Source organism: Oncorhynchus mykiss, chromosome 11 (assembly GCF_013265735.2).
Source record: "Oncorhynchus mykiss isolate Arlee chromosome 11, USDA_OmykA_1.1, whole genome shotgun sequence".
NCBI lineage: Eukaryota > Metazoa > Chordata > Actinopteri > Salmoniformes > Salmonidae > Oncorhynchus > Oncorhynchus mykiss.
In genome coordinates this window covers 9,114,402-9,186,490 of record NC_048575.1, presented here as the reverse complement: position 1 = coordinate 9,186,490, position 72,089 = coordinate 9,114,402, and the positions used below count along the sequence as shown (strand labels likewise).

General features: G+C 43.4%; 2 protein-coding genes and 1 long non-coding RNA gene across 6 annotated transcripts; all 3 read left to right on the top strand.

The window, feature by feature from the left end:
* Nucleotides 1-11,940: 11,940 nt before the first annotated feature.
* LOC110536546 (myelin-associated glycoprotein-like) lies at nt 11,941-15,302 on the top strand. The gene is made up of 4 exons (XM_036934789.1): nt 11,941-12,011; nt 13,882-14,268; nt 14,395-14,700; nt 14,836-15,302. The coding sequence occupies exons 1-4, from the start codon at nt 11,963-11,965 to the stop codon at nt 15,114-15,116; spliced, it is 1,023 nt and encodes a 340-aa protein (XP_036790684.1). The 5' UTR covers nt 11,941-11,962; the 3' UTR covers nt 15,117-15,302.
* Nucleotides 15,303-20,903: 5,601 nt separating this feature from the next.
* Nucleotides 20,904-21,389, top strand: LOC118937308. The gene is made up of 3 exons (XR_005034549.1): nt 20,904-20,964; nt 21,072-21,141; nt 21,292-21,389. It is a non-coding gene; the product is annotated as an uncharacterized LOC118937308 (long non-coding RNA).
* Nucleotides 21,390-39,038: 17,649 nt separating this feature from the next.
* Nucleotides 39,039-69,714, top strand: LOC118937307 (B-cell receptor CD22-like). 4 transcript variants are annotated; one of them, XM_036934785.1, is made up of 7 exons: nt 39,039-39,113; nt 66,781-67,167; nt 67,296-67,601; nt 67,738-68,004; nt 68,508-68,601; nt 68,709-68,769; nt 68,930-69,714. In XM_036934785.1, exons 1-7 carry the CDS (start codon nt 39,047-39,049, stop codon nt 69,017-69,019), a joined length of 1,272 nt encoding a protein of 423 aa, XP_036790680.1. In that variant the 5' UTR covers nt 39,039-39,046; the 3' UTR covers nt 69,020-69,714. The 4 variants fall into 4 exon arrangements, with proteins under 4 accessions (XP_036790680.1, XP_036790679.1, XP_036790681.1 ...); XM_036934784.1 differs by having other exon boundaries at nt 68,709-68,778; nt 68,930-69,674; XM_036934786.1 differs by having other exon boundaries at nt 68,709-68,809; nt 68,930-69,065.
* The last annotated feature ends 2,375 nt before the right edge of the window (nt 69,715-72,089 follow it).

Here is a 72,089-nt window from a genome sequence, read left to right as displayed (position 1 = left end):
AATAAGAAGTTATTTTGGTAGCAGGTAAGGTGCAGGGCCGAACTACTGAACGGTCCCATAAAGCATATGATAGCAAAATGTGTTGAATAGTAGGAAATGAGTTTTAACACTGCAACACTTTGTCTCAAGTGTGAACACAAGCATGATGAGCTATAAAACACCAAAATCAATATCTGCTTCGTGGCAAAAAGTGTAGAATTTCAGGAAGTTAGCTTTAAAACTGACAAAATGTGTAGAATAGTGTTATAAAAATGTTTCTCTCTGCACCGTGGCAAAATGTGTTGCAGAAAGTACAATGGCAAGAAAAAGTATGTGAACCCTTTGGAATTACATGGATTTCTGCAGAAATTGGTCATAAAATGTGATCTTCATCTGAGTCACAACAATAGACACACACAGTGTGCTTAAATTAGTAACACACAAATTATTATATTTTCCTTGTCTTTATTGAATACATCATTTAAAAATGCATAGTGTAGATTGGAAAAGGTAAGGCTAATGACTTCTCCAAAAGCTAATTGGAGTCAGGAGTCAGCTAACCTGGAGTCCAATCTATGAGATTGGTGGTGTTGGTGAGAGTTGCCCTGCCCTATACAGAACACTCACAACATTTGAGTTTGCTAATCACAAGAAGCATTGCCTGATTTGAACCATACTTTGAACAAAAGAGATCTTAGAAGACCTAAGATTAAGAATTGTTGACTTGCATAAATCTGGGAATGGTTACAAAAGTATCTCTAAAAGCCTGGATGTTCATTAGTCCACGGTAAGACAAATTGTCTATAAATGGAGAAAGTTCGGCACTGTTGCTACTCTCCCTAGGACTGGCCTTCCTGCAAAGATGACTGTAAGAGCACAGCGTAGAATGCTCAATGAGGTTAAGAAGAATCCTAGAGTGTATGCCAAAGACTTACAGCAATCTCTGGAACATGCTAACATCTCTGTTGACGAGTCTACGATACTTAAAACACTGAACAAAAATGGTGTTCATGGGAGGACACCACAGAAGAAGTCACTGCTGTCCAAAAACCCCCATTGCTGCACGTCTTCAGTTCACAAAAGAGCACCTGGATGTTTCACAGCGCTACTGGCAAAATATTTTGTGGACGGATTAAAATAAAGTTGAGTTGTTTGGACGGAACACACAATACTGTGTGGAGAAATAAAGGCACAGCACACCAACATCAAAACCTCATCCCAACTGTAAAGTATGGTGGAGGGAGCATCATGGTTTGAGTCTGCTTTGCTTCCACAGGGACTGGACAGCTTGCTATCATTGACGGAAAAATAAATTCCCAAGTTTATCAATACATAATGCAGCAGAATGTAAGGCTATCTGTCTGCCAATTGAAGGTCAACAGAAGTTGGGTGATGCAACAGGACAACAACCCAAAACACAGAAGTAAATCAACATAAGAATGGCTTCAACAGAAGAAAATATACCTTCTGGAGTGGCCCAGTCAGAGTCCTGACCTCAACCCGATTGCGATGCAGTGGCATGACCTCAAGAGAGCAGTTCACACCAGACATCACAATAATATTGCTGAACTGAAACAGTTCAGTATTACAGAAAACGTTTGGTTGAGGTTATTGCTTCCAAAGGAGGGTAAACCAGTTATAAAATCCAAAGGTTCACTAACTTTTCCCACCCTGCACTGTGAATATTTACTTGTGTGTTCAATAAAGACGTGAAAACGTATAATTGTTTGTGTGTTGTTAGTTTAAGCAGACTGTGTTTGTCTATTGTTGTGGCTTAGATGAAGATCAGATTAAATTGTATGACCAATTTAAGCAGGTAATTCCAAAGGGTTCACATACCTTTTATTGCCACTGTAAACTCAGGGTACCAAACGCTGTCTTCCAACCCTAGATAGGAGAGCATTTTCTTAACCATATCCCTTTTACCAAACCTATTTTTATTTATTTTTTAACCTTTATATAATCAAAGTGGAGTGAAAATAGTGTCTCTGTGGCATCCAGCTCACCAGGCTCCTCTTTGCAAATAGACTTCAAAGAGGAAGTTGGTGTAGGAGAAGTTGAGTGGTGTGTGAGAATCACTCAGATACAATTACAGTTACTCTGTTTCATACCAAGTCTGTTTTTCAAGTTGAAACATAATGTGACAACCATATGTTTTGCATCGAACTCAAATGTAACTTTTCCTTTTTTGTCTTGAGTCAAATGAATAGTGGAGTTTGGTTCATGATTGAACTGTATTTTTAAGTCCCACACACATTCCTATTCAAGCCTGTCAAGAATCGACGTCTTCACAGTATCTTCTGTTATTTTGAACATTCAAAATAAATTAAAGAAAATTAATTATGAGTAATGAGATTCAATATGTTCTAATGTACTGCTGTTTGTTCATGTATTAGCTTCACAACTGAAAGACATAGTGTATTTGATGTGGGGATGGTTCAATGCAATGTGTTGTGTGAGTTCAGCTACTCTACCAGTAAGTGTATGTTTGTACTGTTTCAAGTAATCAGTAGTGTGTGAGTTCTCACATGGCTTGTTCTGAGAACATGTTTTTTCTCATGGGCCTCTTTATGTCAGGTGAGTCTTCCACACAGCAACAGCAACAACTAGTTATAAATCAGAAAGAGGAATAAGCACAAGTGATGATATTTCATGGTGTGAGCTATATTCCCGTCTGTCTCAATGTATAGAAAAGTGTACAGATAACTCCTGATAAATTGAGTTTAATAGTCTGGATTCAAACATTGTGCTCCAGATATGTGCATGATCCAGTTTAGGGCATGTAGTGGTGACATCAGGACTCCACCTTCCGGCGCCGACAGAGATGGCCGCCTCGCTTCGCGTTCCTAGGAAACTATGCAGTATTTTAATTTTTTTACATGTTATTTATTACATACAGTCGGGAGGAACTACTGAATATAAGAGTAATGTCAACTCACCATCATTACGACCAGGAATATGACTTTCCCGAAGCGGATCCTGTGTTCTGCCTTCCACCCAGGACAATGGATCGGATCCCAGCTGGCGACCCAAAACAACGAAGTCGTAAAAGAGGCAAACAAAGCGGTCTTCTGGTCAGGCTCCGGAGACGGGCACATCGCGCACCTCTCCCTAGCATACTCCCAGTCTCTTGACAACAAGGTTGATGAAATCCAAGCAAGGGTAGCAAGGATAGCATTCCAGAGAGACATCAGAGACTGTAATGTTCTTTACTTTTCCAATCGAGAGACGCTATCAGAGTCGGTGCAGCCAGCTGGTTTCTTCACGCATCGCGCCGACAGAAACAAGCATCTTTCTGGTAAGAAGAAGGGCGGGGGTGTATGCCTTATAATTAACGAGACGTGGTGTGATCATAACAACATACAGGAACTCAAGTCCTTCTGTTCACCTGACTTAGAATTCCTCACAATCAAATGTCGATCGCATTATCTACCAAGGGAATTCTTTTAGATTATAATCACAGCCGTATATATTCCCCTCCAAGCAGACACGTCGATGGCCCTGAACAAACTTTATTTGACTCTTTGCAAACTGGAAACCACATATCCTGAGGCTGCATTCATTGTAGCTGTGGATTTTAACAAGGCTAATCTGAAAACAAGACTCCTTAAATTGTATCAGCATATCGATTGCGCAACCAGGGCTGGTAAAACACTGGATCATTGTTATTCTAACTTCCGCGACGCCTATAAGGCCCTCCCCCGCCCTCCTTTCGGAAAAGCTGACCACTACTCCATTTTGTTGCTCCCAGCCTACAGACAGAAACTAAAACAAAAAGCTCAGGCCTGTTCAACGCTGGTCCGACCAATCTGATTCCACGCTTCAAGACTGCTTCGATCATGTGGCTTGGGATATGTTCCGCATTAAGTCCAACAACAACATTGACGAATACGCTGATTCGGTGAGCTAGTTCATTAGAAAGTGCATTGATGATGTCGTACCCATAGCAACGATTAAAACATTCCCAAACCAGAAACCGTGGATTGATGACAGCATTCGCGTGAAACTGAAAGCGCGAACCACTGCTTTTAACCAGGGCAAAGTGACCGGAAACATGACCAAATACAAACACTGTAGCTATTCCCTCCTCAAAGCAATCAAACAAGCTAAGCTTCAGTATAGAGACAAAGTAGAGTCGCAATTCAACGGCTCAGACACAAGAGGTATGTGGCAGGGTCTACAGTCAATCACGGATTACAAAAAGAAAACCAGCCCCGTCGCGGACCAGGATGTCTTGCTCCCAGACAGAATAAATAACTTTTTTGTCCGCTTTGAGGACAATACAGTGCCACTGACACTGCCCGCAACCAAAATCTGCAGGCTCTCATTCACTGCAGCCGATGTGAGTAAAACATTTAAACGTGTTAACCCTTGCAAGGCTGCAGGCCCAGATGACATCCCCAGCCGCGTCCTCAGAGCATGCGCAGACCAGCTGGCTGGTGTGTTTACGGACATATTCAATCAATCCTTATCCCAGTCTGCTGTTCCCACATGCTTCAAGAGCGCCACCATTGTCCCTGTTCCCAAGAAAGCTAAGGTAACTGAGCTAAACGACTACCGCCCCGTAGCACTCACTTCCGTCATCATGAAGTGCTTTGAGAGACTTGTCAAGGACCATTTCACCTCCACCCTACCTGACACCCTAGACCCACTCCAACTTGCTTACCGCCCAAATAGGTCCATAGACGACGCAATCGCAATCGCAACCACAATGCACACTGCCCTAACCCATCTGGACAAGAGGAATACCTATGTGAGAATGCTGTTCATCGACTACAGCTCAGCATTTAACACCATAGTACCCTCCAAACTCATCATCAAGCTCGAGACCCTGGGTCTCGACCCCGCCCTGTGCAACTGGGTACTGGACTTCCTGATGGGCCGCCCCCCAGGTGGCGAGGGTAGGTAACAACATCTCCACCCCGCTGATCCTCAACACTGGGGCCCCACAAGGGTGCGTTCTGAGCCCTCTCCTGTACTCCCTGTTCACCCACGACTGCGTGGCCATGCACGCCTCCAACACAATCATCAAGTTTGCGGACGACACTACAGTGGTAGGCTTGATTACCAACAACGACGAGACGGCTTACATGGAGGAGGTGAGGGCCCTCCGAGTGTGGTGTCAGGAAAATAACCTCACACTCAACGTTAAAAAAACAAAGGAGATGATTGTGGACTTCAGGAAACAGCAGAGGGAGCACCCCCCTATCCACATCGACGGGACAGTAGTGGAGAGGGTTGTAAGTTTTAAGTTCCTCGGCGTACACATCACGGACAAAGGGAGTTGGTCCACCCACACAGTCAGCGTCGTGAAGAAGGCGCAGCAGCGCCTCTACAAACTCAGGAGGCTGAAGAAATTTGGCTTGTCACCAAAAGCACTCACAAACTTCTACAGATACACAATCGAGAGCATCCTGTCGGGCTGTATCACCGCCTGGTATGGCAACCATAAGGCTCTCCAGAGGGTAGTGAGGTCTGCACAACGCATCACTGGGGGCAAACTACCTGCCCTCCAGGACACCTACACCACCCGATGTCACAGGAAGGCCATAAAGATCATCAAGGACAACAACCACCCGAGCCACTGGCTGTTCACCCCGCTATCATCCAGAAGGCGAGGTCAGTACAGGTGCATCAAAGCAGGGACTGAGAGACTGAAAAACAGCTTCTATCTCAAGGCCATTAGACTGTTAAACAGCCACCACTAACATTGAGTGGCTGCTGCCAACACACTGATTCAACTCCAGCCACTTTAATAATGGAAATTGATGTAAAAATATATCACTAGCTACTTTAAACAATGCTACTTAATATAATGTTTACATACCCTACATTACTCATCTCATATGTATATGTATATACTGTACTCTATATCATCTACTGCATCTTTATATAATACGTGTATCACTAGCCACTTTAAACTATGCCACTTTGTTTACATACCCTACATTACTCATCTCATATGTATGTACTGTACTCAATACCATCTACTGCATCTTGCCTATGCCGTTCTGTACCATCACTCATTCATATATCTTTATGTACATGTTCTTTATCCCTTTACACTTGTGTGTATAAGGTAGTAGTTGTAGAATTGTTAGGTTAGATTACTCGTTGGTTATTACTGCATTATCGGAACTAGAAGCACAAGCATTTCGCTACACTCACATTAAAACCTGCTAACCATGTGTATGTGACAAATACATTTGATTTGATTTGATTTGTATATTGAAATTAGTTCATATATTTTGCTGCAGAAGGAGAGATAGACTGTACTGAAAAGATCATATTACCTCCCTGATGTTGTCCTTCATGTTCCAAGTGTTTTGGCCTGTTTGGCCAACGAGATTTGATTGCCACAATGGCAGATAGACTGGATGTACTGACTAGCTCCTGTATGCAAATCCCATGTTCATTTGATAGTCCTTACTATAAATTGAACAGCACAATACTTACCTCTGGAGTGTGGATTAAAGAATTACCAGTCTTTGGTGGGCGTCCGGACAATGTGATATTTAACAGCAGTAAGAAGGTCAACAGATATCAAGGGTAGATAACTGGAAACATGTCCCAGAAGAACTGCACCACAGTCTTCTTCACTGTAACCACCAGTTACTCTGATAAATCGCCCTTCAGAATTGAGAGTCAATCATTCAAAGCAACAGACCCTCAACAAGTCTGTTTATTTACTGTAGTTGTCAATGGTAAGAAGAGACAGACTATTTAACTTGTATACATTTTTCTAAAATTATGTGAATAGAATAAGACCAAGTAGGTGCCTGTCAGTGTAAAATATATTTATCTGCAGTCCGATCATTACTGTCTCAGGTGAGGTGAAGGAAGGACAGGACCCCTGTCAGCTTGAACTGCTCTGCTTTCACTCCCTGTCCTGAACACCCCCCTGAGCTGACATGGACTCTCCCAACACATTTCACACCTGAGAACCAAATGCAGGAGAATCCAGACCAGACCAAATCAGTTCTATCTATGATGACCTTCGCTCCATCATACCTTCGTCATGAGAAGAACATCACTTCTACTGCAGTCTACCCAGTAGGGACAAGCAACAAGAAAACCTAACAAAACATGATGCTTAACGATTCATGTAAGATTTAGTAACCGGTTCCTGAAGAATAGATGATTCTATCATGTTTTCACTGATAATACTTGTAATAGAGTGGTTTTGATGAGACTATTCAATATACCATATCCAGATACATTCTAAATGAACCCCTCTCCCTCAGTCTCTCCTAAGGACACCTCAGCCTCCATCCGTTTGGATGGTTTATCAATACACCCAGTCACTACAAACCCACTCAGGGATTTCACCCACAAGAGGTTGGTGGCACCTTAATTGGGGAGAACGTACTCGTGGTAATGGCTGGAGCAGAACAGGTGGAATGGTACCAAATACATCCAACAAGTTTTCCATGTGTTTGATTCCATTCCATTTGCGCCTTTCCAGACATTATTATGAGTTGTCTTCCTCTCAGCAGCCTCCACTGATTTCACCATAAGGTCAATGGTGACTTTAAAACAGTTACATAGTTTAACGGGTGTGATTGGAGAAAACTGAGGATGGATCAGCAACATTGTGGAATAAGTCAAGGGGTCCTTTCTGAAGACACTGAGGATACCAAACATTAGGAACACCTTCCTAACTTACATTTTTAATATTTAATAAATTTTTAATTCAAGCTGTACAACAACAGAATGTGGAATAAGTCAAGGGGTACTTTCTGAAGACACGGAGTATACCAAACATTAGGAACACCTTCCTAATTTTGAGTTGAAACCGCTTTTGGCTTCAGAACAGCCTCAGTTCATCGGGGCATGGACTCTACAAGGTGTCGAAGCGTTCCACAGGGATGCTGGCCCATGTTGACTCCAATGCTTCCTACAGTTATGTCAAGTTGGATGGATTTCCTTTGGGCGGTGGACCATTCTTGATACACACCGGAAACTGTTTAGAGTGAAAAAAAACAGCAGTGTTGCAGTTCTTGAAACCAGTGTGTCTGCCACCTACTACCACACCTCGTTCAAAGGCACATACATTTTTGTCTTGCCCAAACACCCTCTAAATGGCACACATACACAATCCATGTCTCAATTGTTTCGAGGCTTAAAAATCCTTCTTTAAACTGTCTCCCCCCCTTCATCTACAATGATTGAAGTGGATTTAACAAGTGACAACAATAAGGGATCATAGAATACACCTGCATTCACCTGGTCAGTCTATGTCATGGAAAAAGCAGTAAGATTGGTTCTGTTTTATCACCTAATACCTACTCATATATCCATTGATAGTGAGTGGTAGTCTGATCTGCTTGCAGGCACATTGTTTCATTGTATTTTCATACATATTATCCACATATAGGCAAAGCAGTTTCCACATAACTGAAAAGAGCTTGTTCGTCCCTTTTTTGTCAGTCCCCCCATATCCCCATTCCCACCATATAGCAGCATCAGCGTAGTATAATGTCCAATAGTCAATACTTTCTCTCTTCTCTCTCTGAACCATCTGGTCCCTTCACCTCTCAATTCCTGACCTTGTCCTCCAGAGCTTTCAGCTCTCCCTCCACCTGTTGGGGGAGGTCGGCTCCCACCTGCTGGGTAAAGTACACCCTCAGCTCCTGGGTATCCTTCTCCCAGAAGACCTTGGGAAGGTCGAAGAGTGATTTGTCCAAATTTAGTTTTTTCGCAAGTTTAGGAGAATTAGGCTGCAGGTTAGGAGAATTAACGTAGCAGGTTATGTAACGTAACGGAAAAGTGTTAGGATTAGCTCAAATGCTAAAAGAATTTGACGTCAATTTGACAAAGCTTTATCCCATCTAGACTTGACCGTCATAGAGGGTGTGTAAGGGGTGTGTAACTGGTGGCAGGGAAGTCAGACGCAGGAGAGCAGAACTAGGTAACAGCCGGAGCTGTTTAACTCCAAAACCAACGGCATCAAGAAATAATCAACATGGGTACAAAACCCGACACGCACCAGGCAACATGTGCACAAGCACTTACAACAAACAATAGCACACAAAGACATAGGGGGAACAGAGGGTTAAATACAGAAAACAGGACAAAACAAATGGAAAATGAATAACGGATCGGCAATGCCTAGAAGACCGGTGACGTCGATCGCCGAACACCGCCCGAACAAGGAGAGGAACCGACTTCGGAAGAAGTCGTGACAGGAAGCCAATGTCCAACTTGCCTCCCAGTACCTGTAGATCGCGGTCTCCCTCCTGTGGCACTCGGGACATTCTTTTCACGCCACTGCAATAAGAAGTAATTTTGGTAGCAGGTTAGGAGCAGGGCTGGACTACAAAACGGCCCCTGATAGCATATGATAGCAAAATATGTTGAATAGCAGGAAAATTAGCTTGAAATCAACTACATTTTCTGTCAGCTTCATGACAACATGTCGAATAGCATTATAAAACTGTAAATATGTTTTTCCGCACCACCATGGCAAAATGGGTTGAAATTCCCTCCGCACCATGGCAAAATGGGTTGAAATGATCTCCACACAATTGCAAAATGGGTTGAAATGCTCTCCCCACCATGGCAAAATGGGTTGAAATGCTCTCCGCACCATCGAGAGCATTTCAACCCAGCTGCACCATCGAGGGCATCTTGACCGGTTGCATCACCGACTGCTATGGTCACTGCTCGGCATCTGACTGTAAGGCGCTACAGAGGGTAGTACGTACGGCCCAGTACATCACTGGGGCCAAGCTTCCTGCAATCCAGGACCTATATACTAGGCGGTGTCAGAGGAAAGCCCAAAAAAGTGTCAGAGACTCCAGTCACCCAAGTCATAGACTGTTCTCTCTGCTTCCGCACAGCAAGCAGTACCGCAGCGCCAAGTATCGGACCAAAATGCTCGTTAACAGCTTCTACCCCCAAGCCATAAGACTGCTGAACAATGAATCAAATGGCCAACGGACTATTTACATTTAACCCCCCACCTTCATTTGTTTTGTACACTGCTGCTTCTCGCTGTTTATTATCTATGCACGGTCACTTCACCCCTACCTCCATGTACAAATTACCTCTACTAACCTGTACCCCCACATTGACTCTGTACCGGTACTCCCACATTGACTCTGTACCGGTACTCCATGAATATAGCCGCGTTAATGCACATTTTTTTAGTTTCTTTTAATAATATTTTACCTTAGTTCATTTAGTAAACATTTTCTTAACTCTTTCTTGAGTTGCACTGTTGGTTAAGGGCTTGTAAGTAATCATTTCACGGTAAGGTCTACACTTGTTCTATTCAACGATTATGATTTAACTTGTTTAAAAAAACATCACACACACGTTCCCATTGAAGCCTGGGAGACCACCTGTTGGGGGAGGTCGGCTCCCACCTGCTGGGTAAAGTACGCCCTCAGTCCTGGGTCTCCTTCTTCCAGAAGGCCTTCGGGAAGGTTGAGGGTTTGGTTTAGAAGGGATACAGCTTTTGTCAAAATTGAGTTTTCTAGTAAGTTTGGGAGAATTTTTGAAGCAAGTTAGGAGAATTAACATAGCAGGTTATGAAAATTAAATTAAAGTACGAAAAAGGGTTAGGATTAGCTAAAATGCTGTAATAATTATACTTTTCAAATCATTTTGACAAATGCTTAATCCCATCTAGACTTGACCACCGAAGAGGGCACCCATGTCCTCCTTGCTGTCCAGGACCTGCTGGTGGCTGGCTCCCTCCTGTGTCTCCCGCAACATTATTTTCACAGCACTTCAATAAGAAGCGACTTTGGAAGCAGGTCAGCAGCAGGGATTACTGAACGGCCCCAGATAGCATATGATAGCAAAATGTGTAGAACTGATTGTAGCGTTAAAATTGCAACCCTTTATATCGGCGTCATGGAAAAATGTGAACACAAGCATGAGGTGCTATAAAACAGCAACAATATAAATAATACTTTTCTCTGCACCATGGCAGAACGTGTTGAAATGAAGGAAATAAGCTCAGGGTCCCAAATGCCCTCATCCAACCCTGGTTAGGAGAGCATTTTCCCTAAACCTGACTATTTAACCTGACCGTAACCTCAGGCTCTTAACATGCTAAGATAATTCTCCTAATCTGCTACATGAGATCTCATAAACATGCTATGAAAAAGTCAAATCCGTATCAAAGTGGAGTGAAAAGAGTGTCTCTGTGGCATCCAGCCCACCAGTCTTCTCTTTGCAAATAGACTTCAAAGAGGAGGTTGGTGTAGGAGAAGTTGAGAGGTGTGTGAGAATCACTCAGATACAATTACAGTTACTCTGTTTCATACCAAGTCTGTTTTTCATGTTGAAACATAATGTGACAACCATATGTTTTGTATCAAACTCGAATTTAACAAATTTAACTCTTGAATAAATGAACAGTGGATTTTGGTTCATGATTTAACTATATGTTTAAATCCCACACACATTCCCATTCAGGCCTGGGAGATAGAGGAGAGGAGATGGTTATAATGCCTAAAGTTTAATTTGTTCTGTTTAACAATGTGTCGGGGGTGGACATAGTGATTTGGGGGCCAGTTTCAAAATACTGCTGACCTGTCCTACCCCGAGAAAGGGACAATAAATACTGAAGAATTGTTTGAAAATAATTTCACATCTATTAGGAAGTACGTCACAGTTGAGATGTGAGATATGCCACATGAATTTCATCACTTTAGTTAGTCAGACCTCACTATGTGTGTGACAGTTTCTGCTGTAGACAGTTTACGTTACCGTCTAAGGCAAGTATCAACTTCTTCACTATATTTTCTGTTGATTTTAATGTTCAAAATAAATGAAAGGAGATTAATTACGAGTAATGAGATTCAATATGTTCTAATGTACTGCTGTTTGTTCAAGTATTAGCTTTACAACTGAAGGACATCGTGTATTTGATATGGGGATGGTTTAATGTGTTGTGTGAGTTAAGTTACTCCACCAGTAAGTGTATGTTTGTACTGTTTCAGGTGATCAGTGGTGTGTGAGTTCTCACATGGCTTGTTCTGAGAACATGTTTTTTCTCATTGGCCTCTTTATGTCAGGTGAGTCTTCCACACAACAACAACTAGTTATGAATCAGACATAAAGGAATAACCACAAGTCATTATATTTCATGGGATGTGCTATATTCCAGCTTTTTAATTGTGTAGAAAATTCTACAGTTAATGCCTGATTAGTTTATTTTAATAGTCTGGATTTAAACTGCTGTGTATCTCATGTATACTTGATTGTGTGTTTTGAAATGGTGGCACAACCAGTCATTGAAATTACTTTTTCACACAGAGGAATTGGGTGATGCATAATTTTGTTAATGAAATACATTAATAACTATAACAAAATGTGTTATTTGGTAACTCAAGTTCCCTTTATCTAATATTAGGTTTTTGGTTGAAGATCTGATAACATTCAGTGTTAAAAAAAGAGCAAAAATAGAGAACCAGAAAGGGGGTAAATTCTGTTTAGTTTCACTGTATGTTCATGTGAAACCGAGGTCAGTATGCGGCTAACAGAATAGCTTCCACCACTGTCCCTGTCACCATACCGGGCTAAAACCAGATTAGCATCAACATACATTATTCTTTCATTTAATTTCACATATATTTCATTGTTTCCAATTTCATTACATGTTATAAAATTGTAATCTTTTGGTTCATCCATAATGCATAATAAGCATCATCAACAGGGGGAACATATTGGTTGTACGCTGATAAGATGTAGAAAGAATAGATCCATTTATAAGACTTGTTCATAAAAATAATTGTTCATAAGAAGGGCCTGAGATCAAAGTCAATATTCTGACCACTAGGGGTCAATGTTTTAAATAGGAAATCCAGTAGGCCTCCCTCTGCAGCAGTAGGATCTCCATGTTACCTCCTCTCCTTGGTAGAGCAACATGCTCAATACCTGTGTATTTGAGGGAGGAGATGGGATGGTTAGCTTCAACAAAGTGAGCTGCTACTAGATAATCAGTGTTCTTCATTGTTTTAAATGTTTTTTTGTTTGTAATGAGTTGGCTTCCACATGAACATGTGATGAGATAGATTTCTAAATTTGTCTTGCAAGAGATGATACCCCTAACAGGGATTTTTCCACCTGTATGTGGGTGTCTGAAGAAGGATGTTTTTGTAGTGCTATTGCACTGTGAGCGTGAGTCACATTTGTAGAACCCCTTTGGAATGGGTGTCAAGAGTGTCTGAGTGGGCTCAGGGGGCAGGTCAGATCTCACTAAACTGTCCCCCATATTGCAACCATTTTCATTGCAGTCAAAGTCTGACTATTGGCCACAGATTTGTTTAACCCTGCATGGTGAATTTGAGATATTCAGAGTTCTCGTTTAGCAGAGTTTGGAATTAATTTAGTTCCTGTTGACTTCCTTCCCAGAGCACAAAGACATCATCCATGTATCTCTTCCATAGGAGGATTTTAGAAAGTAGGGGGTGTCTCTATGTTTTATAAATGAGTGCTTCCTCAAATTGTACCACATACAGGTTCACATAGTTCGGGGAAAACGGGGAGCCCATGGCTACACCCCGAATTTAAATGATAAAGTCTGACTCAAAGATGAATTAGTTATTGGATAATACCAGTTCAGTGAGATACAAGATGCAATCATTAGCTGGAACAAGGGTAGGATCTCTCTGCTGAAGGAAGTGTTGCAGTTCACAAAACATAATTTAAAAGTTTGCATTAAGGTGTCTGTAATAGAATATACTTGTCTAAAACAAATGTAGACATTAATAAATGCATTTCTATATCTTCCAACATCTGTTTTACACTGGAGGAGGAGTAACAAGATGGCTGTGCAGTGGCTTCCAAACAGAGGCCCCTGTCAGTCATCTAGGGTTAATACATATCATTGGACTGAACTGATAATACATCAGAACCTCCCTGATGTTGTACTTTATGTTGCAGGTGTTTTGACCTGTTTTGGTCGACGAGATTTGATCACCACAATGCCAGATAGACTGGATGGACTGACTGGCTCCTGTGTGCAAATCCCATGTTCATTTGATGTTCCTGAACAACATAAGAATACATTTAAAGCCACAATACCAACCTTTGGAGTGTGGATAAAAACACATCCAGATGTTCATCAGTATCCTGGAAACGTGATTTTTCACAGTAATGGGAAAGTCAACAGATATCAAGGGAAGATAACTGGAAACATGTCCCAGAAGAACTGCACCACAGTCTTCTTCAATGTAACAACCAGTTACTCTGATAAATACTACTTCAGGATTGACGGTCAACCATTCCGTGGAACAGATCCTGATAAGTCTGTTAATATAGTTGTCAGTGGTAAGAGACAATTTAACTGTTTAAACTATTTTTCACAGTTTAGATTCCTTGCATCAAAGATAAGAGTAGAACACGTGGACAGTTTAACTATTAGAGTAAAATATATTTATCCACAATGTATTACAGATTTTCCTTCCAGTCCCATCATTACGGTCTCAGGTGAGGTGAAGGAAGGGACCCCTGTCAGCTTGAACTGCTCTGCTGTCGCTCCCTGTCCCGAACACCCCCCTGAGCTGACATGGACTCTCCCAACACAGTTCACAACTGAGAACCAACTGCAGGAGAATCCAGACCAAACCATATCAGTTCTCTCCACGGTGACCTTCACTCCATCATATCTTCATCATGAGAAGAACATCACTTGTACTGCAGTCTACCCAGTAGGGACAAGCAACAAGACAGCTGAACATAACATGATGCTTAACGTTTCATGTAAGATTTTGTCACCGGTTCCTGTAGAATAGATCATTCTATCATGTTTCACTGATGATTGTAATAGAGTGGTTTTGATGAGACTATTCAATATACCATATCCAGATACATTGTAAATGAACCCCTCTCCCTCAGTCTCTCCTAAGGACACCTCAGCCTCCATCAGTCCATATGATCCAGTATTAGTGGGCAGCTATGTTAATCTGACCTGCAGCAGTACAGCCAACCCTCCTGTGACAAACTTCACCTGGTTCCAGATCAGTGAGGGTAAAACAACTCAGGTTGCATCTGGACAGAGTTACACCCTCAATGTGACTGGTGATGGAGGACTGTACTTCTGTGAAGGAAGAAATAGTCACGGCTGTGGGAAGTCGAATGAAGTGCAGCTGGCTATAAAAGGTAAAATGGGCACGTAGGGCACAATCGTAGGTTAGATATACAATATATATTCAAAAGTATGTGGACACCCCTTCAAATGCGTGGATGTAGAAGAGGTACTTCTACACACCTGCTGTAACGTCTTTCTTCCTGGAAAGGAGAGGACCAAAGTGCAGTGTGATTAGTGTCCATGGTTATTTAATGACAGAAACTCAACATGAACGCACTACAAAACAATAAGCATGGCACAACCTGAAAACAGTCCTATTTTTTTTTAAATAAAAAATAATTGATTACCTTCAATACCATTAATTCTTTACAACTCATAATTTTCATACATACTCCAACAATGGTATTTTAATTTAACTAAACAAAAACCCCAAACAAAACCTCAGAGGAGCATCTTCCCTCCCCGTCACCCTACAAACTACCTTTCCCTATCTCCCCGTCCCTAATTACAAATCTAAATGACACCCAGCCCCAAACCCCCCTTCCACCTCTCCCGAGCAGCATGCTGCCCCCACTTCCTCTCCTCCCTCTTCATCCTCCCCCTCAAATCTCCTTCCACACTCCTCACTATCCCTTCCACCCCCCAATCTCTCCCTGTCTTCACCATGTTCTGCCTGGCTTCCCACAGCCCCCGTTTAAAGAGACTCATGAGAAGCTAGAGCAGAAACCTGTCCCTATCCGTCCCTCTCGCTCTCCCCACACCTCTCTCTAACCTGGCCCACGTCAATACAAAATCCCCCCTTACCAAACCTAACAACACCCGTGCCCTAGCCCATACTACTCCGGCAAAGGCACAGTCCCAAAAGACATGGTGCACAGTCTCCTCCCTGCCACAAGAGGATCTTGGACAGGTGGGGGATTGCACCAAACTATACCGGTACATGATGGAACGTACCGGCAAGCACTTATGGAGGCTCAACCAATTCAGGTCCTTGAGCCTGTTGTCCAGACCCCGCGCCTGCACTCCCTCCCAGACCACTTCCGAGATGCCCACTACAGGCGCCGGACTCCCTGCCTTTCTGACCTCCTCGTACAGGTGCCTGTGATCTAAACCTACGCAGCCACTTGGCCGCATGACCAAAGTGCCACGGCAGCTGTTCCGCCCGAGGACTCGTGTTAGACCACACCATTACGCTTCTCGCCTGATACGAGAAGAACACCCGCAGGAGGTAACCGGACGGGTGTATCACTGGATGAGCAAGCTCCGTTAACAAGAAAGAAACAAAAATTGCATCCAGCTTGAGGGGGAAATGTGGTACCTCCCTCCCCGATGTGACAGAGCATGCGTGCCCTGGCGACCCACTCGCACCTGCCACTCCACATGAACTGAAACACAAGCCTCACTAGAGGCCTCCTCAGACAAGCCGGCAATGGGTAGATGTACGCCAAATACAAAAGAGACGGCAACACATCCACCTTTAGGACCAGGACTTTGCCCATAAAATACAAATACCTAGCCTTCCACATTGCTAGCTTCCTCTGTATCACTGCGATACGCATGTTCCAGTTTAGCGTCGCTGAGCCGGAGGTCTCAAAATGGACCCCGAGAATCCACAGGGCCCCCTCACAGAGAGATAACCCGCCGGGCACATCCGTTCTACCGCGCCATCTTCCGAAAAACTTGACGGAAGACTTTGCATGGTTCAGAACCGCTCCCGACGCTCGGGTGAAATCCCCAAAAATGGCAAGGGACCTTGTCAGGCACGAGTCCTTGCACAGCAGCAAGGAAGTGTCGTCGGCGTACTGCGTCATCTTAACACGCAGCCCACCACTTCCAGGGATCAACAAGCCTTCCACCCCTGTGTCTGCCCTAATGGCAGCCCCCAGAGGCTCCATGTACAGAACGAAGAGGAGAGCCGAGAGTGGGCACCCCTGCCTGACCCCAGACGAGAGGTCAAAAACGTCACCCAAGTGACTATTTACACTAACTCGGCAAGTAGCTTGTAATCTACACACAGCATGGTCAATGGCCGCCAGTTGCCAAGGTCTGTTACTTCCCCCTTCTTATATAAAAGTGACAGCACACTAACAGCCATTGATCCCCCGGGACCCCCGTCTCAAGGATGGCCTTCGAGGACCACTGGTCCAAGTATACCCCAAAACTTGAGATAAAACTCAGCCGGCAGCCCATCCATCCCAGGCACCTTCACTTTTCCCATCCTCCTAAGAGCGCTCTCAACCTCTTCTAGTGAGATCTAGGCCTCCATCACTTCTCTAATGTCCTCCGGCAACCGCCTGGACAAGTGTTCTAAATTTCCCTGCTCTACATCTATTTCCCTTTCCTTAAATAAACCTTGGAAATTATCAGTTGTCACCCTGACCATATCCTCTGGTTCTCTAACTATACTACCATTTTCTTCCCTAACACCATGCATTACCTTCCTACTCTGTCTGGCCCTAACCGACTTAAAGAACATAGCAGAACAAGTCTCATTGTGTTCTATAAAGCCACTATGCGCACGCTCCAGGAAAGCTCGAGCCTTCCGCTCCTGCAACTCCCTGAGCTGCGCCTTTAGGGTTGCGGATCTCTCCCAGTCAAACGACCCGCCGAGGTTGCCTGCCTCGTACTCGAGTTCAATTAACCTTTGGATACGATCCACCTCCCTCCTCTTCTCCCTTTTTTTCCTCTTGCAATACCCTATTATAAAAGCCCTAATCTTCACCTTAACTAATTCCCACCACTCTAACACCCCCTCGCACATGGACCGGAGGCCTTCAAGCCTCCAAAAGAAACCAAAAAACCTGTCAACAAAAGCCTGCTCCTCCAGCACATCCCAATCTAACTTCCAGTACCCCCTACCAAAGAGGCAGACTGGCGACCCCACCTGCAGGAGCACCCCGTCGTGATCCGAAAAGAAAACAGGCAACAGCCGCCCAGACAACTTACCCAAAGACCTGGGTACAAAAATATAGTCGAGCCTCCGCTCAACCCCCCTGGAGTTGCGCCATGTAGGACCGTCCATTTTCGGAGTAGTGTGCAGACCACCATCTACCAGACCATGGCAAGCCATTAGCCCGGTGATGGCGCCTGCACTGCAATCCCCCTTATTCCTAAATCTGTATTAAAATCCCCCCCTATCACTAATTTCCTATTTGTGACACACAGGGGCGTCAGACAGTCCACCATCTCCCTCCTGTCTGCCACCACCTGTGGCCCATACACCACCACTAATCTAAATGTACAATCCCTTATCATGACATCCACCCCTATAACCCTCCCCTGCATCACCACAAAAGAACCCTCCACTTTTACCTCCCTGTGCCCACACAAAATCTCTACCCCCGATGAGTTTACCCCCCCAATACCCCAAACCGACTCCCCCTTGTCCCACTCCCTCTTAAACCTACTAACATCCCCTCCATCCCTCAGGTGAACCTCCTGTAAAAAACAAAAATCAAACCCCACACCCTCCAAATAACTAAAAACCGCCCTCCTCTTAACAAAATCCCTTAAACCCCTTACATTTAAACTAACAAAAGTAAAATTAGACCCCATGAAAGAATAAAATAAAAACATGTAATACACTCAAATACTAAACCCAGACAGAAAAAAACAAAAACAGGAGACTCACCCGATGCTCCCTTGCTCCATATCTACCTGTGAAAACACCATCCGTACTCCCGACATCCCCCCCTCTTCCTCCATCTCACCAACCCAGGATGCAGGAATAGTGTTTGGCTCCGGGGTGCCCTGCACCCTGGGTCTACCCCCACACTCCTCCCCCTCCCCAGTGCTGCAGCTGGTTTGGAAAAAAATAGGGGAGTCTGAGTCCCCAAACAAAAAACTCCCCACCTCATCCTGTACCCAGTCCTGAGACTTGTTAGGTGTGACCCCACCCAACAGAAGTTGAGGGCCTGGGGAAACCAGCAGCAACCCAGAGGTGTCTCCCACCCCCATCACTCTCTTGACCATCCCCTCCCTCTCACTGTCGGCCAATCGCACCCTCCTCTTCATTCTCTTCTTTGGTAATGGCGGCAGTGGAGAGATACCACCCCCCCGCCCGCCAGCTCCTCCACCATACCCCTCATCTCTTCCACCAGGGCACTTTCCCCCCACTCCACTTGCTCTTCCACCGTCTCCTTCTCCACCACCCCTCCCTCGCTTTCTTCTCTCTCATGCTCCTCCACTCGCTTGCCTTCTTCCGCCGCTTTTCCTGGTTCTCCTACTCCCGTGCCTTCCGTTTCCTTCTCTCTTCCATCCGCCGCTTCTTGCTCCTCCTCCTTCCTTGCGACCCTCCCCTCTGGACCTGTACTCTGGTCATGAGGCATTCTTCCTTCCCCTCCTCTTCTTCCCCCATCCCCCGCTCCTGCTACCCCCCAGCCACAGACGCGTATGACCTCTGACGAGCCGGCCACCCCCGGCACAGGTGTGCTAACGAGCCACACCCATGGCACGCCTTAGGCTCGTCACAATCCTTCGCCTCGTGCTCCCCAGATCCACAAAATCTGCATTTTCTTGCGCTGCACGAGGCGAAGATGTGGCCATAGGCCATCCAGCGCCTGCAAAAGGGAGGCTGACGTGCATAAAACAACGTCCCCCTGTCAGCCCCCAGGGAGAACATAGCAGGAGGATGGAGGTAGCCACCATGTCCCTTTGGGTCCTCCCTGAGGAGGGCCTGGAAGCCTCTCCCCCCATTCCAAAACCCAAGGGAGTCTTTGAGGTGCCTTGCTGAGGAGACGTTATCCATGTATCTCCCCAGAAAGGCCCTCACCTCTTCGTCCTTAACGTATGGGTTGTAAATGTTGACAGTTACAACCCTAAAGTTGTTCCTCGCCAGGCTTGTTATTTCATAGTGGCTCATCGGCCTCTCACCTCCCACTGCTCTTGCCCTTCTCAGGATATCATCGTGTTTCTCCTCTGTATGTAGTGCCACGTCGTATGCTCCCTCCAACGAGTTGCCTTGGAAACAAAACACGTCCTTCACCGTCAGCTTTAGAATCCCCATCAATATAGTCCTTCCAAAAGTTTCCCGTCCTAAAGGCTCCAACTCCTTTTCCTTCCAAGCAAACCGAATCGTGTTGGCCAGCCCAATCCCAGGGACCGACCGTGTTGATGGATTTAGCACCATCTCCGCAAGGAGAATGACGCACACGGCTCACGTTCTCTTCTCTTCCAAAACAAGGAAAAAAAGAAAAACCAAAGTGACTGAGAATATCTTGTGACAACAAACACAGAGACAGGAAACAATCATCCACAAATCCCTACACAAAACAGGCTACCTACATATGGTTCCCAATCAGAGACAATGACTAACACCTGCCTCTGATTGAGAACCATATCAGGCCAAACATAGAAATAGACAAACTAGACACACAACATAGAATGCCCACCCAGCTCATGTCCTCACCAACACTAAAACAAGGAAAACACATAAGAACTATGGTCAGAACGTGACACCTGCTGTATAATACGGTTTTAGGATCTGAATTTGATCACTATATTGTTGCTTAGAAGTTTATTGCATTGTGGGAAACACAGATAAGCTTTGTGATTTGCATATATTCACCAAAATCCTGCACTAAAACATGGTTATATTAATAGTATTGCACTTATCATGTAGCCTTATTTTGTCCAGCTAATAGAGTCACCACCAATGGAACAACATTACGGAGGAAATGTTCAGATCCTTTTGCTGCAGGATTATTTCACTGCAACAATACTGGCTAAATTAAGATCTTACATCTGTACATCTACAGTATGTGTATAATTTGTAATATTAGACAACGTGCAAAATGTTTCCTCTTTTTGGAACAGATGGCTATAATGTGTGTTTTATTTACAGGGCATGAAGAGCCTGTTAACCCAAAGGTTTTTAAGATTGTAGGAAAAACCTTGGGGTTGATTTTCCTTTTCAGCCTGATCGTATTCTCTGCATGGTAAAAAGATATTCCCAGCCTCAATTTTAACATATTTATCATGCTGATTGTGCTTTTGTATATGAAAAACTAAATTATGTCAATATACCTTTATTCTTGTCTTCCAGGAGGAGGAGAACATCTAGACTCCCCAGTGGGTTTGACATGACAGACCGTTCACAGGGACTGGTGGGAATGGTAGAATAACCTTTTAAAACACATCTAGAATGTGTGTTTAGGAAGAATTGAATGAATACTGTGTTGTGTAACCAACTGTAACTATGAAGTCATTATTCTTCTGATGTATTGGTCCTGACACCTGTTCTTCTCTCTGTGTTCTCTCCACAGAACTCCCCGGTTGGGACAGTGTGCTCTAACCAGGCCACGGTCAGTAGAGGGAACCAGTAACCACCACTTAACAACCTAGTAACCACCACTTAACAACCTTAACCACCACTTAACAACCTGTCTTTAAGCACAGGTCAATCAGAGGTGCATTTTATGTATTTTTCCAATGGGTATTAAGTCTTATTATGAACAGTATTGTCATTGTGTATTACTATTCTGTGGATATTTTTGTTACATTTATAATTTATAATTTTGTGCTCTTTGATTATCTGTATATTTGTGCAATTTTCTGGGATGAAAAGTGTTTAACTGTTACTATAGTGTTGATATGATGATGCAGGCTACTCTTTATTTTAGACCATTTATTTTGAGTGTTCACAGAGCATCTATTTAATGGGTTCCAGTATAGAGGAACTGCTGAGTTCAACTAGCTCACTGAAGGCAGATTAAGACCATATAAAGTCAATGATGACTGAGGAGAGAAGACACAGTTAGTTGGAGAGACAGTGGTCTGATACAAGACAGGAAGTTGGTGCAGTAAGTCTACATGATGGCAGAATGGTGTTAACATCTACTAGTCACTGTTTCTCTTATTATTTTGTGCAGTTACCAGAATAATAATATGATCTATTTTCAGTTTATATCTATTTAGAAGTTATTCTGTCAGTGTTTATGTTGAGTGTTAAATCAAAGAAACAATTGAGGCTGAATTTAAGTTTGATTTTTAATTGCACTGTAATTAAAACCTTTACATTAAATTTCCATGAAATCTTTTGGTCTTATTGGTCCAACATTTAACATCTCATTAAAATGGATTACATTGAGATTTTGTGTCACGAGCCATTACACAATTCCCCATTATGTGGAATTCTGTTATTTGACATGTCGAGTCAATAGGTATTCAACCCCTTTATTATGGCCTAAATAAGTTCAGGAGTAAAGATTTGCTTAACAAGTCACATAAGTTGCATTGAATCACTCTGTGTGCAGTACCATTGTTTTGAATTATTTTTTCAATGACTACCTCATCTCTGTACCCCTCACATACAATTAAGGTCCATCAGTCAAGGAGCGAATTTCAAACAGATTAAACCACAAAGACAGGGAGCTTTTCCAATGACTCACAAAGAAGGGCAACTGTTGGTAGATGGGTAAAAAGAGCATGATGAAGATATTAATTACAGTTTGGACAGTTTATCAATACACCCAATCACTACAAAGATACAGGCGTCCTTCCTAACTCAGTCGCCGGAGAGGAAAGAAACAGCTCAGGGATTTCACCCACAGGAGGTTGGTGGCACCTTAATTGGGGAGAACGTACTCGTGGTAATGACTGGAGCAGAACAGGTGGAATGGTACCAAATACATCCAACATGTTTTCCATGTGTTTGATTCCATTCCATTTGCTCCGTTCCAGACATTATTATGAGTTGTCTTCCTCTCAGCAGCCTCCACTGATTTCACCATAAGGCCAATGGTGACTTTAAAACATTTACATAGTTTAACGGCTGTGATTGGAGAAAACTGAGGATGGATCAACAACATTGTACTTACTCCATAATACTAACCTAAATGGCAAAGTGAGAAGAAGGAAACATGTACAGAAAAAAAAATATTCTAAAACATGCATTCTGTTTGCAATAAGGCACTAAAGTAAAACGGCAAAACATTTGGCAAAGAAATTCACTCTATGTCCAACACAACATATCACTGAGTACCACTCTTCATATGTGCAAGCATGGTGATGGCTGCACCAAGTTATGGGTATGCTTGTCATCAAGTGTTTTATTATAAATATAAATAGAATAGAGCTAATCATAGGAAAACGTGGTTCAGTCTGATTTTCAAAAGACACAGATAAATTCACCTTTCAGCAGGACAATAACCTAAAACACAACACCAAATATACACGAGAGTGTCTTACTAAGACAACATTGAATGTTCCTAAGTGGACAAGATACAGTTTTGATCGGCTTGAAAATCTATGGCAGACTTGAAAATGGCTGTCTAGCAATTATCGATAACCAATTTAAAAGAGCTTGAAGAATTTTTTAAAGAATAATGTTGAACATTCCAGGTGTGCATAGCTCTTCTTGTCTTACCCAGAAAGACTCACAGCTGTAATCGCTGCCAGAACTGATTCAAACATGCATTGACTCAGGAGTTTGAATACTTATGTAAATGACATATTTCTGTATTTCATTTTCAATAAATCTGCAAACATTTCTAAAATATATTTTCACTTTGTTATTATGGGTTATTGTGTGTAAATGAATGAGAAAACAAATCTATTTTATAATTTTTTATTCAGGCATTAACACAACAAAATGTGTAATAAGTCAAGAGGTATGAATACTTCCTGGCACCGAGTACACCAAACATTAGGAACACCTTTCTAATATTACTTTTCACCCACTTTTGACTTCAAAACAGTCTCAGTTAACCAGGGAAAGGACTCTAGAAGATTAATTTTCTTAAAGTAGGCAAGTCATTTAAGAACAAATTCTTATTTTCAATTACAGCCTAGGAACAGTAGGTTCATTAGCTTGTTCAGGGGCAGAATGACAGATTTTTACCTTGTCAGCTCAGGGGTTTGATCTTGCAACCTTTCGGTTACTAATCCAACGCTCTAACCACCAGGATACCTGCCAACCCGCAAGACATCGAAAGCGTTCCACAGGGAAGCTGGCCCATGTTGGCTCCAATGCTTCCCACAGTTGTGTCAAATTGGCTGGATTTTCTTTGGGGGTAGACCATTCTTGATACACACCGGAAAATGTTGTGTGAAAAATCCCAGCAGTGTTGCAGTTCTTGAAACCAGTGTGCCTAGCAACTACAGTCGGGGCAAAACGTTTTTAGAATGACACAAACATTTATTTTCACAAAGACTGCTGCTTTAGTGTCGTTAGATATTTTTGTCAGATGTTACTATGGAATACTGAAGTATATTTACCAGCATTTCATGTGTAAAACGTGTTTATTGGCAATTACATGGAGCTGATGCAAAGAGTCATTATTTGCAGTGTTAACCCTTCTTTTTCAAGTCCTCTGAAATCCGCTTTGGCATGCTGGCTTCTTTGCTGCCCTTCTTGACACCAGGCCATCCTCCAAAAGTCTTTGCCTCACTGTACGCTCAGATGCACTCACACCTGCCTGCTGCCATTCCTGAGCAAGCTCTGTACTGGTGGTGCCCCGATCCCGCAGCTGAATCAACTTTAGGAGACGGTCCTGGCGCTTGCTGGACTTTCTTGGGTGCCCTGAAGCCTTCTTCATAACAATTGAACCGCTCTCCTTGAAGTGATAATGCAATAAATGATAATCCAATAAATGGTTGATTTAGGTGCAATCTGACTGGCAGCATTATCCTTGCCTGTGAAGCCCTTCATGTCCAAAGCAATGATGACGGCACGTGTTTCCTTGCAGGTAACCATGGTTGACAGAGGAAGAACAATGATTCCAAGCACCACTCTCCTTTTGAAGCTTCCAGTCTGTTATTCGAACTCAAGCAGCATGACAGAGTGATCTCCAGCCTTGTCCTCGTCAACACTCACACCTGTGTTAACGAGAGAATCACTTCAGCTGGTCCTTTTGTGGCAGGGCTGAAATGCAGTGGAAATGTTTTATTTTGGGAAGGCAAAGAGGGACTTTGCAATTAATTGCAATTCATCTGATCACTCTTTATAACATTCTGGAGTATATGCAAATTGCCATCATACAAACTGAGGCAGCAGACTGAAAATGTATATTTGTGTCATTCTCAAAACTTTTGGCCACGACTGTACTACCACCCCTCGTTCCAAGGCACTTACATTATTTTGTCTTGCCCATTCACCCTCCAAATGGCCCACATACACAATCCATGTCTAATTGTCTCAATACTTAAAAATCCTTATTTAACCTGTCTCCTCCCCTTCATCTACAATGATTGAAGGGGATTTAACAAGTGACATCATTAAGGGATCTTAGTTTTAACCTGAAGGAGGACGGGATTGCTGCTGTTTTATGGGATCCTAACCAAATGTGCCATTTTGTGTGTTTTTTTTGCATTGTTTGTAACTTATTTTGTTTTATGTTATGTTTATGTTAGCAACTTATGTTGCTACTTGTAACGGTTTTCTTCTTGATATCAGAACACCGTTTACTCACTTCAAATTTGTATTTATTTAATGAGTACGGCTCGAAGGAAATACTGCTTCTCTGAGACCAGGCACAGATCACTGTCATTCACGTGAAGAAAAGACGGAAATACAGGGGGTGGAGATCGAGGTGCCTTGTGAGAATTAGTCGAGTGGGTAGCCTGCCTCTACCATCCGTTCTATTGACCAACCTACAATCACTGGAGAATCAACTGGATGTGCTTCTTTCAACACTATCCTACCAACGGGACATTAAAACTGTAAAGTCTTATGTTTCACCGAGTCGTGGCTGAATGACGACATGGATAATATACAGTTGGCTGGTTTTTCCATGCATCGGCAAGACAGAACAGCTGCCTACGGTAAGACAACTGATGGCGGTCTGTGTCTATTTGTCAATAACAGCTTGTGCGCAAAACCAAATATTAAGGAAGTCTCAAGGTTTTGCTCGACTGAAGTAGAGTATCTCAAGTTGTAGACCACACTATTTTCCAAGATAGTTTTCATCTATATTTTTCATAGCTGTCTATTTACAACAACAAACCGATGCTGGAACTAAGATCGCACTCGTAGAGCTGTATAAAGCTATAAGCAAACAAGAAAATGCTCATACAGAGGCGGCGCTCTGAGAGGCTAGGGACTTTAATGCAGGAAAAAAGTAATCAGTTTGACCTCATTTCTACTAGCATGTTGCATCTGCAACCAGAGGGAAAAAAACTCTAGACCACCTTTACTCCACACACAGAGATGCGTACAAAGCTCTCCATCGGCCTCCATTTGGCAAATCTGACAATAATTGTATCCTCTGATTCCTGCTTACAAGCAAAAAGTAGGAATTACAAGTGACTCGCTCAATACAGAAGTGGTCAGATGACCCAGATGCTAAGCTATATACACAATATACACAATTCCGCAGGGCCAGATGGATTACCAGGATGTGTACTCCGAGCATACGCTGACCATGTCATGTATTGTCATGTTGTGTCTTTCTGTCCTTTCCTTTCACCCTGTCTCCCTCTGCTGGTCGTTAGGTTACCTTTTCTCCCCCGCTTTCCCCCAGCTGTTCCTTGTCTCCTCTGACTACCTCATCCACCCCTTTTCCCACCTGTTCCCTTTTTCCCTCTGATTAGGTCCCTATATCTCTCTCTGTTTCTGCTCCTGTCTTTGTCGGATTCTTGTTTGTTGTGTTTCATGCCTGAACCAGACTATCGTCATGTTTGCTGTAACCTTGTCCTGTCCTGTCGGAATCTGCCGGTCTATCTGAGCCTACCTATGTTTGGTTATTAAAGAAGCTCTGTTTAAGTTAATTCGCTTTTGGGTCCTCATTCACTCACCGTAACAGAAGAATCCGACCAAGAATGGACCCAGCGACTTCGGATCCTCTCCACTCAGCCGTCGGGATCCAGGGAGCGATGCTAGGCAGACACGAGCAGGAATTGTCTGCTGCTCGACATGCCGTTGAGACCCTGGCCACCCAAGTCTCCAACCTCACAGAACAGGTTCACCATCTCCGCCTCGATCCACCGGCCACTTCCAGGGCTTTCGAATCTCCGGAGCCCAGAATCAATAACCCGCCGTGTTACTCTGGGGAGCCCACTGAATGCCGCTCGTTCCTCACCCAGTGTGATATTGTGTTTTCTCTCCAGCCCAACACTTACGCCAGGAGCACTGCTCGTGTCGCCTACGTCATATCTCTCCTTACTGGACGGGCTCGTGAGTGGGGCACGGCAATCTGGGAGGCAAGGGCTGAGTGTACTAACCAGTATCAGGACTTTAAGGAGGAGATGATATGGGTTTTTGATCGATCTGTTTTTGGGGAGGAGGCTTCCAGGGCCCTGTCTTCCCTATGTCAAGGCAATCGATCCATAACAGACTACTCTATTGAGTTTCGCACTCTTGCTGCCTCCAGTGGCTGGAACGAGCCGGCCTTGCTCGCTCGTCTTCTGGAGGGTCTCCGCGCAGAGGTAAAGGATGAGATTCTCTCCCGGGAGGTTCCTTCCAGCGTGGATTCCTTGATTGAACTCGCTATTCGCATTGAGCGACGGGTTGATCTTCGTCACCGAGCTCGTGGAAAGGAGCTCGCGCTCTCCGTTGCCCCCCTCTCCGCATCACTACCATCTTCCTCTGCCGGCTCGGGAGCTGAGCCTATGCAGCTGGGAGGTATCCGCATCTCGACTAAGGAGAGGGAACGGAGAATCACCAACCGCCTCTGTCTCTATTGCGGTTCTGCTGGTCATTTTGTCACTTCATGTCCAGTAAAAGCCAGAGCTCATCAGTAAGCGGAGGGCTACTGGTGAGCGCTACTACTCCTGTCTCTCCTTCAAGATCCTGCACTACCTTGTCGGTCCATCTACGCTGGACCGGTTCGTCAGCTTCCTGCAGTGCCTTAATAGACTCTGGGGCGGAGGGCTGTTTTATGGACGAGACCTGGGCTCGGGAACATGACATTCCTCTCAGACAGTTAAGGGAGTCCACGGCCTTGTTCGCCCTGGATGGTAGTCCTCTCCCCAGGATTCAGCGTGAGACGCTACCTTTAACCCTCACTGTTTCTGGTAATCATAGCGAAACCATTTCTTTTTTTAATTTTTCGTTCACCTTTTACACCTGTTGTTTTGGGCCATCCCTGGCTAGTTTGTCATAATCCTTCCATTAATTGGTCTAGTAATTCTATCCTCTCCTGGAACGTCTCTTGTCATGTGAAATGTTTAATGTCTGCTATCCCTCCTGTTTCCTCTGTCTCTTCTTCACAGGAGGAGCCTGGTGATTTGACAGGGGTGCCGGAGGAATATCACGATCTGCGCACGGTGTTCAGTCGGTCCAGGGCCACCTCTCTTCCTCCACACCGGTCGTATGATTGTAGTATTGATCTCCTTCCGGGAACCACTCCCCCCCGGGGTAGACTATACTCTCTGTCGGCTCCCGAACGTAAGGCTCTCGAGGATTATTTGTCTGTAGCTCTTGACGCCGGTACCATAGTCCCCTCCTCCTCTCCCGCCGGAGCGGGGTTTTTTTTTGTCAAGAAGAAGGACGGGTCTCTGCGCCCCTGCATAGATTATCGAGGGCTGAATGACATAACAGTGAAGAATCGTTATCCGCTTCCTCTTATGTCTTCAGCCTTCGAGATCCTGCAGGGAGCCAGGTTTTTCACTAAGTTGGACCTTCGTAACGCTTACCATCTCGTGCGCATCAGGGAGGGGGACGAGTGGAAGACGGCGTTTAACACTCCGTTAGGGCACTTTGAATACCGGGTTCTTCCTTTCGGCCTCGCTAACGCTCCAGTTGTCTTTCAGGCATTAGTCAATGATGTCCTGAGAGACATGCTGAACATCTTTGTTTTCGTTTACCTTGACGATATCCTGATTTTTTCACCGTCACTCCAGATTCATGTTCAGCACGTTCGACGTGTCCTCCAGCGCCTTTTAGAGAATTGTCTTTTTGTGAAGGCTGAGAAGTGCACTTTTCATGCCCCCTCCGTCACATTTCTCGGTTCTGTTATTTCCGCTGAAGGCATTAAGATGGATCCCGCTAAGGTCCAAGCTGTCATTGATTGGCCCGCCCCTAAGTCACGCATCGAGCTGCAGCGCTTTCTCGGCTTCGCGAACTTCTATCGTCGTTTCATCCGTAATTTCGGTCAGGTGGCAGCTCCTCTCACAGCCCTTACTTCTGTCAAGACGTGCTTTAAGTGGTCCGTTTCCGCCCAGGGAGCTTTTGATCTCCTCAAGAATCGTTTTACATCCGCTCCTATCCTTGTTACACCTGACGTCTCTAGACAGTTCGTTGTCGAGGTTGACGCGTCAGAGGTGGGCGTGGGAGCCATTCTTTCTCAGCGCTCCCTCTCTGACGACAAGGTCCACCCATGCGCGTATTTTTCTCATCGCCTGTCGCCGTCGGAACGTAACTATGATGTGGGAAACCGCAAACTGCTCGCCATCCGGTTAGCCCTAGGCGAATGGCGACAGTGGTTGGAGGGAGCGACCGTTCCTTTTGTCGTTTGGACTGACCATAGGAACCTTGAGTACATCCGTTCTGCCAAACGACTTAATGCGCGTCAGGCGCGTTGGGCGCTGTTTTTCGCTCGTTTCGAGTTCGTGATTTCTTATCGTCCGGGCTCTAAGAACACCAAGCCTGATGCTTTATCTCGTCTCTTCAGTTCTTCAGTAGCCTCCACTGACGCCGAGGGGATTCTCCCTGAGGGGCGTGTTGTCGGGTTGACTGTCTGGGGAATTGAGAGGCAGGTAAAGCAAGCGCTCACTCACACTCCGTCGCCGCGCGCTTGTCCTAGGAACCTTCTTTTCGTTCCCGTTCCTACTCGTCTGGCCGTTCTTCAGTGGGCTCACTCTGCCAAGTTAGCCGGCCACCCTGGCGTTCGGGGTACGCTTGCTTCCATTCGCCAGCGTTTTTGGTGGCCCACCCGGGAGCATGACACGCGTCGTTTCATGGCCGCTTGTTCGGTCTGCGCGCAGACTAAGTCCGGTAACTCTCCTCCTGCCGGCCGTCTCAGGCCGCTTCCCATTCCCTCTCGACCGTGGTCTCACATCGCCTTAGATTTTGTCACCGGACTGCCTTCGTCAGCGGGGAAGACTGTTATTCTTACGGTTGTCGATAGGTTCTCTAAGGCGGCTCATTTCATTCCCCTTGCTAAGCTTCCTTCTGCTAAAGAGACGGCACAAATCATCATCGAGAATGTTTTCAGAATTCATGGCCTTCCGTCAGACGTCGTTTCGGACAGAGGTCCGCAATTCACGTCTCAATTTTGGAGGGAGTTTTGCCGTTTGATTGGGGCTTCCGTCAGTCTCTCTTCCGGCTTTCACCCCCAGTCTAACGGTCAAGCAGAACGGGCCAATCAGACTATTGGTCGCATCTTACGCAGTCTTTCTTTTCGCAACCCTGCGTCTTGGTCAGAACAGCTCCCCTGGGCAGAATACGCCCACAACTCGCTTCCTTCGTCTGCGACCGGGCTATCTCCTTTTCAGAGTAGCCTCGGGTACCAGCCTCCGCTGTTCTCATCTCAGTTCGCCGAGTCCAGCGTCCCCTCCGCTCAGGCTTTTGTCCAACGTTGCGAGCGCACCTGGAAGAGGGTCAGGTCTGCACTTTGCCGTTATAGGACGCAGACTGTGAGGGCTGCTAATAAGCGTAGAACTAAGAGTCCTAGATATTGTCGCGGTCAGAGAGTTTGGCTCTCCACTCAGAACCTTCCCCTTAAGACGGCTTCTCGCAAGTTGACCCCGCGGTTCATTGGTCCGTTCCGTATTTCTCGGGTCATTAATCCTGTCGCAGTTCGACTTCTTCTTCCGCGATACCTTCGTCGCGTCCACCCGGTCTTCCATGTCTCCTGTATCAAGCCCGTTCTTCGCGCCCCCGCTCGTCTTCCCCCCCCCCCCCCCCCCCATCCTTGTCGAGGGCGCACCCATCTACAGGGTCCGCAGGATTTTGGACATGCGTCCTCGGGGCCGTGGTCACCAGTACCTCGTAGATTGGGAGGGGTACGGTCCTGAGGAGAGGAGTTGGGTTCCCTCTCGGGACGTGCTGGACCGTGCGCTGATCGAGGATTTCCTCCGTTGCCGCCAGGTTTCCTCCTCGAGTGCGCCAGGAGGCGCTCGGTGAGTGGGGGGGTACTGTCATGTATTGTCATGTTGTGTCTTTCTGTCCTTTCCTTTCACCCTGTCTCCCTCTGCTGGTCGTTAGGTTACCTTTTCTCCCCCGCTTTCCCCCAGCTGTTCCTTGTCTCCTCTGACTACCTCATCCACCCCTTTTCCCACCTGTTCCCTTTTTCCCTCTGATTAGGTCCCTATATCTCTCTCTGTTTCTGCTCCTGTCTTTGTCGGATTCTTGTTTGTTGTGTTTCATGCCTGAACCAGACTATCGTCATGTTTGCTGTAACCTTGTCCTGTCCTGTCGGAATCTGCCGGTCTATCTGAGCCTACCTATGTTTGGTTATTAAAGAAGCTCTGTTTAAGTTAATTCGCTTTTGGGTCCTCATTCACTCACCGTAACAGACCAACTGGCAAGTGTCTCCACTGACATTTTCAACCTGTCCCTGGCCGAGTCTGTAATACCTACATGTTTCAAGCAGACCACCGTATTCCCTGTGCCCAAGAACACCAAGGTAACCTGACTAAATGACTACCGACCCGTAGCACTCACATCTGTAGCCTGGCTGGCCATGGCTCACAACAACACCATCATCTCAGAAACCCTAGATCCACTCCAATTTGCATACCGCCCCAACAGATCCACAGATGACGCAATCTCTATTGCACTCAACACTGCCCTTTCCCACCTGGACAACAGGAACACCTACGTGAGAATGCTGTTCATTGACTACAGCTCAGCGTTCAACATCATAGTGACCTCAAAGCTCATCACTAAGCTAAGGACCCTGGGACTTAACATTCTGTAAAAAAAAAAAAGACCTGTTTAACCGCAGGCACTATTACGACACTATTGGCCTAAAACAAGTGATTTGAAAGCATAGTGGAAATTCACCTGATAGCTTGAGGTATAAAAAAAATGTCATTTTAATCCATAGAGACGTGAAGAAGAAGCTCGTCGGATGTTGATCTCTTCTAGGCTGGGTCCTCATTTGGGACCAAAGTTCCTTGTTGTTAAGAGACTCTTTCTGCTCTTGCAGACGCTAAAAAATGCAGCATTCACAATCCAAATGACAAGGTAAATAAAAATGCTAAAAAAAAAAAATAACTCAAATATTCAGTGACAACTACCTAGTCTAGATAAATACAACCAAACAATATTAAACATCAGTAAACAAATGGCAAGTGGGAAAAGGCCTGAAAATGTAACCAAACTTTTCTATCCACAGAATTCTGCAACTGGATCCTGGACTTCCTGACGGTCCACCCCCAGATGGTAAGTGTAGGCAACAACACATCTGCTACACTGATCCTCAACACGGGGGTCCCTCAGGGGTCCATGCTTAGTCCCCTCCTGTACTCTCTGTTAACCCATGCACTAACCCAACACCATCATTAACTTTGCAGACGAGACAACAGGATATGGCCTGATCACCGACAGAAATGAGACAGCCTATAGGGATTAGGTCAGAGACCTGGCCTTGTGGAGCCAGGACAACCACCTCTCCCTCAACGTTATCAAGACAAAGGAGATGATCGTGGACTACAGGAAAAGGAGGGAAAAGCACACCCCCATTCTCATCAATTGGGCTGTAGTGGAGCAGGTTGAGAGCTTCAAGTTCCTTGGTGTCCACATCAAACTATTATTGTTCAAACACACCAAGACAGTCATAAAGAGGGCACGACAACACCTATACCCCATCAGGAGACTGAAAAGGTTTGGCATTTGTCCTCGGATCATCAAAAAGTTCTACAACTGCACAATCAAGAACATCCTGACTGGTTGCATCACCGCCTGGTATGGCAACTGCTCGGCCTCCGAACGCACGGTGCTACAGGGGGTAGTGCATCACAAAGCATTTTATTATGTTTTTTTTCTCAATTTCGTGGTATCCAATTGGTAGTTACAGTCTTGTCTCATCGCTGCAACTCCCGTATGGACTCGGTCAAGGCAAAGGTCGAGTGCCGTGAGTCCTTCGAAACACGACCCAACCAAGCCGCACTGCTTCTTGACACAATGCCTGCTTAACCTGGAAGCCAGCCACACCAATGTGTTGGAGGAAACCCAGTATACCTGACAACTGTGTCAGCGTGCATGCACCTGGCCCACCACAGGAGTTGCTAGAGCGCAATGGGACCAGGATATACCTGCCGGCCAAATCCTTTCCTAACCCGGATGACGCTGGGCCAATAGCGTCGCCCCATGGGTCTCCCGGTTGCGGCCGGCTGCGACAGAGCCTGGACTCGAACCAGGACCTCTAGTAGCACAGCTGCAATAATTTGCCTTAGACCACTATGCCACTCGGGAGAACCCCAAAAGGCTTCTTAACAGCTTCTGCCGCCATAAGACTGCTGAACAGCAAATCAAATGGCTACCCGGACCATTTGCATTGCTCCCCCTTTATTTATGCTGTTTATTATCTACTCATAGTCACTTTACCCCTACCTCCTTCTACATATTACCTCAATTACCTTGACTAACCTGTACCCCCGCACATGGACTCGGTACAGGTACCCCCTGTATATAGCCACGTTATTGTTATTTTATTGTTGCTCTTTTAGTTGTTTACTTTAGTTTATTTAGTCAATATTTGTCTTAACTCTTATTTTCCTTAAAACAGCATTGTTGGTTAAGGGCTTGAAAGTAAGCATTTCACGGTTATGTCTGTTGTATTCAGCACATGTGAAAAAATAACATTTGATTTGATTAGATGTTAAGTATTAAGTATTACAGTATGTCGTGTGTACAGTGAGCTCCAAAAGTATTGGGACTGTGTCATTTATTGAACTTTTTCATCTCTGTAATCCAGCACTTTGGATTTGAAATGATACAATGACTTTGAGGTTAAAGTGCAGACTATCTACTTTCATTTCAGGGTATTTTCATCCATATCGGGTGAACCGGTTAGAGATTACAACACTTTTGTACATTGTCCCCCCATTTTAGGACACCAAAAGTATTGGGACAAATTCAATTATATGTGTATTAACCTGTCTAAGACTGGGGTTCCGCCAGCGGAATGAAATTGCAGGGTGCCAAATACAAATCAACAGAAATCTCATAAATCTAATTTCTCAAACATACAAGTATTAGGCACCATTTTAAAGATAACATTCTCATTAATCCAGCCACAGTGTCTGATTTCAAAAATGCTTTACAGCGAAAGTAAAAAAAAGTTTAGTGTTTGGTCAAATACTCATAGCACACAATGACTACATCAAGACTGTGACTCTACTCTATTTATGTTTCAGATTATTTTGTGCCCAATGAATGGTAAATAATGTATTGTGTCATTTTGCAGTAACTTTTATTGTAATTAAGAATAAAATATGTTTCTAAATTCATTGATGTGGATTCTACCATGATTATGGATAGTCCTGGATGAATTGTGAAAATGATGAGCGAGAAATATCATATATCGTACCCCCCCAAAATGTTATTCTCCCCTATCATTGCAATGGTGAGAGGTTAGCATGTATTGGGGGTATGATATTTGCGTGTCTGTGAACAAAAGAAAAGTCGTTGATAAAGTTAATCATAAATCAATCAGGTTTAATATAAGTTGTAACAGGGAGACAGCATCTAGTATAGAAGCAGAGAAAACATCTAACTGGCCTCTTGGAGACAAGCCCTTTATACCCTAATCAGACTAACATGTTTTCTGTGAACACCAGTCTCTTGGAGAGAGACCCTTTATATCCTAATCAGACCAACAAATGTTCTGTAAACACCAGCCTCTTAGAGACAGTCCCTTTATTTCCTAATCAGACCAACACATGTTCTGTAAACACCAGCCTCTTGGAAACAGTCCCTTTATTTCCTAACCAGACCAGCACATGTTCTGTAAACACCAGCCTCTTGGAGACAGTCCCTTTATTTCCTAACCAGACCAACACATGTTCTGTAAACACCAGCCTCTTGGAGACAGTCCCTTTATTTCCTAACCAGACCAACACATGTTCTGTAAACACCAGCCTCTTGGAGACAGTCCCTTTATTTCCTAACCAGACCAACACATGTTCTGTAAACACCAGCCTGAGAGGCTTGTAGGAAGTCAAAACAAAAGGCAGGGGCTTTGTCAGCTACTACAGAATCAGTGTTTAACAGAATACAACAATAATCAGTATATCCTTCCTCCAGTCTGGCATCAATCACTATAATCAGTTATGAGTTTAATGCACAACATACAGCATTGAGTCTAGTGACCATAAACCCAAGTGTTACAAACAGCACACTGGAAATCATGTAACAGAAAGGTCAAATATATGAATATGTTGAACATGATATGAATCACTCTAAACTGAATCTGAACTTTATTCATCTTAAATATCCCCAGTACATGTCTATGTTCATGTGTGTATAGTTGGGAGTTATTATGTTGTTTTTATTTTGAGTGTTGATCAAGAGACACAAATGAGGCTGCATTTGAGGTTGTTCATTAATTGCACTGTAATAAAAACCCACCTGCTGGGTAAAGTACGTCCTCAGCTCCTGGGTCTCCTTCTCCCAGAAGGCCTTGGGCAGGTCCAAGAGGGTTTTGTGTAGAAGGGATACAGCTTTTTGTCAAAATTAACTTTTCCTCGCAAATGTAGGAGAACTTGTGCAGCAGGTTGGGAGAATTAACGTAGCAGGTTAGGATAATTAGATTAAGGTAAGAAAAAGGGTTAGGGTTAGCTAAACTAAAACATAAAATCAACTTAAGAACCTCAATTTGACAAAAGCTGTATCCCATCTAGACATGACATGACCGTCGGGGAGGTACACCTTGCCCTGAAGGTTGATGGCTCCCTCCTGTGGCTCCCAGCCCACCATGCTCTTCCTGGCAGATAGAAGTGATGTAATGAAAGAGGAAGTGGGTGCAGGAGAATTGTGGAAGGGTGTGATAATCCATCAGCTACAATTACAGTTACTCTGTTTCTGGCAAAGTCTGTTTTTCATGCTGAAAGATAATGTGAGATCCGGGTATCTTTTACTGAACTCAAATTTAACTAATCAAGTTGGATGGATTTTGGTTTATGATTTACCTATATTTAAAAAAAATCAAGCCTGTGAGATAGAGGAGAGGGAGATGGTTATATTGCAGCACGTTTCCATTGTTGAATCAAGGGCGGACTTGACTACTTGGGGGCCTGTAACAAAATGCTGTAAAGGGGTCCCCTTCCCCTAAAAGGGTTATTTACCCACCACACATACATTAACTGCAATGAATATTATTATCCCACAATGAAAAATATATTGTGTATAAGTGTTTCATTTCTGGCAGTAATGAAATGTATATAGGCCATATCAAGCTGTTGAGTCAGTGGCTGACACACACTTTGTGTGTAGAATCAGTCAGTGGGCAGCTGGGGCCCATTTCATTTGAAACTGGTGAAACATGGATCAGGCCAACTCTGCAATGTTTCAAGTAACTGAGACTAATTGTTCTGGAGTAGAAGGTTCAATAGAAAATTACAATGTTCTAAATGCTTAAATTAGCATACCATGTTTTCACAACTGATGTTGACACCCATCACATATAGACTATTCAACATCCTGTCATATAAATGCACTTATTAGGAAGTATGTCACTGATGAGATGTGAGATGTGCCACATGAATTTCTTCTTACTGTTGTAAGGCAAGTGTCAACAACTTCACATCTTATCTTTATATTTTAGTAATGAGATTCAAAATGTTCAATGTACGGCTGTTAGTTCATGTATTAGCTTCACAACTGAAGAACCTATGTGATTATGGACTAAAGTTTCAATGTGATACAGTATGTGTCACGTGACCTACTCTACCAGGAAGTGAATGTTTGACCTGTTTCAGGTGATCAGTAGTGAATGCGTTCTCACATGGCTTGTCCTGAGAACATGTTTTTTTCTCATTGGCCTCTTTATGTCAGGTGAGTCTTCCACTCAACAACAATTAGTTATGAATCAGACATATAGGAAAAACCACAAGTCATGATATTTTATGGGATGTGTGATATACTGGCTTTTTAATTGTGTAGAAAAGTGTACAGTTCCTTCCTGATTAGTGCATTTTAATAGTCTGGATTCAAACTGTCCTGTGAAAATGTATTTAGCATATTTTTGATACTGAACATTATCAGATATTCAATCAAAAGCTGATATTAGATGAATGGAAACTGAGTGAACAAATAACACAACATTTACATACTTATTTCATTTATTTCTTAAACAACGTTATGCAACACCCACTGCCCCTGTTTAAAAAAAGTAATTGCCCCCTTACACTCAATAACTGGTTGTGCCTCCTTCAGCTGAAATGACTCCAACCAAATGCTTCCTGTAGTTGTTGATCAGTCTCTCACGTTGCTGTGGAGGAATTTTGGCCCACTTTCCCCTGCAGAACTGATTTAACTCAGTGAAATTTGTGGGTTTTCAAGCATGAACTGTCACAATGTTTCATTTGGGATTAGGTCTGGACTTTGACTAGGCCATTCCAAAACTTTAAATTTGGTACATTAAATACATTTTAATGTATTCCTGATTGTGTGTTTTGGAATGGTGACATAACCAGTTATTGAGTATAAGGTGGGAATTACTTTTCCACACAGGGGCGTGGGAGTTGCATAACTTTGTTAATGAAATCAATTAAATAACTATAACTGTTTTTTTTTGTTATTTGTAAACTCAAGTTCCCTTTATCTAATATTAGGTTTTAGATGAAGATCTGATAATATTCAGTAAAAAAAGAAGCAAAATAGAGAACCAGAAAGGGGGAAAACCTTTTCATGGCATTGTATGTTCATGTGAATCCGACGTCAGTGTTTGGTTAACAGTATATCTTCCACCACTGTCCCTGTCCCCATACCGGGCTTAAACTAGTGGTCATCTGCTCACAACCACACGTCACCTCACTCCTTGACAACACACCAACCAATTGAAAAATCACCTGTACATTGAAATAAATTCATATTAATGTTATTGGGAGAGACTGTACCAATGATGTGTATAAACCCAGGATCGCTAATGCTATGTAACGGCCAACGAGAGACTTTAAATCCACCGGTCTCTATATATGGTACTCCCCAGAAGAAGCAGTCCTCTATGATAATTAATGGAATTATACAGTATTTAAATCAAATGTTTCATGGACTATATTACATGTATTTCAGTATTTTGTTGTAGAAGGGACAGTAAAGTTAGTACTCTATAAATAAAACACTTTAATATCTTCACATGTTTATTTATTGTATTTGTTATGTTCAGGTGACATAAAAAGCATTATCTGGAGCACACCCAGAGAAAATGACTTAGTGTAGAGGTGCTGACTAACGGTGAATACACTGTAAGCTATAAAAACAAAGAGAGTTGAACACTCTATATATATATATAGAAACTCCCAGTCATTTATTAAGGAAAACACCAACGTTTAATGATAGACTGTAGAAAGAATACAAAATATTAGCCTATTGTTATCATTAAAATTAGTATAGGATTAGCATCCATATACATTATTGTTTAATTTAATTTGACATGTATTTAGTTGTTTTCAATTTCATAAAATGTTGTTACATGTAATCTTTTGGTTCATCAATAATGCACAATAAGCATCATCAACAGGGGGAACATATTGGTTGTACGCTGATAAGATGTAGAAAGAATAGATCCATTTATAAGACTTGTTCATCAATAATGCACAATAAGCATCATCAACAGGGGGAACATATTGGTTGTACGCTGATAAACTGTAGGAAGAATACATTCATTTAAAAGACTTCTTCATAAAACTAATTGTTCATAAGAAGGGCCTGAGATCAAAGTCAATATTAAGACAGTAGGGGTCAATGTTTTAAATACCTCCTCTCCTTGGTAGGCCAACATGCTCAATGTGTGTGTATATGCGTGTGTTTTTGAGTGAGGAGATGGGATGGTTAGCTTCAACAAAGTGAGCTGCTACTGGATAGTCAGTGTTATTACACCCGATTGAGCTGCGGTGTTCAGCTCTGCATTATTTTAATTGTCTTTAGTTTTTTATTCATCGATTTTAACAGTATTCTGTTAAATAAAGGTCATGAACTCTTACCACGCTGCTCTTTGGTCCGATTCCTCCTCATCAGACGACGACACACGTTACAGTGGTCAGCTATGCATTGTTTTAATTGTCTTTTCGGTTGTCCTACGTAGGCTTTTCCACATGAACATGTGATGAGAGAGATTACTCCCTTTATCTTGCTAGAGATGATACCCCTAACAGGGATGTTTCCACCTGTATGTGGGTGTCTGAAGAATGATGTTTTTGTAGTGCTATTGCACTGTGAGCCTGAGCCACATTGGTATTTCCAATTTGGATTGTGTGTCAAGAGTGTCTGAGTGGGCTTAGGGGGAAGGTCAGATCTCACTAAGCTATCCTCAATATTGAGACCACGCTTATAGACCACCAGTGGGTTGGTCCTTGACGAGGTGTGCAATTGTTGTGTCTGATTGCAGAATATGCCAGTGCTTCTTCAGGATTGCTTTCATTTTCTCTGAACACTTGGTGTACTTAGTGCAACAGTTTTTCTTCTTTGGTTTAGTTTTTAGCAATTCTTCTCGTAGTTTTTGAGATATTTCCATCATTGCATCATAATTTTTTTTTTTACATGTAGCCTCTGATTTTGAAATTATTTGTCATTTTCTAAGCATTGCTGTCAAAATCTGACTGTTGGCCACAGATTAGTTTAACCCTGCATAACTGGCTGTATGGTAGACCATTCCTGAGTGGAAGGCGATTTATACTATCCGCACCTAGCAGAGTTTTGAGGTCTGTTGGCTTTGTGTACAAATCTGTACGTAATGCATCATTCTCTTTGATGATCCATAAGTCCAGGTAGTTTATATTTCTCTCAACAGTCTACATGGTGAATTTGAGATATTCAGAGCTCTCGTTTAGCAGAGTTTGGAATTCATTTAGTTCCTGCTGACTTCCTTCCCAGAGCACAAAGACATCATCTATGTATCTCTTCCATGAGAGGATTTTAGAAAGTAGGGAGTGTCTCTGTTTTGTAAGTGGTTCCTCAAATTGTTCCACACACAGGTTCACATAGTTGGGGGCAAAGGAAAATAGGAAAAAGGAAAAACTCTGACTCAAAGATGAAGCAGCTATTGGATAATACCAATTTAGTGAGTTTAAAGATGCAATCATTTGCTGGAGAAACGCTAGGGTCACTCTACTGAAGGAAGTGTTGCAGGTCACAAAATATAATTTAAAAGTTTGCATTAAAGTGTCTGTAATAGAATATACTTGTCTAAAACGAATATAGACATTAATAAATGCGTTTCTATATCTTCCAACATCTGTTTTACACTGGAGGAGGAGTAACAAGATGGCTGTGCAGTTGCCTCCAAACAGAGGCCCCTGTCAGTCATCTAGGGTTAGTATCATATCATAGGACTGAACTGAAAATATATCAGAACCTCCCTGATGTTGTCCTTTATGTTGCAGGTGTTTTGGCCTGTTTTGGTCAACGAAATTTGATCGCCACAATCCAGATAGACTGGATGTACTGACGGGCTCCTGTGTGCAAATCCCATGTTCATTTGATATTCATGACCCACAGAAAACATTTAACAGCGCAATACTAACCTCTGGAGTGTGGATTAAAGGAAACCCATACTTTGGTGAGCGTCCGGACAGAGTGATATTTAACAGTAGTGAGACGGTCAACAGATATCAAGGGAAGATAACTGGAAACATGTCCCAGAAGAACTGCACCACAGTCTTCTTCAATGTATCCACCAGTTACTCTGATAAATACTACCTCAGGATTGAGAGTCGACCATTCCGTGCAACAGACACTGAAAAGTCTGTTAATATAGTTGTCAGTGGTAAGAGACAATTTAACTGTTTACCAACTATTTTTCCCAGTTTAGATTCCTTGCATCAAAGATAAGAGTTGAACACGTGGACAGTTTAACTATTAGTGTAAAATATATTTATCTACAATGTATTACAGATTTGCCTTCCAGTCCCATCATTACTGTCTCAGTTGAGGTGAAGGAAGGGACCCCTGTCAGCTTGAACTGCTCAGCTGTCACTTCCTGTCCCGAACACCCCCCTGAGCTGACATGGACTCTCCCAACACAGTTCACAACTGAGAACCAACTGCAGGAGAATTCAGACCAAATCAAATCAGTTCTCTCCACGGTGACCTTCACTCCGTCATACCTTCATCATGAAAAGAACATCACTTGTACGGCAGTCTACCTAGTAGGGACAAGCAACAAGACAGCTGAACATAACATGATGCTTAACGTTTCATGTAAGATTTAGTAACCGGTTCCTGTAGAATAGATCATTCTATCATGTTTTCACTGATGATTGTAAGAGTGGTTTTGATGAGACTATTCAATATACCATATCCAGATACATTGTAAATGAACCCCTCTCCCTCAGTCTCTCCTAAGGACACCTCATCCTCCATTAGTCCAGATGATCCAGTATTTGTGGACAGCTGTGTTAATCTGACCTGCAGCAGTACAGCCAACCCTCCTGTGACAACCTTCACCTGGTTCCAGATCAGTGAGGGTAAAACAACTCAGGTTGCATCTGGACAGAGTTACACCCTCAATGTGACTGTTGGTGATGGAGGACTGTACAACTGTGAAGCAAGAAATAGTCACGGCTGTGGGAAGTCAAAGGAAGTGCAGCTGGCTATAAAAGGTAAAATGGGCACGTAGGGCACAATCGTAGGTTAGATATACAATATATATTCAAGAGTATGTGGACACCCCTTCAAATGCGTGGATGTAGAAGAGGTACTTCTACACACCTGCTGTGACGTCTTTCTTCCTGGGAAGGAGAGGACCAAAGTGCAGCGTGATTAGTGTCCATGGTTATTTAATGACAGAAACTCAACATGAACACACTACAAAACAGTAAACGTGGCAAAACCCAAAAACAGTCCTATTTTTTTTTTTTTTATAAAAATAATTTATTATCATCAATACCATTCATTCTTTACAACTCATAATTTCCATACAAACTCAAATAGTGGTATTTTAATTTAAACAAAACAAAAACCCCAAACAAAACCTCAGGGGAGCATCTTCCCTCCCCGTCATCCTACAAACTACCTTTCCCTATCTCCCCATCCCTAATCTATCCCCTTACAAATCTAAATGACACCCAGCCCTAAACCCCCCTTCCACCTCTCCCGGGCAGCATGCTGCCCCCACTTCCTCTCCTCCCTCTTCATCCTCCCCCTCAAATCTCCTTCCACCCTCCTCACTATCCCTTCCACCCCCCAATCTCTCCCTGTCTTCACCATGTTCTGCCTGGCTTCCCACAGCCCCCGTTTAAAGAGACTCATGAGAAGCCAGAGCAGAAACCTGTCCCTATCCGTCCCTCTCGCTCTCCCTACACCTCTCTCTAACCTGGCCCACGTCAATACAAAATCCCCCCTTACCAAACCTAACAACACCCGTGCCCTAGCCCATACTACTCCAGAAAAGGCACAGTCCCAAAAGACATGGCGCACAGTCTCCTCCCTGCCACAAGAAGATCTTGGACAGGTGGGGGATTGCACCAAACTATACCGGTACATGATGGAACGTACCGGCAAGCACTTATGGAGGCTCAACCAATTCAGGTCCTTGAGCCTGTTGTCCAGACCCCGCGCCTGCACTCCCTCCCAGACCACTTCCGAGATGCCCACTACAGGCGCCGGACTCCCTGCCTTTCTGACCTCCTCGTACAGGTGCCTGTGATCTAAACCTACTCGGGCAACTTCAACCTCAGGGTGCTCACGCAGCCACTTGGCCGCATGACCAAAGTGCCACGGCAGCTGTTCCGCCCGAGGACCCGTGTTAGACCACACCATCACGCTTCTCGCCTGATACGAGAAGAACACCCGCAGGAGGTAACCGGACGGGTGTATCACTGGATGAGCAAGCTCCGTTAACAAGAAAGAAACAAAAATTGCGTCCAGCTTGAGGGGGAAATGTGGTACCCCCCTACCTCCCTCCCCGATGGGACAAAGCATGCGTGCCCTGGCGACCCACTCGCACCTGCCACTCCACATGAACTGAAACACAAGCCTCACTAGAGGCCTCCTCAGACTAGCCGGCAATGGGTAGATGTACGCCAAATACAAAAGAGACGGCAACACATCCACCTTTAGAACCAGGACTTTGCCCATAAAAGACATACCTAGCCTTCCACATTGCTAGCTTCCTCTGTACCACTGCGATACGCATGTTCCAGTTTAGCGTCGCTGAGCCGGAGGTCTCAAAATGGACCCCGAGAATCCTCAGGGCCCCCTCACAGAGAGATAACCCCCCGGGCACATCCGTTCTACCGCGCCATCTTCCGAAAAACTTGACGGAAGACTTTGCATGGTTCAGAACTGCTCCCGACGCTCGGGTGAAATCCCCAAAGATGGCAAGGGACCTTGTCAGGCACGAGTCCTTGCACAGCAGCAAGGAAGTGTCGTCGGCGTACTGCGTCATCTTAACACGCAGCCCACCACTTCCAGGGATCAACAAGCCTTCCACCCCTGTGTCTGCCCTAATGGCAGCCCCCAGAGGCTCCATGTACAGAACGAAGAGGAGAGCCGAGAGTGGGCACCCCTGCCTGACCCCAGACGAGAGGTCAAAAACGTCACCCAAGTGACTATTTACACTAACTCGGCACCCCGCTCCGACATATAATGTACGAATCCATCCTATGAACTTCTCCCCAAATCCTAATCGACCTAACACTCTGAATAAAAATGATCTATTCACGCGATCAAAGGCTTTCGCCTGATCTAGCGCTGCTACCATTAAAGGCAGTCCTCTATCTTCAACCCAAGCGATGGAGTCCCTGATTAACTGTAGGTTCCATCTAATAGAGCGGCCCTCTACCCCGCACGTCTGATCCTCATGGACGACGTAGGGAAGGGCTGTGCGCAACCGGTCTGCTAAAACCTTTGCAAGTAGCTTGTAATCTACACACAGCATGGTCAACGGCCGCCAGTTGCCAAGGTCTGTTACTTCCCCCTTCTTATATAAAAGTGACAGCACACCAACAGCCATTGATCCCCCCGGGACCCCTGTCTCAAGGATGGCCTTCAAGACTTCGAGGACCACTGGTCCAAGTATACCCCAAAACTTGAGATAAAACTCAGCCGGCAGCCCATCTATCCCAGGCACCTTCCCTTTTCCCATCCTCCTAAGAGCGCTCTCAACCTCTTCTAGTGAGATCTGGGCCTCCATCACTTCTCTAATGTCCTCCGGCAACCGCCTGGACAAGTGTTCTAAAAACACATTTCCCTGCTCTACATCTATTTCCCTTTCCTTAAATAAACCTTGGAAATTATCAGTTGTCACCCTGACCATATCCTCTGGTTCTCTAACTATACTACCATTTTCTTCCCTAACGCCATGCATTACCTTCCTACTCTGTCTGGCCCTAACCGACTTAAAGAACATAGCAGAACAAGTCTCATTGTGTTCTAGAAAGCCACTATGCGCACGCTCCAGGAAAGCTCGAGCCTTCCGCTCCTGCAACTCCCTGAGCTGCGCCTTTAGGGTTGCGGATCTCTCCCAGTCAAACGACCCGCCGAGGTTGCCTGCCTCGTACTCGAGTTCAATTAACCTTTGGATACGATCCACCTCCCTCCTCTCCTCCCTTTTTTTCCTCTTGCAATACCCTATTATAAAAGCCCTAATCCTCACCTTAACTAATTCCCACCACTCTAACACCCCCTCGCACATGGACCGGAGACCCTCAAGCCTCCAAAAGAAACCATAAAACCTGTCAACAAAAGCCTGCTCCTCCAGCACATCCCGATCTAGCTTCCAGTACCCCCTACCAAAGAGGCAGACTGGCGACCCCACCTGCAGGAGCACCCCGTCGTGATCCGAAAAGAAAACAGGCAACAGCCGCCCAGACAACTTACCCAAAGACCTGGGTACAAAAATATAGTCGAGCCTCCGCTCAACCCCCCTGGAGTTGCGCCATGTAGGACCGTCCATTTTCGGAGTAGTGTGCAGACCACCATCTACCAGACCATGGCAAGCCATTAGCCTGGCAATGGCGCCTGCACTGCTATCCCCCCCTCTTCCTAAATCTGTATTAAAATCCCCCCCATCACTAATTTCCTATTTGTGACACACAGGGGCGTCAGACAGTCCACCATCTCCCTCCTGTCTGCCACCACCTGTGGTCCATACACCACCACTAATCTAAAATTACAATCCCTTATCGTGACATCCACCCCTATAACCCTCCCCTGCATTACCACAAAAGAATCCTCCACTTTAACCTCCCTGTGCCCACACAAAATCCCTACCCCCGAAGAGTGCACCCCCCCAACACCCCAAACCGACTCCCCCTTGTCCCACTCCCTCTTAAACCTATTAACATCCCCTCCATCCCTCAGGTGAACCTCCTGTAAAAAACAAAAATCAAACCCCACACCCTCCAAATAACTAAAAACCGCCCTCCTCTTAACACAATCCCTTAAACCCCTTACATTTAAACTAACAAAAGTAAAATCAGACCCCATGAAAGAATAAAATAAAAACATGTAATACACTCATTCTAAACCCAGACAGAAAAAAACAAAAACAGGAGACTCACCCGATGCTCCCCTGCTCCATATCTACCGGTGATGACACCATCTGTACTCCCAACATCCCCCCCTCTTCCTCCATCTCACCAACCCAGGATGCAGGAATAGTGTTTGGCTCCCCCACAATCCTCCCCCTCCCCAGTGCTGCAGCTGGATTGGAAAAAATTTGGGGAGGCTGAGTCCCCAAACAAAAAACTCCCCACCTCCTCCTGTACCCAGTCCTGAGTCCTGTTAGGTGTGTCCCCACCCAACAGATATTGAGAGCCTGTGGAAACCAGCAGCAACCCAGAGGTTTCTCCCACCCCCATCACTCTCTTGGCCATCCCCTCCCTCTCACTGTCGGCCAATCGCTCCCGCCTCTTCATTCTCTTCTTTGGTGATGACGGCAGTGGAGAGATACCAATCCCCCCCCCCGCCAGCTCCTCCACCATACCCCTCATCTCTTCCACCAGGGCACATTCCCCCCAGTCCACTTGCTCTTCCACCGTCTCCTTCTCCACCACTCCTCCATCGCTTTCTTCTCTCTCATGCTCCTCCACTCGGTTGCCGTCTTCCGCCGCTTTTCCTGGTTCTCCTACTCCCGTGCCTTCCGTTTCCTTCTCTCTTCCTTCCGCCGCTTCTTGCTCCTCCTCCTTCCTTGTGGCCTTCCCCTCTGGACCTGTACTCTGATCATGAGGCGTGCTTCCTTCCCCTCCTCTTCTTCCCCCATCCCCCGCCCCTGCTCCCCCCCCAGCCGCAGACGCATATGACCGCTGACGGGCCGGGCACCCCCGCCACAGGTGTGCTGACGAGCCACACCCATGGCACGTCTTAGGCTTGTCACAATCCCTCGCCTCATGATCCTCAGATGCACAAAATCTGCATTTTCTTGTACTGCATGAGGCGAATATGTGACCGTAGGCCATACAGCGTCTGCAAAATGGGGGCTGACGTGCATAAAACAACGTCCCCCTGTCAGCCCCTAGGGAGAACATAGCAGGAGGATGGAGGTAACCACCATGTCCCTTTGGGTCCTCTCTGAGGAGGGCCTGGAAACCTCTCCTCCCATTCCAAAACCCAAGGGAGTCTTTGAGGTGCCTTGCTGAGGAGACGTTATCCATATATCTCCCCAGAAAAGCCCTCACCTCTTCGTCCTTAACGTAAGGGTTGTAAATGTTGACAGTTACAACCCTAAAATTATTCTTCGCCAGGCTTGTTATTTCGTAGTGGCACATCGGCCTCTCACCTCCCACTGCTCTTGCCCTTCTCAGGATATCATCGTGTTTTGCCTCTGTATATAGTGCCACGTCGTATGCTCCCTCCAACGAGTTGCCTTGGAAACAAAACACGTCCTTCACCGTCAGCTTTAGAATCCCCATCAATATTATCCTTCCAAAAGATTCCCGTCCTAAAGGCTCCATCTCCTTTTCCTTCCAAGCAAACCTAATCGTGTTAGCCAGCCCAATCCCAGGGACCGACCGTGTTGATGTATTTAGCACCATCTCCGCAAGGAGAATGGCGCTCGTTCTCTTCTCTTCCAAAACAAGTGAAAAGAAAAAAACAAAGTGACTGAGCCTATCTGGTGCAAACGATCACAGAGACAGGAACAATCACCCACAAATCCCAACACAAAACAGGCTACCTAAATATGGTTCCCAATCAGAGACAATGACTAACACCTGCCTCTGATTGAGAACCATATCAGGCCAAACATAGAAATAGACAAACTAGACACAACATAGAATGCCCACCCAGCTCACGTCCTGACCAACACTAAAACAAGGAAAACACACAAGAACTATGGTCAGAACGTGACAGCTGCTGTATGTATCTAGGTATGATACGGTTTTAGGATCTTAATTTGATCACTGTATTGTTGCTTAGAAGTTTATTGCATTGTGGGAAACACAGATAAGCTTTGTGATTTGCATATATTCACCAAATCCTGCACTGAAACATGGTTATATTAATAGTATTACACTTATCATGCAGCCTTATTTTGTCCAGCTAATAGACTCACCACCAATGGATCAACATTACGGAGGAAACGTTAAAATCCTTTTGCTGCAGGATTATTTCACTGCAACAATACTGGCTAAATTAAGATCTTACATCTGTACATCTACAGTATGTATATAATTTGTAATATTAGACAATGTGCAAAATGTTTCCTCTTTTTGGAACAGATGGCTATAATGTGTGTTTTATTTACAGGGCATGAAGAGCCTGTTAACCCAAAGGTTTTTGAGATTGTAGGAAAAACCTTGGGGTTGATTTTCCTTTTCAGCCTGATCGTATTCTCTGCATGGTAAAAAGATATTCCCAGCCTCAATTTTAACATATTTATCATGATGTTTGTGCTTTTGTATATGAAAACCTAAATGATGTCAAAATACCTTTATTCTTGTCTTCCAGGAGAAGGAGAACATCTAGACTCCCCAGTGGGTTTGACATGACAGACCGTTCACAGGGACTGGTGGGAATGGTAGAATAACCTTTTAAAACACATCTAGAATGTGTGTTTAAGGAAGAATTGAATGAATTCTGTGTTGTGTAACCAACTGTAACTATGAAGTCATTATTCTTCTGATGTGTTGGTCCTGACACCTGTTCCTCTCTCTGTGTTCTCTCCACAGAACTCCCCGGTTGGGACAGTGTGCTCTAACCAGGCCACGGTCAGTAGAGGGAACCAGTAACCACCACTTAACAACCTCGATGGTCTTTAAGCACAAGTCAATCAGAGGTGCATTTTATGTATTTTTCCAATGGGTATTAAGTCTTTTTATGAACAGTATTGTCATTGTGTATTAGTATTCTGTGGATATTTTTGTTACATTTATAATTTTGTGCTCTTTGATTATCTGTATAATTGTGCAATTTGCTGGGATGAAAAGTGTTCAACTGTTACTATAGTGGTGATATGATGATGCAGGCTACTCTTTATTTCAGACCATTTATTTTGAGTGTTGAGTTCACAGAGCATCTGTTTAATGGGTTCCAGTATAGAGGTACTGCTGAGTTCAACTAGCTCACTGAAGGCAGTTTAAGACCATGTAAAGTCAGATGACTGAGGAGAGAAGACACAGTTATTTGGAGAGACAGTGGTCTGATACAAGACAGGAAGTTGGTGCAGTAAGTCTACATGATGGCAGAATGGTGTTGACATCTACTAGTTACTGTTTATCTTCATCTTTTGTGCAGTTCCCAGAATAATAATATCTATTTTCAGTTTATATCTATTTAGAAGTTATTCTGTCAGTTTTTATGTTGAGTGTTAAATCAAAGAAACAATTGAGGCTGAATTTAAGGTTGATTTTTAATTGCACTGTAATAAAAACCTTTACATTAAATTTCCATGACATCTTTTTGTCTTACTGGTCCAACATTTTAATTATCTCATGAAAATGGATTACATTGAGATTTTGTGTCACGAGCCTACACACAATTCCCCATAATGTGGAATTCTGTTATTAGACATGTAACAAAAAAAAAAAATGAAAAGCTGAAATATCGAGTCAATAGTTATTCAATCCCTTTATTATGGCCTAAATAAGTTCAGGAGTAAAGATTTGCTTAACAAGTCACATAAGTTGCATTGAATCACTGTGTGCAGTACCATTGTTTTGAATTATTTTTTCAATGACTACCTCATCTCTGTACCCCTCACATACAATTAAGGTCCATCAGTCAAGCAGCGAATTTCAAACAGATTAAACCACAAAGACAGGGAGCTTTTCCAATGACTCACAAAGAAGGGCACCTGTTGGTAGATGGGTAAAAAGAGCATGACGAAGATATTAATTACAGTTTGGACGGTTTATCAATACACCCAATCACTACAAAGATACAGGCGTCCTTCGTAACTCAGTCGCCGGAGAGGAAAGAAACAGCTCAGGGATTTCACCCACAGGAGGTTGGTGGCACCTTAATTGGGGAGAAAGGACTCGTGGTAATGACTGGAGCAGAATAGGTGGAATGGTACCAAATACATCCAACATGGTTTCCATGTGTTTGATTCCCTTCCATTTGCTCCGTTCTAGACATTATTATGAGTTGTCTTCCCCTCAGCAGCCTCCACTGATTTCACCATAAGGCCAATGGTGACTTTAAAACAGTTACATAGTTTAACGGCTGTGATTGGAGAAAACTGAGGATGGATCAACAACATTGTACTTACTCCATAATACTAACCTAAATGGCAAAGTGAGAAGAAGGAAACATGTACAGAAAAAAAAATATTCTAAAACATGCATTCTGTTTGCAATAAGGCACTAAAGTAAAACGGCAAAACATTTGGCAAAGAAATTCACTCTGTCCAACACAACATACCACTCTTCATATGTGCAAGCATGGTGATGGCTGCACCAAGTTATGGGTATGCTTGTCATCAAGTGTTTTATTATAAATATAAATAGAATAGAGCTAATCATAGGCAAACATGGTTCAGTCTGATTTTCAAAAGACACAATAAACAAACTAGAATCAAAGGGGAGACCCCATTACAGTAGAATATCTCCATCCTGAATAATACAACATTATGAGTCCATGAGTTTCAGCAGGACAATAACCTAAAACACAACACCTAATATACACCAGAGTGTCTTACTATGACAACATTGAATGTTCCTAAGTGGACAAGATACAGTTTTGATCGGCTTGAAAATCTATGGCAGACTTGAAAATGGCTGTCTAGCAATTATCAATAACCAATTTAAAAGAGCTTGAATTATTTTTTTAAAGAATAATGTTGAACATTCCAGGTGTGCATAGCTCTTCTTGTCTTACCCAGAAAGACTCACAGCTGTAATCGCTGCCAGAACTGATTCAAACATGCATTGACTCAGGAGTTTGAATACTTATGTAAATTACATTTCTGTATTTCCTTTTCAATAAATCTGCAAACATTTCTAAAACTGTCACGTTTCTTCAAAATCGAACCCAGAAGCAGACCAGGACAAGGAGGGTAGGAAGAAGGGGAGTATGTATTTACAAGTGAATGTGAATGGGTAGATATATCCAGGTGGCGTAGCGGGCAGCGGTGGTGAGTTGATGGGAGTAAATAGGTGGATCCAATGGGGAAGCGGAATCCTCCGATGACCAGGCGGGAATGGGGTAAATGATCCGGGTGAGTAACTGAAGACAGAACAAACGGAGGTAAGTTTAAGGCAAGCAATATGTAAAAAAACAACAAAACAAATTCTATCCAACTTGATGCTGATACTCTGGCACAACATACTGTTCATGGCTAACGATCCGGCAGGGAATGGATGTCAGGTCCGGGCTTATGAAGAGGAGAGATGATGATCAGGACCAGGTGTGCAGATAGCTGATGGGATACAGGTGCGGGTAATCAGAACTCCCAACTGGCTACATTGCCCGGCAACCATACAGGGTGCGTTCCAGGACGCCGGAAAAAACACTCCAGGACAGAACACAGGCAAAAAACAGACTCAGGAAACGGGATTCGTGACAAAAACATATTTTCACTTTGTTATTATGGGTTATTGTGTGTAAATGAATGAGAAAACACATCTATTTTATAATTTTTTATTCAGGCATTAACACAACAAAATGTGTAATAAGTCAAGGGGTATGAATACTTCCTGGCACTGAGTACACCAAACATTAGGAACACCTTCCTAATATTTCACCCACTTTTGACTTCAAAACAGTCTCAGTTAACCAGGGCAAGGACTCTACAAGATTTATTTTCTTAAAGTAGGCAAGTAATTTAAGAACAAATTCTTATTTTCAATTACAGCCTAGGAACAGTAGGTTCATTAGCTTGTTCAGGGGCAGAATGACAGATTTTTACCTTGTCAGCTCAGTGGTTTGATCTTGCAACCTTTCGGTTACTAATCCAACGCTCTAACCACCAGGATACCTGCCAACCCGCAAGACATCGAAAGCGTTCCACAGGGAAGCTGGCCCATGTTGGCTCCAATGCTTCCCACAGTTGTGTCAAATTGGCTGGATTTTCTTTGGGGGTAGACCATTCTTGATACACACCGGAAAATGTTGTGTGAAAAATCCCAGCAGTGTTGCAGTTCTTGAAACCAGTGTGCCTAGCAATTATAGTCGGGGCAAAACGTTTTTAGAATGACACAAATATTTATTTTCACAAAGACTGCTGCTTTAGTGTCGTTAGATATTTTTGTCAGATGTTACTATGGAATACTGAAGTATATTTACCAGCATTTCATGTGTAAACGGCGTTTATTGGCAATTACATGAAGCTGATGCAAAGAGTCATTATTTGCAGTGTTAACCCTTCTTTTTCAAGTCCTCTGAAATCCGCTTTGGCATGCTGGCTTCTTTGCTGCCCTTCTTGACACCAGGCCATCCTCCAAAAGTCTTTGCCTCACTGTGCGCTCAGATGCACTCACACCTGCCTGCTGCCATTCCTGAGCAAGGTTTGTACTGGTGGTGCCCCGATCCCGCAGCTGAATCAACTTTAGGAGACGGTCCTGGTGCTTGCTGGACTTTCTTGGGCGTCCTGAAGCCTTCTTCATAACAATTGAACCGCTCTCCTTGAAGTTCTTGATAATCCAATAAATGGTTGATTTAGGTGCAATCTGACTGGCAGCATTATCCTTGCCTGTGAAGCCCTTCATGTCCAAAGCAATGATGACGGCACGTGTTTCCTTGCAGGTAACCATGGTTGACAGAGGAAAAACAATGATTCCAAGCACCACTCTCCTTTTGAAGCTTCCAGTCTGTTATTCGAACTCAATCAGCATGACAGACTGATCTCCAGCCTTGTCCTCATCAACATTCACACCTGTGTTAACGAGAGAATCACTTCAGCTGGTCCTTTTGTGGCAGGGCTGAAATGCAGTGGAAATGTTTTATTTTGGGAAGGCAAAGAGGGACTTTGCAATTAATTGCAATTCATCTGATCACTCTTCATAACATTCTGGAGTATATGCAAATTGCCATCATACAAACTGAGGCAGCAGACTGAAAATTAATATTTGTGTCATTCTCAAAACTTTTGGCCACGACTGTACTACCACCCCTCGTTCCAAGGCACTTACATTATTTTGTCTTGCCCATTCACCCTCCAAATGGCCCACATACACAATCCATGTCTAACTGTCTCAAGACTTAAAAATCCTTCTTTAACCTGTCTCCTCCCCTTCATCTACAATGATTGAAAGGGATTTAACAAGTGACATCATTAATGGATCTTACTTTTAACCTGAAGGAGGAAGGGATTGCTGCTGTTTTATGGGATCCTAACCAAATGTGCCATTGTGTGTGTTTTTTTTGCATTGTTTGTAACTTATTTTGTACATAATGTTGCTACATGTAACGGTTTTCTTCCGCTGAAGGAGAGGAGGACCAAAATGCAGCGTGGTTAGTGTTAAACATCTTTAAATTGAATATAGACGATAACCCTAACGAACACTACAAAATACAAAACAACAAATGTGAAAACCGAAACAGTCCTATCTGGTGCCATGACAAAGACAGAAGACAATCACGCACAAAATACCCAAAGAACATGGCTGCCTAAATATGGTTCCCAATCAGAGACAACGATAAACACCTGCCTCTAATTGAGAACCAATCTAGGCAACCATAGACTTACATAAACACCTAGACTAGAAAACACCCCATAAACATACAAAACCCCTAGACCAGTCAAAACACAAATCCCCCATGTCACACCCTGACCTAACCAAAATAATGAAGAAAACAAAGATAACTAAGGCCAGGGCGTGACAGTAACCCCCCCCCCCCCCCCAAAGGTGCGGACTCCCGGCCTCACACCTAAATCCATAGGGGAGGGTCTGGGTGGGCGTCTGTCCTCGGTGGCGGCTCTGGCGCGGGACGTGGACCCCACTCCACAATAGTCTTTGTCCTATTTAGTCTCTTCCTAGGAACGGCGACCCTCGCCGCCGACCTAGGATTGGCAACCCTACTAAATGGCCCCACTGGACTGAGGGACAGCTCCGGACTGAGGGGCAGCTCAGGACTGAGGGGTAACTCAGGACTGAGGGGTAGCTCAGGCTGGTTGACGGCTCTGGTGGTTCCTGGCTGACTGGCGGCTCTGGCGGATCCTGGCTGACTGGCGGCTCTGGCGGATCCTGGCTGACTGGCGGCTCTGGCGGATCCTGGCTGACTGGCGGCTCTGGCGGATCCTGGCTGACTGGCGGCTCTGGCGGCTCCTTGCAGACTGGCGTGACCAGACCGTGCAGGTGCACTGGAGCTTTGAGCACCGAGCCTGCCCAACCTTACCTGGTTGAATGCTCCCGGTCGCCCTGCCAGTGCGGCGAGGTGAAATAGCCCGCACTGGGCTGTGCAGGCGAACCGGGGACACCATGCGTAAGGCTGGTGCCATGTACGCCGGCCCAAGGAGACGCACTGGAGACCAGATGCGTAGAGTCGTCTTCATGGCACCTGGCTCGATGCCCACTCTAGCCCGGCCGATACGAGGAGCTGGTATGTACGAGGAGCTGTGGAGCGCACAATGTCCCCAGTGCGGGTGCAGAACCCGCACTGGGGACACCGTGCGCTCCACAGCATAACACGGTGCCTGCCCGGTCTCTCTCGCCCTCCGGTAAGCACAGGAAGTTGGCGCAGGTCTCCTACCTGGCTTCGCCACACTTCCAGTGTGCCCCCCCAATACTTTTATGGAGCTGACTCTCGGGCTTCCAGCCCTGCTTCCATGCTGCCTCTTCAAACTGCCGCCTCTCCGCTTTGGCTGCCTCCAGCTCTTCTTTGGGGAGGCAACATTCTCCTGGCTGTGCCCAGGGTTCTTTCCCATCTAGGATCTCCTCCCAAGTCCAATAGTCCTGATTGCTCTGCTCCTCCTGCCGCTGCCTGTCACCACGCTGCTTGGTCCTGTTTTGGTGGGGGATTCTGTAACGGTTTTCTTCCGCTGAAGGAGAGGAGGACCAAAATGCAGCATGGATAGTGTTAAACATCTTTAATATAGAAGATAACCGAGAACACTACAAAACCCCTAGACCAGACAAAACACAAATCCCCCATGTCACACCCTGACCTAATCAAAATAATAAAGAAAACAAAGATAACTAAGGCCAGGGCGTGACACGTCTGTTATGACCAAAAATAGCTTCTTGATGTCAGAACACCGTTTACTCACTTCAAATGTTTATTTATTTAATGAGTACGGCTCGAAGGAAATACTGCTTCTCTGAGACCAGGCACAGATCACTGTCATTCACGTGAAGGAAAGACGGAAATACAGGGGGTGGAGATCGAGGTGCCTTGTGAGAATTAGTCGAGTGGGTAGCCTACCTCTACCATCCATTCTATTGGCCAACCTACAATCACTGGAGAATCAACTGGATGTGCTTCTTTCAACACTATCCTACCAACGGGACATTAAAACTGTAAAGTCTTATGTTTCACCGAGTCGTGGCTGAATGACGACATGGATAATATACAGTTGGCTGGTTTTTCCATGCACTGGCAAGACAGAACAGCTGCCTACGGTAAGACAACTGATGGCGGTCTGTGTCTATTTGTCAATAACAGCTTGTGCGCAAAACCAAATATTAAGGAAGTCTCAAGGTTTTGCTCGACTGAAGTAGAGTATATCAAGTTGTAGACCACACTATTTTCCAAGATAGTTTTCATCTATATTTTTCATAGATGTCTATTTACAACAACAAACCGATGCTGGAACTAAGATCGCACTCGTAGAGCTGTATAAAGCTATAAGCAAACAAGAGGCGGCGCTCTGAGAGGCTAGGGACTTTAATGCAGGAAAAAAGTAATCAGTTTGACCTCATTTCTACCAGCATGTTGCATCTGCAACCAGAGGGAAAAAAACTCTAGACAACCTTTACTCCACACACAGAGATGCGTACAAAGCTCTCCATCGGCCTCCATTTGGCAAATCTGACAATAATTGTATCCTCTGATTCCTGCTTACAAGCAAAAAGTAGGAATTACAAGTGACTCGCTCAATACAGAAGTGGTCAGATGACGCAGATGCTAAGCTATATACACAATATACACAATTCCGCAGGGCCAGATGGATTACCAGGATGTGTACTCCGAGCATACGCTGACCAACTGGCAAGTGTCTCCACTGACATTTTCAACCTGTCCCTGGCCGAGTCTGTAATACCTACATGTTTCAAGCAGACCACCGTATTCTCTGTGCCCAAGAACACCAAGGTAACCTGACTAAATGACTACCGACCCGTAGCACTCACATCTGTAGCCTGGCTGGCCATGGCTCACAACAACACCATCATCTCAGAAACCCTAGATCCACTCCAATTTGCATACCGCCCCAACAGATCCACAGATGACGCAATCTCTATTGCACTCAACACTGCCCTTTCCCACCTGGACAACAGGAACACCTACGTGAGAATGCTGTTCATTGACTACAGCTCAGCGTTCAACATCATAATGACCTCAAAGCTCATCACTAAGCTAAGGACCCTGGGACTTAACACCTCCCTCTGCAACTGGATCCTGGACTTCCTGACGGTCCACCCCCAGATGGTAAGTGTAGGCAACAACACATCTGCTACACTGATCCTCAACACGGGGGTCCCTCAGGGGTCCATGCTTAGTCCCCTCCTGTACTCTCTGTTAACCCATGCACTAACCCAACACCATCATTAACTTTGCAGATGAGACAACAGGATATGCCTGATCACCGACAGAAATGAGACAGCCTATAGGGATTAGGTCAGAGACCTGGCATTGTGGTGCCAGGACAACCACCTCTCCCTCAACGTTATCAAGACAAAGGAGATGATCGTGGACTACAGGAAAAGGAGGGAAAAGCACACCCCCATTCTCATCAATTGGGCTGTAGTGGAGCAGGTTGAGAGCTTCAAGTTCCTTGGTGTCCACATCAAACTATTATTGTTCAAACACACCAAGACAGTCATAAAGAGGGCACGACAACACCTATACCCCATCAGGAGACTGAAAAGGTTTGGCATTTGTCCTCGGATCATCAAAAAGTTCTACAACTGCACAATCAAGAACATCCTGACTGGTTGCATCACCGCCTGGTATGGCAACTGCTCGGCCTCCGAACGCATGGTGCTACAGGGGGTAGTGCATACGGCCCAGTACATCACTTTCACATCACATTTTTTTTCTCAATTTTGTGGTATCCAATTGGTAGTTACAGTCTTGTCTCATCGCTGCAACTCCTGTATGGACTCGGTCAAGGCAAAGGTCGAGAGCCGTGAGTCCTTCGAAAAATGACCCAACCAAGCCGCACTGCTTCTTGACACAATGCCTGTTTAACCTGGAAGCCAGCCACACCAATGTGTTGGAGGAAACCCAGTTTACCTGCCAACTGTGTCAGCATGCATGCACCTGGCCCACCACAGGAGTTGCTAGAGCGCAATGGGACCAGGATATACCTGCCGGCCAAATCCTTTCCTAACCCGGATGACGCTGGGCCAATAGCGTCGCCCCATGGGTCTCCCGGTTGCGGCCGGCTGCAACAGAGCCTGGACTCGAACCAGGACCTCTAGTAGCACAGCTGCAATAATTTGCCTTAGACCACTGTGCCACTCGGGATAACCCCAAAAGGCTTCTTAACAGCTTCTGCCGCTATAAGACTGCTGAACAGCTAATCAAATGGCTACCCGGACCATTTGCATTGCTCCCCCTTTATTTATGCTGTTTATTATCTACTCATAGTCACTTTACCCCTACCTCCTTCTACATATTACCTCAATTACCTTGACTAACCTGTACCCCCGCACATGGACTCGGTACAGGTACCCCCTGTATATAGCCACGTTATTGTTATTTTATTGTTGCTCTTTTAGTTGTTTACTTTAGTTTATTTAGTCAATATTTGTCTGAACTCTTATTTTCCTTAAAACAGCATTGTTGGTTAAGGGCTTGAAAGTAAGCATTTCACGGTTATGTCTGTTGTATTCAGCACATGTGAAAAAATAACATTTGATTTGATTAGATGTTAAGTATTAAGTATTACAGTATGTCGTGTGTACAGTGAGCTCCAAAAGTATTGGGACTGTGTCATTTATTGAACTTTTTCATCTCTGTAATCCAGCATTTTGGATTTGAAATGATACAATGACTTTGAGGTTAAAGTGCAGACTATCTACTTTCATTTCAGGGTATTTTCATCCATATCGGGTGAACCGGTTAGAGATTACAACACTTTTGTAAATTGTCACCCTATTTTAGGACACTAAAAGTATTTGGACAAATTCACTTATGTGTGTATTAACCTGTCTAAGACTGGTGTTCCGCCAGCGGAATGAAATTGCAGGGTGCCAAATACAAATCAACAGAAATCTCATAAATCTAATTTCTCAAACATACAAGTATTAGGCACCATTTTAATGATAAAATTCTCATTAATCCAGCCACAGTGTCTGATTTCAAAAATGCTTTATAGCGAAAGTTAAAAAAAATTGGTGTTTGGTTAAATACTCATCGCACACAATGACTACATCAAGACTGTGACTCTACTCTATTTATGTTTCAGATTATTTTGTGCCCAATGAATGGTAAATAATGTATTGTGTCATTTTGCAGTAACTTTTATTGTAATTAAGAATAAAATATGTTTCTAAATTCATTGATGTGGATTCTACCATGATTATGGATAGTCCTGGATGAATTGTGAAAATGATGAGCGAGAAATATCATATATCATATCCCCCCAAAATGTTATTCTCCCCTATCATTGCAATGGTGAGAGGTTAGCATGTATTGGGGGTATGATATTTGCGTGTCTGTGAACAAAAGAAAAGTCGTTGATAAAGTTCATCATAAATCAATCAGGTTTAATATAAGTTGTAACAGGGAGACAGCATCTAGTATAGAAGCAGAGAAAACATCTAACTGGCCTATTGGAGACAAGCCCTTTATTTCCTAATCAGACCAACAAATGTTCTGTAAACACCAGCCTCTTGGAGACAGACCCTTTATATCCTAATCAGGCCAACACATGTTCTGTAAACACCAGCCTCTTGGAGACAGACCCTTTATATCCTAATCAGGCCAACACATGTTCTGTAAACACCAGCCTCTTGGAGACAGACCCTTTATATCCTAATCAGACCAACACATGTTCTGTAAACACCAGCCTCTTGGAGAGAGACCATTTATATCCTAATCAGGCCAACACATGTTCTGTAAACACCAGCCTCTTGGAGAGAGACCCTTTATATCCTAATCAGACCAACAAATGTTCTGTAAACACCAGCCTCTTGGAGACAGTCCCTTTATTTCCTAACCAGACCAACACATGTTCTGTAAACACCAGCCTCTTGGAGAGAGACCCTTTATATCCTAATCAGGCCAACGCATGTTCTGTAAACACCAGCCTCTTGGAGAGAGACCCTTTATATCCTAATCAGACCAACAAATGTTCTGTAAACACCAGCCTCTTGGAGACAGTCCCTTTATTTCCTAACCAGACCAACACATGTTCTGTAAACACCAGCCTGAGAGGCTTGTAGGAAGTCAAAACAAAAGGCAGGGGCTTTGTCAGCTACTACAGAATCAGTGTTTAACAGAATACAACAAAAATCCGTATATCCTTCCTCCAGTCTGGCATCAATCACTATAATCAGTTATGAGTTTAATCCACAACAAGTGTTACAAACAGCACACTGGAAATCATGTCACAGAAAGGTCAAATATATGAATATGTTGAACATTATATGAATCACTCTAAACTGAATCTGAACTTTATTCTTCTTAAATATCCCCAGTACATGTCTATGTTCATGTGTGTATTGTTGGGAGTTATTATGTTGTTTTTATTTTGAGTGTTGTTCAAGAGACACAAATGAGGCTGCATTTGAGGTTGTCCATTAATTGCACTGTAATAAAAACCCACCTTCTGGGTAAAGTACATCCTCAGCTCCTGGGTCTCCTTCTCCCAGAAGGCCTTGGGCAGGTCCAAGAGGGTTTATAATCGAAGGGATATATCCTTGCAAATGTAGGAGAACTTGTGCAGCAGGTTGGGAGAATTAACGTAGCAGGTTAGGATAATTAGATTAAGGTAAGAAAAAGGGTTAGGGTTAGCTAAAATAAAACATAAAATCAACTTAAGAACCTCAATTTGACAAAAGCTGTATCCCATCTAGACATGACCGTCGGGGAGGTACACCTTGCCCTGAAGGTTGATGGCTCCCTCCTGTGGCTCCCAGCCCACCATGCTCTTCTTGGCAGATAGAAGTGATGTAATGAAAGAGGAAGTGGGTGCAGGAGAAATGTGGAAGTGTGTGATAATCCATCAGCTACAATTACAGTTACTCTGTTTCAGACAAACGTCTGTTTTTCATGCTGAAAGATAATGTGAGATCCGGGTATCTTTTACTGAACTCAAATTTAACTAAGCAAGTTGGATGGATTTTGGTTTCTGATTTACTTACATTTAAAAAAAATCAAGCCTGTGAGATAGAGGAGAGGGAGAAGGTTATATTGCAGCACGTTTCCATTGTTGTATCAAGGGCGAACTTGACTACTTGGGGGCCTGTAACAAAATGCTGTAAAGGGGTCCCCTTCCCCTAAAAGGGTTATTTACCCACCACACAGACATTAACTGCAATGAATATTATTATCCCACAATGAAAAAATTCTTGAATATAAGTGTTTCATTTTGGGCAGTAATGAAATGTATATAGGCCATATAATGCCGTTGAGTCAGTGGCTAACACACACTTTGTGTTTAGAATCAGTCAGTGGGCAGCTGGGGCCCATTTCATTCTAAATGCTTAAATTAACATACCATGTTTTCACAACTGATGTTGACACCCAGCACATAGACTATTCAACATCCTGTCATATAAATGCACTTATTAGGAAGTATGTCACTGCTGAGATGTGAGATGTGCCACATGAATTTCAGCACTTTAGTTTGTCAGAACACACTATGTGTGTGTGACAGTCTCTCCTGTGGACTGTTTACATCAGTGTAAGGCAAGTGTCAACTACTACTATCTTATCTTTATATTTTAATGTTCAAACTAAATTAAGGAAATTAATTACAAGTAATGACATTCAAAATGTTCAATATGCGGCTGTTAGTTCATGAAGAACTGAAGAACCTATGTGACTATGGACTAAAGCTTCAATGTGATACCATATGTGTCATGTGACCTACTTTACCAGGAAGTGTATGTTTGTACTGTTTCAGGTGATCAGTGGTGTGTGAATTCTCACATGGCTTGTCCTGAGAACATGTTTTTTTCTCATTGGCCTCTTTATGTCAGGTGAGTCTTCCACACAACAACAACTAGTTATGAATCAGACATAAAGGAATAACCAGAAATCATGATATGTTATGGGATGCGCTATATTCCAGCTTTTTAATTCTGTAGTAAAGTGTAAAGTTAATTCCTGATTAGTGCAGTTTAATAGTCTGGATTCAAACTGTGCCGTGAAAAGGTTTTTCCCCCTTTCAAATGTTTCTACTTTTGTTTGTTTTTGAAAGTAAATGTTTGATTTTATATCAGATATTCAATCTAAAGCTAATATTAGATAAATGGAACCTGAATGAACAAATAACACAACAATTACAAACTCATTTCATTTATTTCATTAACAAAGTTATTTAACACCCAATGCCCCTGTGTGAAAAAGTGATTGTCCCCTAACACTCAATTACTTGTTGTGCCTCCTTTAGCTACAATGACTCCATACACTTCCCATACACTTCCCATACACTTCCCATACACTTCCCATACACAACCATACACTTCCCATACACTTCCCATACACTTCCCATACACAACCATACACTTCCCATACACTTCCCATACACAACCATTCACAACCATACACAACCATACACTTCCCATACACAACCATACATAACCATACACTTCTCATACACTTCCCATACACAACCATACACTTCCCATACACTTCCCATACACTTCCCATACACAACCATACACTTCCCATACACAACCATACACTTCCCATACACAACCATACACTTCCCATACACAACCAAACACTTCCCATACACAACCATACACTTCCCATATACTTCCCATACATAACCATACACTTCCCATACACTTCCAATACACTTCCCATACACTTCCCATACACTTCCAATACACTTCCCATACACAACCATACACTTCCCATACACTTCCAATACACTTCCAATACACTTCCCATACACAACCATACACTTCCCATACACTTCCCATACACTTCCAATACACTTCCCATACACAACCATACACTTCCCATACACTTCCAATACACTTCCCATACACTTCCCATACACTTCCAATACACTTCCCATACACTTCCCATACACAACCATACACTTCCCATACACAACCATACACTTCCCATACACTTCCCATACACAACCATACACTTCCCATACACAACCATACACTTCCCATACACAACCATACACTTCCCATACACAACCATACACTTCCCATACACAACCATACACTTCCCATACACTTCCCATACACTTCCCATACACTTCCCATACACAACCATACACTTCCCATACACAACCATACACTTCCCATACACAACCATACACTTCCCATACACTTCCCATACACAACCATACACTTCCCATACACTTCCCATGCACTTCCCATACACTTCCCATACACAACCATACACTTCCCATACACAACCATACACAACCATACACTTCCCATACACTTCCCATACACTTCCTGTAGTTGTTGACCAGTATTTCACATCGCTGTGGAGTAGTTTTGGACCACTCTCCCATGCAGAACTGCTTTTTAACTCAACGACATTTGTGGGTTTTCAAGCATGAACTGTCACAATGTCTCACTTGGGATTAGGTCTGGACTTTGACTAGGCCATTACAAAACTTTACATTTGTTGCTTTTTATACATTTTCTTGTAGATTGTGTGTTTTGGAATGGTGGCACAACCAGTTAGTGAGTGTAAGGGGGCAATTACTTTTTCGCACAGGGGTATTGGGTGTTGCATAACTTCGTTAATTAAATAAATAAAATAAATTACAATAAAAAACATGTAAACTCATGTTCCCTTGATCTAATATTAGGTTTTGGTTGAACATCTGATAACATTTAGTATTTAAAAAACTCTAAAATAGAGAACATCAGAAACGGGGGAAATACTGTTTAATGTCACTGACTTTAATATCTTCACATGTTTATTTATTTATTTGTTATGTTCAGGTGACATAAAAAGCATTATCTGGAGCACACCCAGAGAAAATGACTTAGTGTAGAGGTGCTGACTAACGGTGAATACACTGTAAGCTATAAAAACAAAGAGAGTTGAACACTCTATATATATATATATAAACTCCCAGTCATTTATTGGGTAAAACTCCAACGTTTAATGATAGTTTACAGCATATTGACTATATTAGGCTATTGTTATCATTAACATTAGTATAAGATTAGCATCAACATACATTATTATTTAATATATTTTCACATATATTTAATATATTTAAATGTTGTTACATGTAATCTTTGGGTTCATCAATAATGCACAATAAGCATCATCAACAGGGGGAACATATTGGTTCTACGCTGATAAGATGTAGAAAGAATAGATCCATTTATAAGACTTGTTCATAAAAATAATTGTTCATAAAAAAGACCATAGATCAAAGTCAATATTCTGACCACTAGGGGTCAATGTTTTCAAATAGGAAATCCAGTAGCCCTCCCACTAGACCAGTGGTTCTTAACCTGGGTTCGATCGAACCCCAGGGGTTCGGTGAGTCAGTCTCAGGGGTTCGGCGGAGGTCAAGACACACATTCGATTAATATGATTCGTGATGACACGCTCCGCTTGGCCATCATTGGCTGCAGGTGATCACGCTACATCGCTTGGCCTATCTGTGCTGCAGGGAATTTGGTGCGCTCAGTAGTCGACTTGTGATTTCTTTCTTAATATTTTAATCCCTTCATACTTACTATGTCGAGCAAAAAAAGAAAGTGGTCGGACGAATATGTACAATATGGATTTACATGTATAACCGAACGTGATGGGAGTCAGTGTCCTAACTGCATGATTTGCAATGCCAAGTTGAGCAATTCTAGTCTAGCACCGGCTTCCTTAAGCTGCATGGAGATGGAAAATACAAGAAGCTGAATTCAAGGTGAAAGAGAGACAGATTCGATGAAAAGGCTACTCTGCCTGTTCTCGGCTTTGTACCCATCAACAAACCGATCCTCACAGCATCGTACGAAGTTGCTTACCTGATCGCAAAGCAGGGCAAACCACACACCATTGGTGAAACACTCATAAAACCAGCTGCGTTGAAGATGGCGAATATCATGCTGGGAAAAGAGGCCGAAGTTAAGTTATCCCAAATTCCTCTTTCAAATGACACCATCAGCGACAGAATAGAGGACATGAGCAAAGACATATTGGCTCAAGTAGTTGCAGATCTGATTTCAAGCCCGGCAAAATTCAGCCTTCAACTCGACGAGACCACAGACGTTTCCAATCTAAGCCAGCTTGCTGTATTCGTGCGCTATGTGAAAGACGACGTGATAAAGGAATAATTTTTATTTTGTAAGCCTCTTACAACAACAACTAAGGCAGCCGATGTGAAGAAACGTGTGGATGACTTCTTCAAAGACAACAATCTTTCGTGGGATATGGTTTCTGCAGTTTGTTCGGACGGAGCTCCAGTCATGCTGGGAAGAAAGTCTGGTTTTGGTGCGCTAGTGAAAGCCGATGCACCACACATCATTGTTACGCATTGTATTCTGCACAGGCATGCGTTGGCAACAAAAACCTTGCCTCCAAAACTGGCAGAAGTATTAAACATTGTAGTGGAATGCGTGAACTATGTGCAAACTAGTGCTCTGCGGCATCGCATCTTCAGTGAGCTGTGTAAAGAAATGGGCTCTGAATTCGAGGTACTTCTGTACCATTCTAACGTTAGGTGGTTATCCCGGGGACAGGTGCTGAATCGTGTTTTTGCCGTGCGTGTGGAATTAGCCCTGTTTTTGCAAGAGCACCAACATTGTCATGCAGATTGCTTAAAAAATTCTGAGTTCATTCTCATTTTAGCGTACATGGCCGATATCTTCGCAGCTCTCAATCATCTCAATCAAAAGATGCAGGGCGGTGGAGTCAACATCATCGAAGCGGAGGAAAACCTAAAGGCTTTTTTAAAAAAGCTACCGTTATGGAAACGACGAACAGAGAACAATAACTTCGCAAACTTTCCCTGCTGGACGACTGTGTAAGTAAGATCGAAGATGTATCTGGAATCGGAGACATTTCTGTACCCGCTGAACTGAAGCAAGCAATTGCCACGCACTTAGATGAGCTTGCAAATTCTCTCGACGGATACTTCCCTACAAGAGAGTCATATCCAGCATGGGTGAGACAGCCGTTCACGTTTAGTGTTGAGACAACAGATGTCAATGATGAATACCTCGATGAAATCATTGAAATTCAGCAGAGCCAGGTTCAACAGCAACTCTTCAGAACAACAACGCTTTCAACGTTTTGGTGTCAACAAATGGTAACGTACCCTGTTATTGCTAAGAAAGCTCTGGAGATTTTCATACCGTTTGTTACAACATGTCTTTGCGAGCAATCCTTTTCGAGGATGCTGGACATAAAAACGAAGAAAAGGAACAGACTTTGTTGCGAAAATGACATGAGTGGCACTTGCCAAGGTGAAGCCGCGCATTTCTGAACTGGTCTCTGACAGGCAACAGCAGAAGTCACACTGATTTGCAGTAAATATTCATTATTATGTTTTTGTTTTTGTGTGAAAATGATCATCTGTGTGAAAATGTTTTGATGATTTTGTTCTTTGAACACAGTGATGTTGATGCATGGTTCATTTTGTGCACCAGTCAAATATGTTTTGAATTTGATTTTTTTTTTTCAATTAAGAAGGGTTCGGTGAATGCGCATATGAAACTGGTGGGTTTCAGTACCTCCAACAAGGTTAAGAACCACTGCTCTAGACCGTAGGATCTCCATGTTACCTCCTCTCCTTGGTAGAGCAACATGCTCAATACTTGTGCATTTGAGGGAGGAGATGGGATGGTTAGCTTCAACAAAGTGAGCTGCTACTAGATAATCAGTGTTCTTACAGCTATGCATTGTTTTAAATGTTTTTTTGTTTGTAATGAGTTGGCTTCCACATGAACATGTGATGAGATAGATTACTTCCTTTATCTTGCAAGAGCTGATACCCCTAACAGGGATTTTTCCACCTGTATGTGGGTGTCTGAAGAAGGATGTTTTTGTAGTGCTATTGCACTGTGAGCGTGAGTCACATTTGTAGAACCCCTTTGGAATGGGTGTCAAGAGTGTCTGAGTGGGCTCAGGGGGCAGGTCAGATCTCACTAAACTGTCCCCCATATTGCAACCATGTTTATAGATTTGTTGTCTGACTGCAGAATCTGGCAGTGCTTTTTCAGAATTGCTTTCATTTTCTCTGAACACTTGGTGTACTTAGTGCAAAAGACTTGTTTCACCCTGCATAACTGGCTATATGATAAACCATTCTTGAGGGGAAGGGGATGCATACTATCAGTACATAGCAGAGAATGGAGGTCTGTTGGCTGTGTGTACAAGTCTGTATGTAATGCATCATTCTCTTTGATGATCCATAAGTCCAGGTAGTTTATTTTTCTCTCAACAGTCTGCATGGTGAATTTGAGCTATTCAGAGCTCTCGTTTAGCAGAGTTTGGAATTAATTTAGTTCCTGCTGACCTCCTTCCCAGAGCACAAAGACATCATCTAAGTTTATATTCCATGAGAGGATTTTAGAAAGTAGGGGGTATCTCTATGTTTTGTAAATGAGTGCTTCCTCAAATTGTTCCACATACAGGTTTGCATAGTTTGGGGCAAAGGGGAAAACCATGGCTCACAATTGAAAGGAAAAACTCTGACCCAATTATGAATTAGTTATTGGATAATACCAGTTCAGTGAGATACAAGATGCACTCATTGGATGGAACAAGGGTAGGATCTCTCTGTTGAAGGAAGTGTTGCAGGTCACGAAATATAATTTAAAAGTTTGCATTAAGGTGTCTGTAATAGAATATACTTGTCTAAAACGAATGTAGACATTAATAAATGCATTTCTATAGCTTCCAACATCTGTTTTACACTGGAGGAGGAGTAACAAGATGGCTGTGCAGTTGCCTCCAAACAGAGGCCCCTGTTAGTCATCTAGGGTTAATACATATCATTGGACTGAACTGAAAATATATCAGAACCTCCCTGATGTTGACTTTCATGTTGCAGGTGTTCTGGCCTGCTTTGGTCAACGAGATTTGATCACCACAATGCCAGATAGACTGGATGTACTGACTGGCTCCTGTGTGCAAATCCCATGTTCATTTGATATTCCTGACCAAAATAAGTATACATTTAGGAGCACAATACTAACCTCTGGAGTGTGGATAAAAGAAATCCCGTACTTTGATCTACATCCGGACAATGTGATATTTAACAGTAGTAAGATGGTCAGCAGATATCAAGGGAAGATAACTGGAAACATGTCCCAGAAGAACTGCACCACAGTCTTCTTCAATGTAACCACCAATTACACTAATAAATACTTCCTCAGGATTGAGAGGCAACCATTCCTTGCAACAGACATTAGAAAGTCTGTTAATATCGTTGTCAGGGGTAAGAGACAATTCAACTTTTAACCAACTATTTTTCCCAGTTTAGATTCCTTTCATCAAAGATAAGAGTAGAACAAGTGGACAGTTTAACTGTTAGTGTAAAATATATTTATCTACAATGTATTACAGATTTTCCTTCCAGTCCCATCATTACTGTCTCAGGTGAGGTGAAGGATGGGACCCCTGTCAGCTTGAACTGCTCTGCTGTCGCTCCCTGTCCCAAACACCCCCCTGAGCTGACATGGACTCTCCCAACACAGTTCACACCTGAGAACCAACTGCAGGAGAATTCAGACCAAACCAAATCAGTTCTCTCCACGGTGACCTTCACTCCGTCATACCTTCATCATGAGAAGAACATCACTTGTACTGCAGTCTACCCAGTAGGGACAAGCAACAATACAGCTGAACATAACATGATGCTTAACGTTTCATGTAAGATTTAGTAACCGGTTCCTGTAGAATAGATCATTCTATCATGTTTTCACTGAGGATTGTAATAGAGTGGTTTTGATGAGACTATTCAATATACCATATCCAGATACATTCTAAATGAACCCCTCTCCCTCAGTCTCTCCTAAGGACACATTGGCCTCCATCAGTCCAGCTGATCCAGTATTAGTGGGCACTTGTGTTAATCTGACCTGCAGCAGTACAGCCAACCCTCCTGTGACAAACTTCACCTGGTTCAAGATCAGTGGAGATAAACCAATACAGGTTGCATCTGGACACAGTTACTCCCTCATTGTGACAGTTGGTGATGGAGGATTGTACTTCTGTGAAGCAAGAAATAGTCACGGCTGTGGGAAGTCAAAGGAAGTGCAGCTGGCTATTAAAGGTAGAAGCATTGGCACATTCAACATGCACAACATTAACAATATTATAGATATAGATAGATATAGAAGAGATATACTTGTTTTTGTGGAACAGACCGGATAAAGCATGCCTGCTATATGAATCTAGGTATGATACAGCTGTAGGATATTAATTTGATCACTTTTTTGTTGCTTAGAAGTTTATTGCATTGTGGGAAATGCAGATAAGCTTTGATTTACATAAATTCACCCAAAACCTTCACTAAAATGTGGTTAAATTAATGGTATTACACTTATCATGCAGCCTTATTTTGTCCAGCTAATAGACTCACCACCAATGGAACAACATAACGGAGGAAACGTTCAGATCCTTTTGCTGCAGGATTATTTCACTGCAACAATACTGGCTAAATTAAGATCTTACATCTGTACATCTACAGTATGTGTATAATTTGTAATATTAGACAATGTGCAAAATGTTTCCTCTTTTTGGAACAGATGGCTATAATGTGTGTTTTATTTACAGGGCATGAAGAGCCTGTTAACCCAAAGGTTTTTGAGATTGTAGGAAAAACCTTGGGGTTGATTTTCCTTTTCAGCCTGATCGTATTCTTTGCATGGTAAAAAGATATTCCCAGCCTCAATTTTTACATATTTATCATGCTGATTGTGCTTTTGTATATGAAAACCTAAATGATGTCAAAATATCTTTATTCTTGTCTTCCAGGAGAAGGAGAACATCTAGACTCCCCAGTGGGTTTGACATGACAGACCGTTCACAGGGACTGGTGGGAATGGTAGAATTACCTTTTAAAACCCATCTAGAATGTGTGTTTCAGGAAGAATTGAATGAATACTGTGTTGTGTAACCAACTGTAACTATGAAGTCATTATTCTTCTGAAGTGTCGGTCCTGACAACTGATCCTTTCTCTGTGTTCTCTCCACAGAACTCCCCGGTTGGGACAGTGTGCTCTAACCAGGCCACGGTCGGTAGAGGGAACCAAGAACCACCACTTAACAACCTAGATGGTCTTTAAGCACAAGTCAATCAGAGGTGCATTTTATGTATTTTTCCAATGGGTATTAAGTGTTTTTATGTACAATATTGTCATTGTGTATCTGTTTTCTATTGGTACTTTTGTTACATTTATAATTGTGTGCTCTTTGATTATCTGCATATTTGTAAAATTTGCTGGGGTGAAAAGTGTTTAACTGTTACTATAGTGGTGTTATGATGATGCAGGCTACTCTTTATTTTTGACCATTTATTTTGAGTGTTGAGTTCACAGAGCATCTGTTTAATGGGTTCCAGTATAGAGGAACTGCTGAGTTCAACTAGCTCACTGAAGGCAGTTTAAGACCATATAAAGTCAATGATGACTGAGGAGAGAAGACACAGTTAGTTGGAGAGACAGTGGTCTGATACAAGACAGGAAGTTGGTGCAGTAAGTCTACATGATGGCACAATGGTGTTAACGTTTACAAGTCACTGTTTATCTTCATCTTTTGTGCAGTTCCCAGAAAAACAATGTTATCTACTTTCATCTATTTAGAAGTTATTGCGTCAGCTTTTATGTTGAGTGTTACATTGAATAAATAATTGAGACTGAATTTATTAAGGTTGTTTATTAATTGCCCTGTCATTAAAACCTTTACATTCAATTCCCATGAAATATTTGTCTTATTGGTCCAACATTTAACATCTCATTAAAATGGATTCTATTGAGATTTTGTGTCACTGTTCTACACACAATGTGGAATTATGTTTTTAGACATAAAAATGAAAAGCTGAAAGTCAATATGTGTTCAACACCTTTTCTATGGCAAGCCTAAATAAGTTCAGGAGTAAAGATTTACTTAACTTGTCACATGAGTTGCTTGGATTCACTTTGTGTGCAATGCTAGTTTTTAACATGATTTTTAAATGACTACCTCTTCTCTGTACCCCACACATACAATTATCTGTTAGGTCCCTCAGTCAAGCAGCAACTTTCAAACCAGCTTTTCCATTGCCTCACAAAGAAAGGCACCTGTTTCTAGATGGTTTAAAAGAAAATAAATCTGACATTGAAAACCCCTTTGAGCGTAGTGAGTTAATTAATTACACTTTGGATGGTTTATCAATACACCCAATCACTACAAAGATACAGGCGTCCTTCATAACTCAGTCGCCGGAGAGGAAAAACACTGCACAGGGATTTCACCCACAGGAGGTTGGTGGCACATTAATTGGGGAGATCGTACTCGTGGTAATGACTGGAGCAGAACAGGAGGAATGGTACCAAATACATCCAACAAGTTTTCCATGTGTTTGATTCCATTCCATTTGCTCCGTTCCAGACATTATTATGAGTTGTCTTCCCCTCAGCAGCCTCCACTGGTTTCACCATAAGGTCAATGGTGACTTTAAAACAGTTACATAGTTTAACGGCTGTGATTGGAGAAAAGTGAGGATGGATCAACAACGTGTTACTTACTCCATAATACTAACCTAAATGACAGACTGAAAAGAAGGAAACATGTACAGAAAAAAATATTCTAAAACATGCATTCTGTTTGCAATAAGGCACTAAAGTAAAACGGCAAAACATTTGGCCAAGAAATTCACTCTATGTCCAACACAACATATCACTGAGTACACTCTTCATATTTTCAAGCATGGTGATGGCTGCAATATGTTACGGGTATACTTGTCATCAAGTGTTATAGGATGAAAATAAATGGAATAGAGATAAGCACAGACAAAACTCTAGAGAAAAACTTGGTTCAGTCTGACTTTCAAAAGACACTGGGACGCAAATTCACTTTTCAGCAGGTCAACAACCTAAAACAAAAAGCCAAATATAAACCAGAGTTGCTTACTATGACAATATTGTATGTTCCTAATTGTCCAAGTTACAGTTTTGATGGGCTTGAAAATGTGCAAATATTGTAGATTCCAGGTGTGCAAAGCACTTATAGACTTACCCAGAAAGACTCACAGCTGTAATCACTGCCAGAGGTGATTCTAATGTAACAGTTTCACTTCCGTCCCTCTCCTCGCCTCTATTTGGGCTTGAATGAAGGACCCTCTTTCAACAACTGCTTCCCAAGAAGCATCGTTAGCCATCGCTCCACAAAAGCCATGTTCCCTGCAGAGCAAGGGGAACAACTACTTCAAGGTCTCAGATTGAAATGCTGTTAGCACACACCACGCTAACTAGCTAGCCATGTCACATCGGTTACACTCACCCCCCTTTTGACCTCCTCCTTTTCCGCAGCAACCAGTGATCCGGGTCAACAGCATCAATGTAACAGTATAACCAGCCATCAAGGACACCACGTGGTGTCAGAGGAAGGCCCTAAAATGTGTATATGATTTATTTTTAATGACAGATACTTTGTTTAATTCTATTTAATTTTGTACCAATTTTTCCCCCCAATTTTGTGGTATCCAATTGGTAGTAACAGTCTTGTCTCATCGCTGCAACTCCCTTACGGACACAGGGGATGCAAAGGTTGTGCGTCCTTCGAAACACAACCCAACCAAGCTGCACTGCTTCTTGACACAATGCCTGCTTAACCTGGAAGCCATCCACAACAATGTGTCAGAGGAAACAACATACACCTGGCGACGTGTCAGCGTGCACCTGGCCCGCCCCATGAGTCGTTAGAGCGCGATGGGACAAGGACATCCCTGTGGGTCAAACCCTCCCCTAACCCAGACGACGCTGGGCCATTTGACACCCCCCCCCTCCCCCCTTTTATGCTGTTGTTTATTATCTATGCCTAGTCACTTTACCCCTACCTCCTTGTACATATTACCTCAATTACCTGGACTACCCTGTAACCTGTACCATATTCTCCCCCCTGAAATCATGTTACAGGAAGGGCAAATAGATAAATATGCTGAACATTATATGAATCCCTCTAAACTGAATCTGAACATTATTCTTCTTAAATATCCCCAGTACATGTCTATTTTTCATGTGTGTATAGTTGGGAGTTATTATGTTGTTTTTATTTTGAGTGTTGATCAAGAGACACAAATGAGGCTGCATTTGAGGTTGTTCATTAATTGCACTGTAATAAAAACCCACCTGCTGGGTAAAGTACGTCCTCAGCTCC

Coding starts and splice junctions, on each gene's coding strand:
- LOC118937307 (XM_036934784.1), top strand. CDS start 39,047: ATGAACTCTTACCACGCTGCTCTTTGGTCCGATTCCTCCTCATCAGAC. Junction 39,114..66,780: donor CGACGACACACGTTACAGTG/GTCAGCTATGCA, acceptor TTCATGTTGCAG/GTGTTCTGGCCTGCTTTGGT. Junction 67,168..67,295: donor TGTTAATATCGTTGTCAGGG/GTAAGAGACAAT, acceptor AATGTATTACAG/ATTTTCCTTCCAGTCCCATC.
- LOC110536546 (XM_036934789.1), top strand. CDS start 11,963: ATGGCTTGTTCTGAGAACATGTTTTTTCTCATTGGCCTCTTTATGTCA. Junction 14,269..14,394: donor TGTTAATATAGTTGTCAGTG/GTAAGAGACAAT, acceptor AATGTATTACAG/ATTTTCCTTCCAGTCCCATC. Junction 14,701..14,835: donor CATGATGCTTAACGTTTCAT/GTAAGATTTTGT, acceptor CCTCTCCCTCAG/TCTCTCCTAAGGACACCTCA.